The sequence below is a fragment of the Solanum dulcamara genome, chromosome 2 (genome assembly GCF_947179165.1).
Source record: "Solanum dulcamara chromosome 2, daSolDulc1.2, whole genome shotgun sequence".
Lineage (NCBI taxonomy): Eukaryota > Viridiplantae > Streptophyta > Magnoliopsida > Solanales > Solanaceae > Solanum > Solanum dulcamara.
The window spans coordinates 68,312,553-68,384,641 of record NC_077238.1 but is presented as its reverse complement, the minus strand read 5'-3'; the positions used below and the strand labels follow the sequence as shown (position 1 = coordinate 68,384,641).

General features: G+C 35.4%; 1 protein-coding gene and 1 pseudogene across 1 annotated transcript; one reads left to right on the top strand and one right to left on the bottom strand.

Moving 5' to 3' along the window:
• Positions 1 to 37,852: 37,852 nt before the first annotated feature.
• LOC129880645 (uncharacterized) lies at positions 37,853 to 56,898 on the bottom strand. The gene is made up of 10 exons (XM_055954771.1): positions 56,508 to 56,898; positions 54,346 to 54,499; positions 53,825 to 53,999; positions 53,008 to 53,123; positions 51,723 to 51,782; positions 48,046 to 48,178; positions 43,584 to 43,650; positions 42,684 to 42,755; positions 42,516 to 42,581; positions 37,853 to 38,146 (listed from the first exon to the last, which is right to left on the bottom strand). Exons 1-10 carry the CDS (start codon positions 56,727 to 56,729, stop codon positions 38,012 to 38,014), a joined length of 1,200 nt encoding a protein of 399 aa, XP_055810746.1. The 5' UTR covers positions 56,730 to 56,898; the 3' UTR covers positions 37,853 to 38,011.
• Positions 56,899 to 69,305: 12,407 nt separating this feature from the next.
• On the top strand, positions 69,306 to 69,845 carry LOC129872446 (plant UBX domain-containing protein 4-like; annotated as a pseudogene).
• The last annotated feature ends 2,244 nt before the right edge of the window (positions 69,846 to 72,089 follow it).

Sequence of the window (72,089 nt, the reverse complement as noted above, 5' to 3'; positions counted from 1 at the left end):
GCTGACCATCCGGTGTTTTATGTCTCCATGCTTGGAAAGTACATACCGGATGAATCCCATGTGATTTCATATGATACGGTAGAGTTGGGTCCGGATTTGACTTATGAAGAGGAGATGGTAGCTATTCTAGACAGACACATTCGTAGACTCAGGACCAAAGAAATCCCTTCGGTCAAGGTGCAGTGGAGGCATCGTCCTGTTAAGGAGGCGACGTGGAAGTTAGAGTCTGACATGCACGCCCGGTACCCTCAGTTTTTTGAGCTTCAGGTACCTTCCTTTATTTTTTATTCGAGAACGATCATCATTTTTAGTGGTGGATGTTGTAATGACCTTGAGGGTCATTTTAGAAATTTGCATAAAATTAACATTTTACCCCTATAATTAGTTCCCCCGAGTATTATTTATTCAGTTTATATGGTTGAATGTGTTAAAGTCTGATTAGTTAGTGAATTAGATAAATTTTTGAGTTTTATAGAGTTTTTTTTTATGGGAACAGACCCTACACGAGGCTCCCACCTCTCGTGCACAGTCAGGGGTTAAGCATCACCCCCAAGCCTTAACATAAAAAAAAAACAGAAAAATACAAGGAGGGGGACATAAACCTTACCTCCGATCCTATGTTGGTTCATAAGTCGGCTAACCTATTAAGGTCAGCTAACTCATCCCCGTAGCAAAATGAGCTATCTATAACTAGAAAGCAGTAAACCTATGAGAGGACTCCTCCTGATACAAGTCGACTAAGAAAGCATAAATGAGGGAGACTCTCCCCTTCCATGAGAAGACAAGAAAGTAACCTACACTAGTCCTATTCAACTATGCTACGTACCATACATAGCTAAATTGAGGAAGAACAAGTATATGAACCTTCTATCTCGCATGGGGTGAAGAAGCTCTTTTCATCTTTGCTTTTTTTCGTCTTGTCGTACCAAGTAAGTCCAAGGGAAGTATGCAACAGCATTGCAATCATAATTATCAGCTAAGGAGGATGAAACGAGAGGAAGTATATAGAGCTATAATAACCAGCAACGTTAGAGTTGTTGTTGAGAAAACTATTGACTAAAGAGTAGCAAATTGTAACTTGTAGGTGATGCAGCCATGGCATGAGCAGTTGCTTGGGTGTTTTTCCTTGCACTTTGCATGATTCCAGATCAATACCCATAAACAAACCAATAAGGAGCTCAAAGTAACTTGGAGCTGCTGCAAGAAGGCCCCTACATGAATGGTTGCTGTCTCCCTTTGTTTGATTCTTTGTGGACCTGCACAAGGAAGTAGCCAAGGAATCAAACCAGTGTGTGGGGGTTCTGTAGTGCCCATTGGAGGGCTCCTCAATTGCAAGTAGATGGAAGTTGAAGATTGTTGGTGTTGGATTGTTGTAGTTGTATGGTTGCTGCTGTAGCTTCTGAATTCCAAGGTGCTGTGGTTGGTTGCAACTCCTCTTGTTGATAGTTGCTGCACTGCACAGCTGTGAAGCTGTTGTTGCTAATTCAGCTTCAGCACTCTGCAGCATGGTATCTGCAACTGCAGCTTCATGGATTTTGCATCTTCTGATGTTCCAGCAGCCTGCATACACAGATAAACAAACACACAAACAAGAGCAATGGCCTCCCAGTTTAGACTCCCATAATGATTGATGGGTGCTGCTGCTGCCAGGAGGTTTAACAGATGGTGCCTTGGATATTTGAGGGTTCTTGTGTGCCTGCACAGAATCCAGGAGGGCTGTTGCAGGTGTTGTAGCATGGTAGCTGTTGGCTGCATCTACAAGTGCAACCATGCACTTTGTAATCCCTGCATCTGCAGTTTTATAGAGTTAAGTTGTGAAAAAGTGGTTTACGAGACCAAACGGAGCTATGGGTCTCAAAACGAAATTCTGTCAGTTCTATCAATTCCGAAATATGAAAATTGGTCTAGAAGAGTCGTTGGAAATAGATTTGGGATTGATATGTGAATTTGAGGTCTTAAGTTGAAAAACGAAGTTTTAATTGAATTAGTTTGACTTTGGTCAAAAAATCAAGTTCGAAGACTCAGATTGGATTTCAAATGATTATAATTGTTTCGGGGGTGATTCTAACGCTAGAAATGGATTCGTTGTAATTTTTAGAGGTCTTGGGGATATTTTGGGTATTTCAAGTGTCAAAACTAATTTAATTGTGACTTATCGGATTTTGGGTCAATGAGACCTCAAATTCGAAATCTGATAGTTCCATTGAGTCCAGAATATCGAATTTAGTGGGAGTGCATATAAGGATTGTGTTTACAGGATTCCAAATGATTTTCGAGGGTCCAACCGAGAGCGTTTTAGACTTGGAAAAAAATCGTATATTAAAATGCATTGCGATGCTCAAATCTCGCCTGAACAGTGTTCAACTTTGGGAGAAACCTTATTTTTACCTTTTTCGAGTTCTTGAGCTTCTTGGGGTGATATCTACAAGAGATGTTTGAGTAAATCATTGGGTAAGTGATTTTTAACCTAAAACCTTCCTTTTTCATTAATCATTTGATGATTTTAACCCCTAAATTTTACTTTCAAACTTCAAAACCTTTTGTTCTTTCCTAATCCGAAGTTATTGAAAATCAGTGATTTCTAACTCGTATTGAACTCCATTTCTATGGGTTTTTCACTGTGAACTCCAATTTACCTGTAGAAGCTAATTTTGAAATAAAATTTCAAATTTGACCCTTTTCAAAATTTATCAAATTTTGGACTATTTTACCCTCTATTCCAAAACCTATCAGTATGGGTGTCATTGGACTCCTTATGACACGTATGTTTCAATCTTGATAGTGAGCTATTATTTTGAGCATTGAATTCAAAGTTCGTTCGCCCGGTAGAGCGCTCGAGTGCAGTTTCAGTAATTGAAGTAGGTTTGTATATCCTTCTTGGGGCTGAGTTAGGGTAATTAACTAAATTCTATATTGTTGACTTTGGAATGGGGTCGTAGTGTAGTTTGGGACTGATAAGTGATATTTTTATGCCCGTGTGGGGGCTTATATGTGTTGTGTAGCCCGTGTGGGGGCCTTATGTGATATTTTACATGTGGTTACGATTGTGTAATGTATGACTTAGCTGAGTAGAACCGTGACTAGGTTATTTGACTTGTAATGCCTGTCTAAGGGTTGATTTAAGGGTTTTGGAGCATACGTGAGTATTGGGATACCGTTGAGAAAGGGGTGAACACTTAATTGATGTATTTCCTTCCCACTAATGTCTATTGAGGGTGAATATCATGATTAGGTTAAGTTTTGAAAAAACTTTGAACCTTGTAATATATGTTGAGTTGAATATTAGCTCCATGCCTTAAACATTTTGATTGCATTTATCCTCATTCATACTATTATTGATCATTGGGAAGTTGAGAACTGTGGAAACCCTTTTGAGAAAGAAAATATGACATCTTTTGTATCCTTGACCACGAGATAGGTGAAAAGTGAATGAGACATTAGTATCATGAGTCCTTGGCATGAGTTGGGTGGTGAGGTAGTTGATACATTGAGATTATGACAAGTTATATGGTCTGCGAGACCCTCATGGGTCCTGCTTGGTAGCACAACTCAGTTGGTATATACGACAGGTTGTGCGAAAGCTTTGATCCCACCGTATCATTACATCTTTGCATCATCATATTACATTGCATTGCATTGATACATGTGATACTTGATCTATCTATTGAACTGTGATATTGAACTGTATTTATGTGTTTAATTTAATCACATCGTTCTACATAAATTGGCGACAACGTAGCCGTAGTGGGACTTTTCTGCGTGCAGGTGGAAGCATTCCTTAGTTTATTACATAGCTTTTGATTAATTCCTTATACTCAGTCGGTTAAACCTACTGAGTACATGTGGATTGTACTCACCCCTACTTTTGTGTCCCTTTTTGATGCAGATCCTAGTAAAGGTATTTTACGTAGCAGCTGATCTTCTTCTTTCAGAGATATTTTATCATTCAAATTACTGGAGAGGTCTTGGGATTTGGGCCGCCATTAGTTTTAGCTTTTATTTGCAGTCTTTACTATTTTTTGATGACGTATGATGCATATGAGACTCGATCATTGTACTAGATGTTCTTTACACTTATGACACTAGGTTTTGGGGTATTTTCATTATTGTCCTTTATTTTGAATTTCTTTGTGGCTTGACTTTCCTTTGGGAGTCTCCTTTGGTTTTACTTTTCGGCTTATGCATTGGGATGGGATTTGAGATGCGTGTCATCATGACCTCAATTTTTGGATCATGATAATTGATAGCTATCTTAATGGATTATGTGAATTAGGGATGACAAAATGGTTAAAATTTTTGATTATTCATTCGATCCAATTCATTTTGAGTGGTTGTTATCCTATCATTTTAAACTAGATCAAATATTGTCATGACCCAATCCACCGGCCCGTATGGACAACTCATACTGAAACTTACAAAGTCATCTTTTTAAAGATCGAAGAAATTCCCCTACTCTAACACCTAAGTAGGAAAACTCTCAATCCCCTAATGAACAACATGTAGAAGTAAAAAAAATACCCAACAATATAACCAATAGGAATGAAAACATCAACTTCATTTAACTAAACTCCAAGGTCAATTACAAGAAATATTGTACACCTCCCCCAAGGATACTAGTCTAAACAGGTACAAGAGCTTCTAAGAGTATAATACATGAATACATTAATGACACAGCTCCCACTAAAAGAAACAAAGAGTAGAAGCTTTTGGAGGTTCATCTTCGTCTTCACCTATGAAACACCACTGACCCTGCAACCAAACTACGCCAAATAGGATAGAAAGAGTAATATCATTACAAACAACAGTTATTGATAGGCATCATTAGTCAATCTGATACCCACCACATAATATATAGAAATTTACAAGAGCACTTAAGGAGAATACACCACCCCACCTTTATATACTAAATTCTACCATCTCTCTTATACCTCATTAATGTCATTCAAGCCTAATACTCATCCCTTCTCCTTGGTCTACTGTTAACTCTAATACAGATCAGGGCCTAGCCCGTCTATCACACACAAAGGAGTTTCTGACTACTTTTCACCCCCAAATCCATCTAGCATGTTTACTATGCTTTACACATGTTTCCACTACCACAATCTGGATCTTAACTACATAGTACACCATGACAAGCTTATTAACCACCTCGTACCCAAAATCCTGTGCACATCTATTTACAACAATATGACAAAACAAGTATACGTAGGAACATACTACTATTACAAATTCATAAGGATTACCCAATTTTACAGTGTCAATCTCAATACAATGGTCACCAATGTCTTCTCACTTAATTATTACACATGATGGGTATAGGTCTAATCAACTATAGATGTGCCAATTTCAAATACCACAACTCTCACCCACGAAATTACTTTTAATCACATGGTTTCTGTCAAACAATAGTTCTCTTAGGGAATCCATACCCAAACCATTAGTTTGTATATATATGTGTGTGTGTGTCGGACCATGACACCTGATCCAATATGCATTTATATGTGTCAGAATATAACATACGATCCAATATGTATTTATATGTGGTGTTTATATGTGTCGAAACATGACACCTGATCTAATATGTATGTATATGTGTTGGAACATGACACACAATCCAATATGTATGTATGTATCTATATATATATATATATATATGTCTATATATATGTATGTATGTATATAATATATATATATATATATATATATATATATATATATATTTATATATATATATATTATATGTATATATATATGTGTGTGTGTCAAAATGAGATATCCGATCCAATATGTAAATCACAGTCACAAACACAATCACAGTTCACAACAAATAGTTTAGCTACTTGCACAACCAAGTAACATGTTCATTGCATGTAATTGATTACAATAGTAATTTTGCCAAGTTCATACATTTTTCCTAGTCTCTCATATGCAAACAATACAATCAATTGAGGTAACAAGCACATGTAACACAGACAAGAATATAACACCATCCCCTACCATCACCCATACAAATTAAACCCTTGATACACATCAATAAATAATACCGAGCCTTCCTCCTTTCATCACTCTTATGTTCTAGGACCTATATTCAACCCAACAAAGGCCTATCATTAATCTCAAAAGAGTCATTGTCCCTCTAAACTAACAAGGTTTACATTAAATTACTAGACCAGTATCATTAGTCACAAACCAATCAAGACCCATATATATTTCCGACCTACACAGTAATAATGACGTTTAGCTATTCAAACTCCGTGTCTGAAGGCCTAAGTATGAAATCTCCCATCATCTATGGTATAGAATGCGTGGAAATAGAATTACAACTACTTAAATTAGAGAAACTTAAACTACCTAGGCACTAAGAAGCTGTAGGAGGATTTATCGATCGATTCCTGACTTCCAGATGGACAAAAAGCAAAGATGGGCCTGGAATCCATGCTTTACAGTATTTATTACACTAGAAATCTCTTCCTTGCTTCTCCCTAGACCTAGAGCAGCTTTTCTGAGGGTTTTTGGGTGACCCTCGCCTATTTTCGCACTTAAGGGAAGGAGGAGGAAAATAAGAATTCACATTTTTTTAATTTTGCCCCAGCTGTCTCTCTATGGAAAGAATTATGCCTCCATGGTGACACCACTGTAGAAGGAATACTCCCACTGTAGAGAGATGGTACAAATTTGGACAACTTAGTTTCACAAAAAAATTTGTCCCCCCTAACTAATAAAGGTTCAGGTCAATCCAATAGATACTAATTTACCCCTCATTCTTCCCCAAACGATAATCGAGGAGTGGACACGAGTTGATTAGAGTTCTTCAAACTAACGAAACTACTTCCATAAAGAAAAATGAAGCACCTCATATCCCAAGACTTTATACACAAAATGAACCTAAATAAAGGACTAAATCAGGAAGAACAAGTCAGAAACACAAAAATCTACACCATCTACCACGTTTTACCCCGCCATGGCGAGAAGATTCTGCCCTTGCAGGTGGAATCCCTCTATGGTGTGAGCATCCCACTTTGGCGGAGGGTGCAATAGTGGAAAGCAACCCACTCTGGCTGGGCTGTTATGGCGGTAAGAATCCAGCGCTGGAGAGGCCACTATGGCGGGATCCCTACCACTATAGTAAGATGACAAGATCAGTTTAGAGGAAAAATTGATTGGTTTCTCCTCACTTTTCCCTCTGCTCACTCCTGAATCCCAAAACTTTCAATTACCTTGCTATGAATGTCAAATTTAAGATAAGTATCTTGCTCTCTACTCTAATTGCTTCATTATTTACTAAAAAATGATTGCATGATGGAAATCGATTGGGTAGAATGGGATTTGGGTAGCTTTGTTTAAACGTTAATGGGTTGCTTGATCTGATGCAATAATGTAGCATAGTTACTTTTCTTACATTCCCAACGTACCCATAATGTTCAGAGCGTAAGGATTACGGGAAAAAAGAGGCCAAAATGGTTCCATAAAGGGTGGGGAGGTTTGAAAGGCATCCTTGGTTGAAACTTAGATTTAAACATGATTTATGAGTTGAAACTTTAGAATCCTTGAATATTTAGGTACTAGGATATTCTAGGAACATTGATCTGACTAAAAGTTTGCAAAATGAAGTTTTTGCGGGAAGGGGGTGCCATAGATGTACCCAAGATTTCGAACAAGATTAAGGCCTCCATGGCGGCCTTGATCCCTCTATGGAGGCCTCTCCATGGCGGGATCATGTCTCCATGGAAGGATACCAAAAAATAGTGGCCTCCCAGGCCATTCCCAACCCTTTTTCCTTTGCTCACTTTTATTTTTCTATCCAGTTTCTAACCTATACTCTTATAACTTGCAGGTTTCTAAAAACATCAATGCCTGAACTTAATGAAGCTAACATTACCTTTATCGTATTTCCTGATAGTGTTAGTCGAGAGAGGTACCGAGACTAGCGATGCAACAAATTTCTTTCTAGAGGTACTTTCACATACTAGGCTTGAAGGAAAATGATTCAGCCTTTTGTGCATGATTGGTAGAGTTTGGCTAGGGTCCGCTAGTGGAGGATACACCTGCACCACTTACTAGATGGGTGAGGGAGTTTTATTCCCTCCTCTATACTGTGCTTTGAGATGATCCCAATCCTTCCATCTGCATTCGCAGGCTAGATATCTCAATGAGTTCCTAGTTTATTAACTGGATGCTCAAAGTTTCGGAGGTCTCAAACGCTTCTTATGAGGCCAAGCTAAGGGATATGGACTTAGTGTGGCTACGGGACACACTAGTAAAGGACAAGCACCAGGTCTGGATCTATTGGACCACTTTAGAGTTCATCACCAGCACCTACTGGTCAAGCGATGCTAAGAGGTGGCTGAACCTAGTGGCTAGGAGGATCCGCCTTTCGAGAAATTAGACTGATGTGACATATTCTTAGGCCCTATGGTGGCTTATATCATGACCGACATTGGACTGAACGCGGGGGCACAAATAGTGTCTAAATGGAAGATGTTCTACAAAGGCCACAAAAAGGCATTCTTCCTACTTGGGCTTATGACAGCGATATATAAGTAGGTCGGGGTACCACTCATAGATGCATGTGAGGTTCTACCTATAGATCCCCCATTCCACCCCCCTTTGATCAGACAAGGCTCTACCGCAAGCAGAAAGAAGCAGAGAATGGATGAGGCTGAGAGTAGTCGGGAATAAGAAGAGGTAGAGGATAATGAGAAGGAGGATGAGGGTGTCTACCCTTTCCAGTCATAGTACCCACTCTTTGATGACCATATGGAGGAGGACTTGTCTGCCATTCGGAGGGCCATGGGAGGTCCCATTGTTAGGGCCTCATCCTCAGTCCCACCTTCCACTTCTCTCAAAGTTGAGATGCTCTGTCGCCAGCTGAGGTGAGAGAGTAGAAAGGATCTAGAGAGGTATTGCTTGATGGTTAGGATATGGAATACTATCAAAGTAATCTTCTCTTGCATCGCCCCTAGAGAGAGCTCCCTATACTTGACCTGGAGGATTTCATAGAGTTCCCTCATTTGAGTAGGTACTAGACAGGGGAGCCAGCCTGGGAGGACCTAGAGTCTGATGACAAAACTCACCTTCCCTCTAGTTAGAGATTTTTATAGTTATTGATTTAGGTTGCCTTATTTGGGTAATGTAACAAACAATCTTCCTATTTCTTGTTGTTACTCAATTTTTGTAAGCACATGGATATTTGAATCTCTTATTTCTTTAGCCATAATTGAATGCTAGTCGCCTTTAATTCACTACTCTATTATTGCACATTGATCCAAAACTAGAACTAGCCATTATGCACTACAAAACTGCATTTGAAAAATAGTGGCAAAACAGGGGAGAACAAGCTGAGGTTCTACCTCGCCTTATCCCGCCATGGAGGGAGAATTCTTGGTATGGTAGGATCAACCCATCATATCGGCCTTGGTAGGGACCAGTACCGAGGGAAATTTCCTGGAAGTGTTTTCCCTTCCCTCCCTGCTCTTTAGGGTCACTCATTGGCTTTCGGGGTCAAAATTAAACTAACGGATTTCTTCTTTTAAAAGGAATCAATAGAGTTTACCCCAAGATCGAACCCAATAGGATACCCACACAATCTCTTATCATTATTAAGCATAAACAACATACACATCACCTAACTTGCTCATTAATCACTGTATAGATTAGGACTAGACCATTGTTTTCATGAGTTCAACTTTTTTCTATTCACAAGTTCATAGAAGCTTTATCAATTCTGCCTCCTTGCTAATTTTTGACATTTACGCAATTACTCTTTGCACTTAGACATTTACCTCAGGCAATATAAATTCCCAACACATCATATTATTCATGCATGTACAATTCACACATAAGATTATTTTTGTAAGCACAAATCACACATCGTTAATTAGGCAGGCATCACTATGCACAAAATCACAAAATTTTAGGTACACCACACAAGCAAGTCAAATAAGTAACTCAGTTCGCTTCATGGATAACCATTAGTTGATCACCCATACCCTTACACTGCCTCCAAGGACATATGCCAATTGGAACCTTCTTGGTTTAATTTTTCTTGCTTGTATTCCTTCAATCGCGATAATGGAATCTAGCTTACTTCATTGAGATAGCAATTCAAATTTGGAGATACGAATTAGACTCAACCCATACCACAAGTGACAAACCACATGACAAGAGATAAGAAATGGAATGACTTCCTAGAATGCTTCATAGATTCCAAAATATTAGATGTGAATGTCAACATACCAATCCGCAAAAGTTTATTCTACAATTGTTCTTGTACTGGGAGATCGATAACTTGGAATGTGATACAAACTTATCACGATCCAACCCAGTGAGCTATGTGGGAGCCTATTCTAATACCTAAGTAGGAGAACCCTCAATCCCCTAGCGAAATAACATACAAAAGTAAACAAAATACCCAACAATATAACCAATAGGAATGAAAATATCAACTTCATTTAACTAAACTCCAAGGTCGATTACAAGAAGTGTTCTACACCTCCCCCAAGCAAAATAGTCTAAACACATATAAGAGCTTCTAAGAGTACAGTACATGAATAAATTAATGATACAACTCCTACTAAAAGAAAGGAAGAGTAGAAATTATTGGAGATTAATCTTCGTCTTCACCTATGAAATATCATTGACCCTGCAACCAGACTATGCTAAGTGGCATAACAAGAGTAGTATCAATACAAACAACGGGTACTAGTTGGCATCATCAGTCAATCTGATACCCACCACATAATCTACAACAATTAAAAAGAGTAAGCATGCACTTAAGGAGAATACACCATCCAACCATTACATACGAAATTCTACTATCCCTACTTTACCTCATTAATGTCATTCAAGTCTAACACTCATACCTTCACTTTGGTCCGCTGCTAGCTCTAATAAAGATCAAGGCCTAGCCTGTCTATCACACACGAAAGGGTTTCTGACTATCCTTCACCCCAAATATGTCTATCCCACTTACTATGCTTTACACAAGTTTCTACTACCAAAATCTGGTCCTTAACTACATGGTATACCATAATAAGCTTATTAACCAACTCGTACTGGACTCTCTTCCCAAGGTTCGACCTAGTTACTTCGCTCCTATATCAACCCTTTTGATTCTTACTTGTACACTTCCCATACTCAGAATCATGTGTACATCTATTTACCACAATATGACTAAACAAGCATATGCAGGAACACACTACCATTACTTTTTCATAAGCATACCCAATTCATAGTGTAAATTTTAATAAAACGGTCAGCAAGAGCTTGTCACCTTAATTATTACATAGGATGAGTGTGGTTAACTACAGTTATGTCAATTTCAAATACCTCAACTCTCACCAATGAAATCACATTTAGTCATAAGTATTCTATCAAACAATGGTCCTCTCAGGGAAACCATAACTAAATCATTAGTTTATGCTGGAACGTGACACATGATCCAATATATATATATATATATATATATATATATATATGTTGGAATATACTATCGATCCAATATGTATAAATATGTCAGAATGTGACATTCGATCTAATATGTATTTATATTTATCAAAATGTGACACTCGATCCAATATGTATATATTTGTGTTGAAACATGACACCTAATCCAATATGTAAATCATGGTCACAATCATAGTCTATAATGAATAGTTTAGCTACTTGTACAACTAAGTAACAGGTTCATTGCCAGTAATTGATCATAATAGTCATTTTACCAAATTCAATACATCGTTTCTAGTCTCTCATATGCAAGCAATACTATCAATTAAGGTAATAAACACATGTAACATAGACAGTATTACAACACCATCCCCTACCATCACTCATACAAATTAAACCCTTGATATATATCAATAACAAATACTAAGCCTTCCTCTCTTTTTCACTCTCAAGCTCTAGGAACTCATATTCAACCCAACAAATGTCTACCATTAATCTCACAGGAGTCATTGACCCTCTAAACATTGTTAACAAGGTCTGCATTCAATTGCTATACCACTAGCATTAGTCAAAAACCAATCAAGATCCATATACATATATATTCCTGACCTACACAGTAATAACAAATTTTAGCCATCCAAACTTTGTGTTCGAAGGCTTAAGAATGACATCTTCCATCTACTACGGCATAGAATGTGTGGGAACGGACTTACAACTACTTAAATTAGAGAAACCTATTCTACCTGGGCACTAAGCTACTGTATGAGGGTTTATCAAATTATTCCTGACTTTTGAACGGAGAAACAACAGAGATAGGCCTAAAATTCATGCTTTGAAGCCTTTCTTATGCTAGAAATCTCCTCCTCCCTTCTCCCTAGGCCTAGAGCAACTTTTCTGAGGGTTTTTGGGTGACCCTCGCCTTTTTTGGCACATAAGGAAAGCAGGAAAATAAGAATTTATGTCCTTTTAATTCTATCCTGACGGTGCGGCCATGGCGGGAATACTCAGGAAGGTACATGTCCGTACAACTTAGTGTCACGAAATATTTAGTCCCACCTAACTAATGATGATTCAGATCATTACAAATATGGATCCACCCATATTATTTATCATAAATTATAAACAACATTTGTTTATCATGTTCCGAGTCTACATTAGTGAAATAGGCCTTCTGGCTATATTTTCTGTTACTCCACCCATTTCATAAACTGAAATGACAGAATTTTTTATCACAAATGAACTTCCCCTAGCCGACACTCAAAATTTTGAGTCTACATTCTAGGTGTGGTCGGCACTCAAAATTACTACTGATTTGACATGCTATAAGACTGAATACTGAATAATGTTGAAGCTGAGAAATATAAAATATGGGCTTCAAAGTTTGAAAAATGAAATATAATATTTCATTTTCAAAAGTGAGAACATTTGGAATAAATGTCAAAATCTTAACTGAAACTACTTAGGTCTAAATGAATCCTTTAGTTATTGAACTAAATGAGTCTACTCGGATAAGACTATAGCTGCTTGTAAGCAAAATAAGTAAGACTGAACTATAAACTGACAAATCTTAATTGAAGTCCTAAGTATACAAGGAGGACTCACTATAAGTTGTGTGTGAAGATCTAGTGGAACGTCTGAATGTGGGCGGCCTGAATATGAACGTCGAAATCTACATAATAAAATGTAGTGCAAAGTAGCGTCAATACATGAAATGTAAAGTAAAAACTGAGTATAATACATATATATGGTATAATATAAATACAATAATTAAAGGATTGAGAATCAAAACAGAGACATATGAGATAACCATTCCAAATATTTCCAATGAGCTAATAACATAAAAAAAGATATTTAACTGAAAAGTTATGGCATGCACTAAAATTGAAGTCTAAACTAAAAAATTGAGACATGCACTAAAACTGAATATCTGAACTAAAAGGCTGATACATGAACTGAAGATGAATATATAAATTGAGCAACTGATAACTGACTATAATATTGACTAACTAAATATATATATCAAAACTCTTTAAAACTGGTGGCCTTATGCCATAAATCATACTTTGATAAAAAAATTTATTTTTATGATTCGGAGAGTTTCTTATAATATGCATATACCAAGTGAACTCAAGATGTCCAGCCTCTGACCTGATTGGAAAATCTACGTTATACCTTATCGGAGTATAGAACCTAATAAATTGTGAATTTTAAATTGAGCATCTTAGGCTAACGAGTCATTTAACTAACGGTATAATCATAACCTATGGTGGAAATGTAGTTCTAGGACATGTGTAATCAATCCATAGTCGTCTCAGTACTAAATAATTCCTCCAAAATATACTATTTTCTCATACTAATATTTATAATTGATTGAGAAGCAACTTCATGCTGAGGATCCTTGTGCTCAAAATTATATTCTAAACTATTCATGCCGATGAGTTTGGTACTCTAAATCATAAAATAAATTAAATTGAATAAAGGTTTTAAATCAAAATATTCGCTTTTTTATAATTTCGTTCGAAATTCATGTAAGACTTGTGAAAAATCATGAAATAAGAACATTCTTTGAAAATTTATGTGAATAAGACTGTTTTAAAATGTGTAAAATTTTCATGTAAATATTTTATATGATGAAAGTATATGCAAGAATAAAAATACCTTCACGAAAGAATTCATAAAGGTTCATCAAGAATTAAGATAACAACAAGGATATCAAGAACTGAACATTTTAATAAGAACCCTTGATGAAACAAGGAAACACCAAGGATATTAAGAAATAATTTTCTAACAAGAACCTCAGTTATACTTCAAGTAACATAAGATTTCAAAGATCATGAATCTGGGGATGAATGGGTTTTCCACACTAAAATTCTACATACCTTAACTATGGAGAAAAGATTTAGAACTACGAGAAGATTCTAAAAGCCTGCTCCTCTGTGAGCCTTGAGAAGGGTTCTTTTTCATGATCTAGAAATCAAGGTCACAATGGTACACACCCCATCCCAAATCCTATGTGTAAATCAAAAAAAAAATTCAAAAAGTAACTATCATACGAGACTTCTAGAATAAAGTCAGGCCTTAAATCAATAAAAATAAATATACACAATAAATAATCCCAAATTCTGGTATCATAAGTAATAATGAGCATCTACTACATCACTGAAATCTGAAATACATCCTAAGTCTTTGAAGTAAGAATAAAGAATGAAATGATAGATAAAATGTAATGGCGATCCAAAAAGCAGGATCTCACCACAACTCAAAAAATGACTTAATCTGTTGGATCTGATCAGCCTCCATGAGAAACACTCGAAATATAATCTGCACCAAAAAAGGTAACAGAAGTAGGAGTAAGAACAATATATATGTACTTAGTAGGCTTGGCCCAGCAGAGTATAAAGTAGATAACCAATACATATAAAACAAACTATATATGAAATGCCTCCACTTGTATATAGAAAAGTCCCACATCAACAATGATCCGCAATTGCATACATAAAGGGCGTGAAAAATAAATAGGTAAAACTAAACAAAATTCCCAAATCGAGAAGTTAAGTAAAAAAACCTACAAGATAAGCCAATGCAGTGCTACTAGATGGAGTTTTTTTATACTCTCGGTAGACCCCCAGATGAAGTTCCTTTAAATTCTGTTGATTGATTTGTTAACCTTTGTAGGTATAAAAGAAGAGATGTTTCTAAGAGAGAAATTGGTTAAGATAGTGTATCTCATCATGTTGAGGAATTTGATTTTCAGTACTAAGCTTGGTTTGCATATTGTCAATGATGAATTAGTAATTACGACAGGTTTAGAGTGAAAAAAAATGGAGAATCCCAAGTGCTTGCCAAAGGTTGTACATGCATATATGTTGATCATGGTGGAGCACAAGTTGGAATTGTTAGTAGAGATGTTATTGGAGGATATGACTTTTGACTTCATCAAATTTAGTTTTTGGCATTGTGTCACGCCTAGGGAAGAAATAGTCACATCATAAAGAATCTCGAATACAGGATAATTCAAATATAAAATCCAACTGACTTAAACACACTTCTATAGTCTAGACATGCATCTACTAACTTTATACGAGCCATAGGACAAGCTCTAGCTCACCAAACATAAAACAAGAACTGAAGTCTTTGAACAATAAATAAATAACATGAAGAATTTTCCCTCAAAACAAGAGGACTCACCAAATATCTAAGTATGAGTAAATCTCTGAACTAGTCACGGGTGGGAGTATAAGACTCAGATCCTACATTATGAGACGATATGGAAAAAAGTATACATTAGCACATGGAATGCACTAAGAATGTGAGAAATATGCAAAATCATGAATAAACAGATATAATAAGGATGAACATGTGATCCATGACCAAATATATAGAAAAGTGCAAAGTAAACATGAAAACATATAATGAGGTCAATGCATCATAAAAACATTATTTAAGATCTTATAAGAGAAACATAGTCATTTTGTGGGATATTAACCTTAATCGACACTTAAGACCATGTGAACTATAACATAGAATCCGATGTAACTCATACATCGTGAAAAGAGAGGCTACTTGCAAGGTAGACTGATTATCATAATCATAATCATGTTCTGTATGTAGATCCACTAGTTAGGACAATTACGAAAAACCTATGGTGGCATGTCATTTGGGACTAAGGGTTGATACTAGAGACTCCCTTACCAAGTCTCCACCAAAAGGTTCTCTCGGTGTTAAGTTAATCCCAACGGAATAATTTATTTATTTTTCATTCATAATATTAGGAAAGGCAATGACCTATACCGATCTACATCATAAAATATAGCATAAGAATATCTCCTTGAAAACCAAGATTATAACATATTCATATAAACACTTACCTTTTTTAGCATCTAAATCATAATTCTTTCATATTATGAGAAAACTTTTCACAATTCATTCATTCATACTTGAAAACATACTTGAAATATAATTTATAGCTTTCTAAAATATTCGTAAATAGTCTATAAAGTTCAGGATCATAAATTCATGCTTCATAATTGAGAAGCATAGCATAAAGCATGGATACGTGTAAAATCAATTTAAAATCATATATCGTAGTAAATTCATGCATAATGTTGAAGTCAATTGAGAAAGACCCGTGAAGAATTGACATAAAACCCTCATAGAATTTGGGTAATTTGAATTTAGAGAATTGAGTTCTTTTAGCACCCAATAGATAAAAGAAATCCATTGGTGAATTTCCAAATACCTTAGCTATCAAAGCCCAATGAATAATGGATATTAGGAGACTTGGAACCTTGAATATCCTTGAAAACCCTAGCTTCTTCTTCCTTGAAATTAAGAGAGAATTTGAGAGGATGGGTTGAGGGATTTTGAGTATCGTGAGTAAATGAGAGGGATTAGGGTAGTCTTAAGAGTAAAATGGCTATGGGAATAGTTAAAGGTCTAAAATGACGTAGTTTAGGCATTAAATGAGTGAGAAAAATTCAAAATACCGTTAACTTAAAATCTATTGAAGGGACCCTATAGACTGGACCTACGGTTCATAGAAGTTATTATGGGAGGTGGTCCGTAGAAACCCATGCCCAAAAGTCAGGGCTACTGGAATTTTCCTCTTGTCCCTACAATATGTGTCATGTGGATCATAAAACATCTAACCAACCGTATAACCCATTAGTGGAATATGTTCAAAAGTTGACCCCCACTTCAATGACCATAACCCTACGAATCTTAGAAAATCTTATGAACCATAGAGTACCCTCGTAGAACTTAGGTACCCAAAATAATAGCTACTGGATTTTTACATTGATCCTACGAGTTGTCAAAAGTTTTATGGGTCGTAAATCCCTCTCATCCTGCATACCTTAAAATCATAGTCTCTGAACCTCCCTCTACGGGTACTCCTATGGATCGTAGAACTTTCTACGATGTGCAGGAACCTCTCGTAGAAGGTTCCCATACTTAGAAAAATTTCAAACCCCTAGTGCCCTTCCTATGACACCTTCCTATGGTCTGTACGACTTTCTATGATCCCTAGGTTGGCTCGTGAAAACTGACACCAGACCATTTTCTGTAATATTTTCCTTTCTTTTGACTTTCCAACTTTTGGATCATACACGTTATCGATAAATCCATGTTGAAATAAATTAGTTAAGAAAACATTTAGCGTAGTGACTTAAAAACTTTAGTCTAGGCCTGGTTGAGACAAAATCAAAGCAAGGTTAGGTCTAGGAAAATATGACAAAGGATTGGGATTAATGTCTAAGCTTAAGATGGATTTTCTAGTAGCTAATATGTTAGGAAAATTCATAGGGATTTTTGAAATTGAATTTGGGTTAGTACAACTCCCGATATAAAACTTGGCGTGAACGGATTAGTTTAGAATGTCAAGGTTAGAAGGTGTGTTGCAAAATGGGAATTTGGGAGGATTTATGAGTTTCTCTCTCGTGCAACCCACTATAGCGACTGGGATCCCTCTATGGTGAGGCCTCTATAGCCGATTGGGGCCGCTACAGCGGAGTTATTTTGCTAAAAAGTGGAGAAACTCCCAAAATCGGTCATTATTTGGTAAACTTGTTTTAGGGAAGTACAGAGGCATCCTAGGGTGTTTTACATCTATTTTTCATCATTTTCATCAGTAAAGGTAAGTTAATTACTTCCCTAACTTAGTAATTCAACTCTTAAGCCTTAGAATCTATGGTGGTAAGTTTAGAGAGGGTTTTGACTTGGGTTAACGGTGAAAAACCCCTAGTTTGGGTGGGTTAATCATGAAGCTAGCCTAGGGGTGGTATTAAGTTATTATTCGGGTATAGTTAGGACATTGTTCATTAATTATGTTATTGTATTATTATTTTAGATCAAAAAAAAGCAAAAACTTAATGGAGTCAAAAGTCTATGATTAGACTTATGCTGGGCACGGGGGTCCCAGTCCTGAACCCGTCGGCTGTCGGTGGACTTGGTGTCCAGGTAGGTTCGATTTAACTGAGTAATTTTTACATATTGAAGATTGACAGAAGGTTTCATACCTACACCTTCAGTATGGAGTCTGGATGCTAGCAGCATATTGGTTATTATTGTTTAAGGAATGAACATATTGTGTAGGTAATAATTATTCTTAGTTGAATCTTACGATCTTATACTTTTCTTTTGTTATTCTCTATATGGGTGTCACAGTCATAGTCATATGTTAGCTTTTGGATTTCATTCAATATCAGGGTAGTGATAGATTTAAATAATTTCTCTAAATAGATTTCAATGGTCATGTTAATGTACTGGGAGAGGATTTTTCAGATGTTGTTAATGGAGTAACACAAGCCCTCCTGCCAATAGACCAGAAAATAGCAGTGCATACAAGAAGTGAAAGTACATTAATGCGAAGTTGAAATTCATCCTAAAGAGGTAAATGTCCTCCATCTTAGTTAATCATATTATAAAGTGTAAATCAACTCATGAAATATGAAGGATCTTCGATCGGTTGTTTAACCAAAAAATGAAGCTTGGCTATAAATTACGGATAATGAATTGGCTAACACTACTCAAGGTAATCTTTCTATCTCCAAGTATTTTCTAAAAATTAAGAACTTACGTTCTGGGATATCTTTATTGAATTCAAAAGAGGCTATCTTTGAACACGAATAAAAAGAATTTTCATTCGTGGTTTGAAACTTGAATATATTCCACTTGTGACGTCAATTCAAGAATGATCTCAACAACCATCCTTAGAGGAATTTGAGAATTTATTTTCGTCATAGGAGTTACTAGACAAATATTTATCTGGTATATTTATAAAATAAGGGAAAGAAAATGCTCTTGTAGCCAACAAGAGGAACTTTCAAGGAAAAGCAAGAGATATGCCGCACTCTTGTAGTTCAAGCTCACCCGAAAAGAAGGAAGAGTCTTCTAACAATTTTAGTAAGAAGCCACTCAAATGCTACCATTGTGGTTAAGTAGTAAACATAAGAAGATTGAGCAATATAGTTCAAATTAAAAAAGCTACCGAAGAAGAAGAAGAAGAAGATTGGAGAAGGAGCCTCATAAATGAAACTCGAACAAAACTTTGAAAGAGACTGAATTGTGGATTTAGGATATAATACCGTCTATCACGTGGAAAAGGAAGAAAGTCATGTCATCAATAATAAACAAGAAAATTTAGAAGGTGTTCATACTGATGAAAGAATAGTTGCTATCGAGGAAATCAATAAAATAGATTCTGAAACTAGAAACAAAATTCTAGACGTAAAGGATACTGAAGTAGATCCTAAGCATGCAATGTCTGAAAATATATATGCTAGTGGTGACCTTTTCGGAGAATGCATTGCAGAAGATGTAGTAGAAGTTGAAGTCTCTGGTCAATCATCTATCATATCAAGGGCAATTACTAGCTCAGAGCAAATATTGAAAGACGATAGAGAAGCTAAAGACCAAATAGATGAAGAAGGTCAAATTGAACTTTCAATTTCATATGGAGAGAAAGATGGTATGATTTTTGGAAGCTCTGAAGCTAATAAACTGGCTATTGAAGAGCTAGAAATGAAATCTGGTGGTGGATCCTATTATGATGTTGAGGCTTCACAAGAAATTTATGATCATACTGTCAAAACCTTGATGAAAAGGTTGATATAGATGAAAGCTCCTTCTATTATGGAGTTGCGTCAGAAAGAGCATGTTCTAAATCTTGAATTTTGGAGTTTAAAACTTTTCCATCATAGATGATTATCCAGATAGTACAGATGTATGGAAGCTAACAGAAAGAGAGAGTTCGGAAACTCAACAAGGAGATAATTCACATGGTTTGAAAAGGCTACGTAGAAATATTATCAAGCCAGCACGCTATAGAAATGAAGATATTATCAATAGGTATTCATGTTTCTTTGCATGATCAATCAATATACAGAAAATCTTCATCATTTGAAAACAAGTAAGAGGAGTCACAAAAAACTGTTGATATCTTCACCAAGGAAAGTGCAAAAGCTTCGATTGCGTTCTTCTGCAACAAACTTGGGGTAGTTTTCAAAATATCACTTTAAGGAGGAGTGTGAAATAGTTAAAGTTGATTTTTTGGAGTATCATAGATTCTTTTAGTAAAATTTTCTAGAATAGTCTAGAGTAGTATCTAGAATAATCATCTAAAAAGTATCTAGATATTCTAGAGTAAAAGATAAAGTTACTAGATTTTTCTTGTTGATATATCTAGAATAATTTCTAGAAGCATCCCTACAAGAGAATAAATAGGGGTGGCCTTAGTCATTTGTAATCAACCCAAATTGAAAGCAATTCAAGATTCTTCTTCCGTGACAAAGTTCTCTACCGAAATTCTCATTCTCCTTTCTAGCTTGCTCTTCTTTTGTTGAATCTTACAATCTTAATTAACAATCTTGGGTTAACAGAAGGTCTTCTGTCACAATCCAAAAATCGAGGTCATGATGGCACACATCCCAAACCCCATCCCAATGTGTAAGCCTAAAATAAATAAATCATTCGAGACTTCCAAAGGGAAATCAGGTCACAGATAAATGCCATAAAAGGAAAACAACGAAATTATCTCAAAACCTAGTATCATACCTTTAAGATCATCTAAATACAAATATGAGTATGAATACACATTATAATTCTCGAATACAGAAAAGATTGTAAATGAAAGATGGACTAGCGGCGATCCGGATCCCAAGATCTCACCACTGATTCGATGATGATGTATCCACTAGAATATACTACTATGCTGGACACCCTGGCTAGTATCTAAATCAAAAGGGACACATAAGTAGAGGTGAGAACAATCCATATGTACTCACTAGGTTTAACAGAATGAGTATAAGAAATAAATAAAAAAACTAGGAAATAAAATAAGGAATGCTTCCACCTACACGCAGAAAAGTCCCACTTTGGCAACGCTGCCACCAATTTATATAGAACAATGTAATAAAAGTAAACACATAAATACAGTTCAATACCAAGTTAAACAGATAGATCAAATATCGCAAGTATCAATGCGACGCAATGCATTATGATGATGTAATGATATGATGGTAGAGTTGGATCAAGGCTGTCGCATGACCTATTGTATACACCTGTCGATCTGTACCACCAAGCAAGATCCATGGGGGTGTCGCAAATTATATACCTCATCACAATCTCAATGTATCAACTACCTCACCACCCAGCTCATGGCCAAGGACTTATGATACTTATGTCTCATTCGCTTGCCACCTTTCTTGTGGTCAAGGATACAAACGATGTCACATTTTATTTTTCAAAAAGAATTTTCACAGTTCTCAACTTTCCAATGATCAATAATAATATAAATGAGGATGAATACATTCACAATATATAATGCATGGAGGTAATATTCAACTCAACATGTAGTACAAGGTTCAAAGTTATCAAAACTTAACCTAAACTTAATATTCACCCTCAACAGACAGTAATGGGAAGGAAATACCTCAAATTAAATGTTCACCCTTTTCTCAACAATATTTCAGTACTCAAGAATGCTCAAAACCCCCAACTCAACCCCTCAGGTGGGCATTACATGTCAAATAACCTTTTCACATCTCTAACTCAGCTAAGTCATGGATTACACAGTCTCAATCACATATAAAATATCACATAAGGCCCTCACACGGACTACAAAGCACATATAATCCCCCACGCAGGCCTCACAATATAAATTATCAGTCTCAAACTACACTAAGATCCCATCCCAAAGTAAAAAACATGGAATTTTTACTAATCACCCCAACTTCTCCCCAAGAAGGATAGAGAAACCTACCTCAATTGCCGAAACCACACTCGAACGCTTTACTAAATGAACAACATTTGAATTCAACGCTCGAAATGACAACCCACTATTAATAATGAAACATACACATCATAAGGAATATAATGACACCCATATTGATAGGTTTCGAAACCGGAGGAAAAATAGTACAAATATTGATCATCTTCAAAAAGGGACAAATCTAAAATTTTATTGCAGAATCACGTTCACTAGTAATAAGGAACTCATGGTTAAAAAACCCATAAAAATAGAGTTCTAAACGAGTTAGAAATCAATAAAACTGAATTGGAATTTAAGAACTAAACACCCCCAACGATTCTCACTTAAAACTAGACTTTTTCAAGAATTTAAGAGAGGAAATTCATAGATAAATGATAGAGAATTGAAAAAGGAACTTCCCCACATGAAATCCTTCAAGAATTTGACCCAAAATCACCTACTCAAATTTCAAAATTGATAACAATGATGGTTTTTTGGAAAAGGACTATTTTCATGACTTAAAATTGTTCACGCACAAAATAATCATTGCGATAGCGAGCAACTTATTCTCAAGATTGTGAGGTACTGAAAAAGGACACATTGCGATCGTGTGGAAAGAGTCGTGATTGCGTTGAATGAAATCTAAGTAGGCCGTGATCGCGATTAACTCTTCGTGATCGCGGTGAATAAATTGACCTACACCAGAAACCAACAAAATCTCAAACACACATTCGTTCAAAATTCCGTAAACATAAACTTTATATGTACTCCCACAAAATTCGACATTCCGAACTCAATGGAAAAATCGGAATCCAAATTCGAGGTCTCCTTGACCCAAATTCTGATAAGTCGCAACTAAACTAATTTTGGCACTTGAAATAACCAAAATACCCTCGGAACTTCTAAAAATTACAACAAAGTCACTTCTAGCGTTAGAATCATCCCCCAAAACTATTGGAATAATTAGAAATCCAATACGAGTCTCTGAACTCAATTTATTGACCAAACTCAAACTTAATTTATTTAAAACAAAAATTTTCAACTCGAGACCTCAAATTCACAAATCAATCCCAAATCTAATTCCGACAACTCCCCTAGGGCAATTTCGACATTTCGAAGCTGATGGAACTGACAGAATCCCGTTGTGAGACCCGTATCTCTGATTGATACTGAAAACCACTTGTTAACACCTTAACTCTATAAAATTCAAGAATTTACCAAATTCACCAACTATTAAGACTAACACATTCAACCACACAAACTGAATAAATAACACTCTGTGGCACTAACGGTAGGGATAAATGGTAATTTCACATAAATTTTAGAAACTGAACCTTAAGATCATTACAACATCCACCACTAAAAATGATGTTTATCCTCGAACATAATATAAAGGAAAGTACCTGGAATCTCATAAAGTTGAGGGTATTGGGCCCGTATATCAGACTCTAACTCCCAAGTCGCCTCCTCTACAGGCCGATGCCACCACTACACCTTGATCGAAGCGATCTCATTGGTCCTGAGCCTACAAAGCAACCTATCTAGGATAGCTACCATTCCTCCTCATAAGTCAAATTCGGACCTAACTCCACCGCATCATGAGAAATCACATGGCAATCATCTGATATATACTTTTGAAGCACAAAGACATGAAACACCGGATGGACAGCTAATAGTCTAGGGGGTAAGGTCAACTCATAAGCCACCCCACCCACTCTTCTCAGAATCTCAAATGTGCCTACAAACCTCGGGCAAAGCTTTCCCTTCTTCCCAAACCTCATCACACCCTTCATGGGCGATATTTTAAGCCACACACAATCACCCACCAAGAACTCTAAGGGACGAACCCACCTGTCCGTATAACTCTTCTGACGACTCTGGGCTTTTAATAGTTGACCTTGAATCAAGCGCACCCGCTCTATAGCATCTCTGAGTAAGTCAGTATCTAATGCATCAACCGCAACTGAATCAAACCACCCACTAGGTGATCGACACCTACGACCATATAATGCCTCAAATGGTGCCATCTGAAAGGTGGAGTGATAATGTTATTATAAGAAAACTCTGCTAAGGCCAAGTGTTGGTCCTATCGGGCACCTAAATCAATCACATAGTCCCTAAGAATATCCTCCAACATCTGAATAGTTCACTCGAACTGGCCATTGGTCTGGGATGAAATATTGAACTCATGTCTAGTTGCGTACTCAAACTACACTACAATGCCTCCCAAAACTTAAAGGTAAACACTAAGCCCCGATCCAACACAATAGAGATAGGCACCCCATGCAACCTAACAATCTCACAAAGATAGATCCTAGCTAACTGCTCCACATTATAGCTAGTCTTCACCAAAAGGAAATGGGTTGATTTGGTCAATCGGTCCACAATCACCCAAACAGATTCATACTTACCCAATTCCATGGGTAATCTAGACACAAATTCCATAGTTATACGCTTTCACTTCCACTCAAGAATAGGCATTCTTTCCATAGGACCACCCGATTTCTGATGCTCATACTTCACCTATTGCAATTCAGACACTTAGCCACAAAATCAACAATGTCCCTGTTCTTGCTACACCGCTAATAGTGTTGTTTCAAGTCATGAAATATCTTGTCCTCTCTTGGGTGAATTGAATACTTGGAACAATGAGCCTCTTCCAATATCATATGTACCCAATCACTAAGCTTGGGCACACAAATGGGACCATTAATCCTCAAAACTCCCTCTGAATCAAGAGAGGATAATTTTGCTTCACCACTCAACACTTTGTCTCGAATGGACCTCAACTTCTTATCCTCAAACTAGTGTGTACGAATCTAGTCCATCAAAGTAGACCTAGCTTCCACAAAGGACAAAATGTTATAATGTGTAGAAATATCAATTCGGATCAACTGCCTAGCACATGACTAAACCTCCAAAGCCAATGACCTCTTATCCGCCTTAAGGAAGGACAAACTACCCATACTAGATGCTTTGCAACTCAAGGCATCTTCTACTATATCATCTTTGCTCGGATGATAAAGAATGGTGATGTCATAGTATTTCAATAACTCCAACTACCTACACTGCCTCATGTTCAAATTCAGTTGAGAAAAGGTATACTTAATGCTATAATGGTCAGTAAATACTTCATAATGCACACCATAGAGATAGTGCCTCCACAACTTCAGAACGAATACCACCCTGTCAACTCTAGGTCGTGGGTAGGATGGTTCTTCTCATGTACCTTCAACTATCGAGAAGCATAAGCTATAACTCTACCCGTTGGCATCAATATACTACCCAAGATGACTCCCAAGCATCACAAAATACAATAAAGACTATACCCTCCCCGTGTAAGGCTAAAATAGGTGTTGAAGACAATAACTCCTTGAGCTTTTGAAAGCTCACCTCACAATCATCAGTCTACTGAAATGCCACGGTATTTTGAGTTAGATTAGTCAATGCGGTTGCAATAGAAGAGAAGCCCTGCACAAACCGAAGATAATAGCCTTTCAACCCAATAAAGCTCTGAATCTTAGTAACTGAAGTAGGCCTAACCCAATCACAAACCACTGCAACCTTGTTCTAATCGACCATAATACCATCCTTAGTCACCACATGACCCAAGAATGCCACGCACTCGAGCCAAAACTCATATTTGGAAAATTTTACATATAACTTCTCCTCTCTAGATCTCTGAAGGACTGTCCTTAAGTTACTAACATGATCCGCCTCATTCTTGGAATAAACCAAGATGTCCGCAATAAACATAATCACAAATGAGTCCAAATAAGGTCGGAATACCTGGTTCATCAACTCCATAAAAGCAGTTGGGGCATTAGTCAACCCAAAGGACATAACAATAAACTCATAATGCCCATAACAAGTCCTGAATATAGTCTTCGAGATATCATATTCCCAAACTCTCAATTGATGATAACCCTAATTTAAATCAATTATAGAGAATATCAATGCACCCTGAAGCTGGTTAAATAAATTATCAATACGAGGAAGAGGATTCTTGCTCTTGATAGTGACTTTGTTCAACTATTGATAGTCAATACACATCCTCATAGTACCATCTTTCTTCTTCACGAATAAGACCGATGCACCCCATGGTGATACACTAGGTCGAATAAACCCCTTCTTCAATAGTTCTATTCCAACTATTCATTCAACTCCTTCATAGCCATCTAATAAGGAGAAATAGAGATGGACTTGGTGCCCGTCTCTAAATCAATCACAAAATTAATATCATGGTCAGGAGGAACACCCGGCAAGTCTGTATGAAACACATCTATAAACTCTCTCACCACCCTCGTAGTCTCTAAAGGAGGTGATTGCATAGTGAGATCATGTACATGAGACAAATAAGACAAACAACCCTTATCCATTAGACAACGAGCACGAATATAAGATATCACCCCCTTCTGATATGAACTCGGATTACCCTTCCACACCAAACTAGGCAAACAGGGATAAGCTAAGGTCACGGTCTTTGCTTAATAATCTAATATATCATGAAAGGAGATAGCCAGTCCATACCCAATATCACATCACAATCGAGCACGTCTAATAAAATTAAGTATGCACGGGTCTCTCTACTCGAAATTACCACCAAATAACCTCGATATACCCGATCCACCACTAAAGACTCACCTACTGTGGTAGAAACAGTGATAGGCACAATAATAGGCTCACACACATAATCACTACGCATATCAAAATAGGTCGACACATAAGAATAGGTAGACCCTGGATCAAAAAGTACTGAAGTAGGATGCTAGCAAAACGGAACAATATATGTAATAATTGCATCGAGGTCTCTACCTCAGATCTACCAGGTATGAAAAGCATAGCTCACGGTTACCTCTAGCCTGCAACCCACCATGAGCATCATCTCTATTTCCATCCTTTTCACCCTTGATGCCACCTCTAGTGCCCTATGAAGTACCTTCCATGGTTGGAGTAGGAGTAGAACAAATAGTCGATGTCCTGGGCCGCCCAGTAGAAGGAGTACATCTAGGGAAATCTTGGGCATTATGCCCAAACTCATCAGCCACAAAGTCCTGATCTCAATGAAGGATAACCAGAAGTGTCAATACATCCTCCAGATCCCGAAGAACCACTATAAACAGTCTGACCTGATCGAAATCCGCTTGTACTATCTGAGACCTGAATAGTTACCTGGATCAGTCTGCCCTAATAACCATGAGTACCTAAACCTGAGTAGTCCTGCCTCTAGAGGAATGATCACTAAATTGACCCTACCGATAGAACCTCTTGGCCATGCCCTGTCTAGCATGCCAAATGCTCTCTATCATTCTAGTGTGGTCAATAACACTCTGAAAGGTACCACCCGATAGCATAAAAGAGGTTGTGGCATCCTGAAGATAACTAGTGAACCCTTTCACCAGCTTGTAAATCTGCTCAAACTCAGTGAGGATACTAGACATAGCATAATGAGATAACTCATGAAAGCAATCCTCGTACTCAGATACAGATAGGGAGCCCTGCTCCAATCTGTCAAACTCATGTCTACGCTGATCACAGAGGCTATAAGGCACAAACCTATCAAGAAACACCTGTGAAAATTATTCCCAACTCATCATAGGGAAGCTAGTAGGCCTACGGGCAATAACTGATCTCCACCACTCCTTGGTCACCCTGTAAACTGATATGAAGTGTAAGTTACTTCATGTTCCTCAAGAATACCCAGGTTGAACAACCTATCCTATCACTCAGTCAGAAAATCATAGGCCTTCTCCCCAGTTGTACCATAAAATATGAGAGGTGCCAACCGAATAAATATCTCAAAGCTCTTCTGCTCAGCTACTAACATGGCAGCACTAGCAGAAACTGGCGGAGCTGCAAATCTCAGGGGTATGCTAGAAGGTACAAAAGAAGAACCTAGAGTCTGGAATCCAAAACTAGGCCTCTGAACTGGTGGAGTAGTACCAACTACGATAGAAGATCCTGAAGTACTTGGGAGGACACTAGGAGTCGTAGCACCATCCAATCTATCTAGTAGTCTAATTAATAACTCTTGAAGCATCGGAGCACTATCAAGGACCACATGAGGCTAAGCTGGCCTCTGTTGCTCAGTCTGTTGCTCATAATCATCCTTGTGCTCAGAAAATGGCTCTCTAGCTTGGCCCCGAGCAGGTGTCGCTTCCCTCGCATGGCCTCGTCCTCGTACTCTACTACGTTCTCTGCTTCGCCCATGAACTGGGGCTTGGGAAACAAGTTCAACCTCACTCTCGGAGACTCTGGCTCTAGTCCTCACCATATGTGCAGAAGGAATATATTAGAGGTATACAACATTTGATATGAAAAACTCGCATGAAAGAAATCAAAAGAAGGAATTTATCCGAACAAGTATCTTATAGCCTCTCGAAGATAAGTACAGACGTCTACGTACCGATCTACAAGACTCTACTAGACACTATACTCTTTAATTCTTGAGACTAGTAAACCTAGAGATCTGATACCAGATTTGTCACGACCCAAAAACCGAAGTTATGATGGCATACATCTCAAACTCTATCCTGATGTGTAAGCCTAAAAGAAATAAACCATATGAGACTTCCAAAGGAAAGTCAGGCCATAGATAAATGGAATAACATGACAACAACAAAATTATCTCAAAATCTAGTGTCATAAGTTTAAGAATATCTAAATACAAATCTGAGTCTGAATACATATTATAAGTCTCTGAATATAGAAAAGACGGTAAATGAAAGATGGACTAGCGGCGATCCGGATTCTAAGATCTCATTTCTGATCCGATGAAGATATATACTCTAGAATCAACTATCACGTTGGACACCCTGGCTAGTATCTGTATTAAAAGGGACACAGAAGTAGGGGTGAGTACAATTCATATGTACTCAGTAGGTTTAACTGACTGAGTATAAGAAATTAATCAAAAAGTCTCACTCTGGCTACGCTAGCGCTAATTTATATAGAACAGCGTGATTAAAGTAAACACATAAATATTGTTCAATATCACAGTTAAACAGATAGATCAAATATCACAGGTATCAATTCAATATAATGCATTATGATGATGCAATGATATAATGGTACGGTGGGATCAAGGCTGTCGCACAATCTATCGTATACACCTGTCGAGCTGTGCTACCAAGCAGGACCCATGGGGTCTCGCAGACCATATACCTCATCACAATCTCAATGTATCAACTACCTCACAACCCAGCTCATGGCCAAGGACTCATGATACTTATGTCTTATTCGCTTGCCACCTATTTCGTGGTCAAGGATACAATAGATGTCACATTTTCTTTCTCAAAAAGAATTTTCATAGTTCTCAACTTCCTAATGATCAATGATAATATGAATGATGATGAATACATTCACAACATATAAGGCATGGAGGTAATATTCAACTCAACACTCGGGGGCACTAACGGTAGGGGTAAAATGATAATTTCTCGCAAATTTTCGAAAATGACCCTCAAGGTCATTACACTCCCTGATTATTCTGTTCGTCTTCTATTCTCTACACAGGGGGCATACTCCTTTTCTCTTCTAGACTTTGTTGCATAGCTTGTAAATCTATTTCTGTAGTGATCTGTGGTATTCCTTCAATAACACAGTGTTTTAGTGACTCCTTGATAATTTTAGCATCTGCCGTTATGTTAGTCATCTCTTGTACTCCTCCGTTGTTCATACTAGGATTGTCCATCTGATCTGTGTTGCACTTTATTCTTCCAAGCTCTGAAAACGGCTATTGTGCCTTCTTGATATGTAATTTAGGCTTGAAATCCTCTAGGTAGATTAACATATCGGCCAGTTGGTTGGTATTTTTCTTAGACTTTAATGAATTGCCAGCAAGCAATATTGACCTGATATGTTATCCTAAGATCTATTAAGGGATCCCATGCTTAATCTTTTTCCTTTCTCTTCCATAATTTCCACAAAATAAATGTTGGTGCTGCTTTATATATTGGCTTCAATTTTGAAAAGCACCGAGTTGTCCATCAGGCCATTATAACTTGTGAAAGTTATAGGTCATTGATTTGAATTCCTGCAAAATGAGCGGAGGGGCATACTTTGCAGAACATGACAAAAAGATAATTTTCCCTTGCCATGCTTGTACCCTCTTATTGATCTTTCTGACGATAGATGATTCTATTCTTGTTATAGAAGATAGGACTAGTCAGATATGTGAATAAAAAACTTTCACGTCTCATTTTTGTGATCTTCTTTAGCCTATGAACATATCCCCTCCAAATCTTCTCATGTATATAGAATGCTCTTTTCACCGGATTTCCTAGATGTCCAGAAGCAGCCTCATCATTATCTTCAATGATTTCTTCTCTCCAGATACAAATAAAATTGTATCATCTGCGCATGATAAATGATTCACATCCATTTAGACATATCATAACCTTAGGGGTCGTTTGGTGTGATGGATAAGAGTAGTTAATCCTGAGATAATTTTTGAGTGTCCTTAAATTCCTTGTTTGGTTGCAAAGGCTGTAATAACTTATCCCAGAATTAATAATTAGTAATGGAATAAGTTATCCTTTCCTGGGTAGAATAGTAATCCCAGCATAACTTATCTTGGATAAAGTATGTGAAATGATAAAAATATCTTCCTTAAACTCTTTTTTATATACCACTTTTACATTCATGTATATTAATATAATTTTTAATAACATTTATAATAACATTCACAATTTTAATTAATTGTTATTTTTATGATAATATATTTTTCTATTAAAAATTACATTTTATAAGTACAATTTGTAATTATGAATATATTATAAGTTGAATTTATTTGTCTAATTCTTATGTTTATTTATATTTTGATTTCTCTTAAAATGTTCACTCCACTACTAAATTACATATTTTTAATTAAATAGTTTATTACTCACTTAAAAATTATATTTTATATATCAATTAAAATGTAGATAACTTTAAAATGCAAATAATTTTAATAACAAAATTTCTTTTATTTTAATAAACTTAAAATGGAAGTTTTATATTTAAACTGAATAAGATGGAAGTTTTACTTTTAGCTAAATAGGATGGAAGTTTTATTTTTAGCTAACCTGCTAAAGCCCCGAACCATAGAGTACTTAGTATTGGTGCCACAGAGAGAAAAAAAGATGAAAATTTTATTTTTAAGTTAAATAAATGAAAATTTTATTTAAAGCTAAATAAGATGAAAGTTTTATTTTTTAAATTAAATAAGATCAAAGTTTAATTTTTAAAATATGACACAATCATGAAAATGCATACACAAAAATATTTAAGTTAAATAAGATGAAAATTTTATTTTTAAGAATGAATAACTAAAGCTTGCACAGAAAATGTAAAAAAAAAACTAAAATAAGATGGACGGTATTTTTGTAAACAAACAACTTATTCTTAGAAATTATGCAATGAATATAATTTTGAATATGACAAACCAAACGAGCAATAAAAACTAATCCCAACATAACTAATCTCAATATTTAACCAAAAAATAATAGCTAATTCCAACATAACTTATTCCATCATAATTTATCCCAATATAATTAATTCTATCATATCCAAACCAAACTGACCCCTTAAAGTTAGGGTTGTCTTCTAGTGCATTCAAACCTCTGACAGAACTTCAACAGCCAAGATAAAAGTTATATGAAGACCTAATAATATTAAACAATTAGAACGTGCCAAAATAGAATCATGTGTTATAAATAAATTAACTTGGCAAAATAAAGAGAGAATAAGAAGGAAAAACGGAAGACGGAGAGAGAGTTGAGAGAATTGAGAAAGCCGTGTTTTATTTTTGTATCTGTGTATCTCATTCATTGCTAAAATGTGGCTATATTTATAGCCAAATGATGAGAATAAAAAATGGCCAAATTGTCCACTTTAATAATGGAACATCCATTAAACCAACTTTATAATACCCCCCCCCCCCTTGGATGTCCATGTAAAAAAAAATTCTAGTGCAAGTACAAATATATATATATATATATGTAGTTATTTTGAACACCCATAGATGTTGTGCCTCGTTAAAACCTTACTAGAAAAAATCCAATGGGAAAAAGCCTAGTAAAGGAAAAAGAGTACACACATCTGGTAATACGCCTTGAGTGTTGCCTCATTAAAACCCTTACCAGGAAAACTCAGTGTGTACAGCGCGTATTATACTCCCCTGATCAAAACAACACTTAATATGTCGAAGACTCCGCATTCCAATTTTGTATTTCATTTTCTCAAAAGTTGAAGTCGGCAATGCCTTGATAAACATATCTGTTAAATTGTCACTTGAGCAAACTTGTTGGACATCTATTTCACCCTTCTTTTGAAGATCATGAGTAAAAAAGAATTTTGGTGAAATATATTTTGTTCTGTCTCCTTTGATGTATCCTCCCTTCAGTTGAGCTATACATGCAGCACTGTCTTCATACAATATTGTTGGTACGTCTCTTTCCAAAGAAAGACCGCATATTTTTTGAATGTGTTGAGTTATTAATCTTAACCAAATGCATTCTCGACTTGCTTCATGGATGGTTATTATCTCTGCATGATTTGAGGAAGTGGCAACCATAGTTTTCTTTGTTGAACGCCATGATATAGTTGTACCACCACATGTAAATAAATATCCTGTCTCCGATAGACCTTTATGGGGATTAGAAAAATATCTCACATCTGCGTAACCAATCAATGGTGATGTGAATTCATTTGAGTAAAACAATCTCATATCTGTGGTCCCTCAGAGGTATCTGAATATATGCTTAATTCCATTTCAATGTCTGCACATTGAGGAAGAACTAAATCTTGCTAACAAGTTTACTAAGAAAGCTATATCTGATCTAGAATTGTTGGCAAGATACATTAATGCACCAATTGCACTAAGGTATGGTATTTCAGCACCAATAAGTTCTTCATCATTTTCATGAGGTCGAAATGGATCTTTATTAAAATCAAGAGATCTCACAACTTTTGGGGTACTCAATGGATGTGCTTTATCCATATAAAACCTCATTAAAATATTTTCAGTAAATGTTGACTGATGGACAAATATCTCATTTGTAAAATATTCAATTTGTAGACCAAGACAAAATTTTATCTTTCCAAGGTCTTTCATTTCAAACTCCTTTTTCAGACATTTTACTGTCTTTGAAAGTTCTTCCGGAGTTCCAATAATATTCAAATCATCAACATATACTTCTATTATAACAAATTCATATCTAGGCCTTTTCATAAAGACACAAGGGAAAATTGGATCATTTTTATATCCTTCTTTTAGCAAATATTCGCTAAGACGATTGTACCACATGCGCCCTAATTGTTTCAACTCGGATAAGGATTTCTAAAGTTTTATTGAGCAAGTTTCTCAAAAATCTTGTATGCTTTAGGCACTTTGAACCCTTTGGAAATTTTTATAAAAATGTTGTGGTCCAATGAGCCATATAAATAGGCGGTGACCATATCCATTAGGTGTATTTCAAGCTTTTCATGAACTGCCAAATTCATTAGATACCTGAAGGTAATTGCATCCATCACAGGGGAATATGTTTTCATATAGTCAATGTCAGGCCTTTGCAAAAAATCTTGGGCTACAAGTCGTGCTTTATATCTTACGACTTCACCTTTTACATTTTATTTACGCAAAAAAAATCATTTATACCCTACTGGCTTGACACCTTCAAGTGTTCGGATTATTGATCCAAAAACTTCACGTTTTCAAGTGAAATTAACTCTACTTGAATTGCATCCTTTCATTTTGGCCAATCATTTCTCTGTCTATATTTATCGATAGATTTTGGTTCAAGATCCTTATCTTGTTGCATTATTTCAAAGGCAACATTATAAGCAAAAATAATATCGACCACAATATCATTTCGATTTCACTATTTTCCTATCGAGACATAACTTATTGAGATTTCTTCATTCTCATTATTTTCAGGTACTTGGACCTCCTCGGTGGTATCACCATTTATTGTGTCTCTAGGATCTTCATGAGCACTTGCTTCCAAATTATGATCATCTTGATCATTTATTCCTTTTCTTTTTCGAGGATTTTTGTCTTTGGAACCACTTGGTCTTCCACGTTTTAAGTGTGGCCTAGACTCATTTGCCTGAACAAGTTGTCCTATCGGGACATCAACTCAAACTTGAGCATTAGCAATTGGGATGTGCGATTTAATAACCCGTGGAAGGTTAGTAAATGCATCCGGCAGTTGATTTGTAATATTCTGCAAATAAATTATCTTTTGAACTTTTTGCTCACATTGATTTGTTCGAGGATCTAAATGAGATAGTGATAATGAATTCTAATCTATCTTATTTTTCAATTGCTTATGTTCTCCCCCTAATGTTGGGTATATTGATTCATCAAAATGACAATCAGCAAATCTTGCAGTAAATAAATATCCAGTCATAGGTTTCAAATATTTTATAATAGAAGGAGATTCATATCTAATTTATATTCACAACCTTGTTTGGAGACCCATCTTTGTACGGTGCGGTGGAGCAATTGGGGCATATACCGCAGACCCAAATATTTTAAGATGGGATATATTTGGCTCCCTTCCAAAAGTCAACTGTAATGGAGAAAATTCATGAAAATATGTTGGCCTTATGCGCACAAGTGTTGCTGCATGCAAAACAACATGCTCCCATATTGAAATAGGCAGTTTTGTCATCATTAGCAATGGTCTAGCTATCAATTGAAGGTGTTTAATCAATGATTCTGCTAGACCATTTTGAGTATGAACATGAACGACCGGATGCTCAAATTTTATTTCAACCGACATACAATAATCATTAAAGGATTGAGATGTAAATTCACCAGCATTATCAAGATGAATTGTCTTTATTGCATAATTTAGAAATTGTGTTCTTAACCTTATAATTTGAGCTAACAATCTCGCAAAATCCATGTTGTGAGTTGATAATAAGCACACATGTGACCATCTTGTAGATGCATCTATCAAGACCATATAATATTTAAATGGTCCACATGAAGGGTGAATTGGCCCACATATATCACCCTGTATACGTTTCAGAAACGCAGGGGATTCAATCCCAACCTTAGTTGCTGATGGTTTAATAATCAGTTTTCCTTGGAACAATCAATACAAGATAATTCCTTAGATTGAAGAATTTTCTGATTTTTCAAAGTTTGTCCATGTGAATTCTCAATAATTCTGCGTATTATATTATAATCGGAATGGCCCAACCGGTCATGTCAAATGATAAAATCATTAGAATCAATAAACCTTTTGTTTACTATGGCATGTGATTCAACAGTACCAATATTTGTATGGTACAATCCAGAAGAAAGTGTAGGTAATTTTTCGTGCACAATTTTCTTCTCCATATTTGTTGTAGTAATATAAAGGTATTCAACCTTTCCTTCATTCAAAGTCTCAATATGATAGCCATTTTGGCGAATAACTTTGAAACTTAACAAGTTTCTTTGACACTTACTACAATACAATACATTATCAATTACCAATATCGTTCCTCCAGGTAGTAATAAGGTCGTTTTTCCAGAGCCTTCAATCAATTTTGTACTATCAGATATTATATTGACATAGGCTTTTTTCATAATTAAATGATATAACTATTTTATTTTTTTTAATATCGTATAAGTTGTGGAACATATCTCCATTATACACCTTGGATCCAATTGAAGACTAAGTAATCTATTTATCTTCATAAAATAAAAATACATTATAAGAGATAAAATAAGTAACAATATTTCTAGAAAACCATAAGTCCCTTTTTTTTATTCTTTTAAATAGATAAACGTACAAACATGATAATCAACAGTACATAAAAACGACAACATATTGTAAATCATATAATAAAATTTAACATCAATTATAACCCTTAAAGAAATCTTCAACCTCCAAATGAGTAATATCATTGAGGTCATTAAAATCGTCATCCTTCAAAGCCAGATTTGCTTTAATATTATTATTATACGAAGGTCCTACCTCAATATTATTTTCAAACACCAAGTGTGACTCTATCCGAGCATTATAAGAAGAGGAACCACCTCTATTTGTCTTTCTTTTGAAAGAATTTTGATAAAGTCTTACAAAATGCTCAGGCGTCCGACATTCATTTTTTTAGTGGTCTTTCATGCCACAACGATGACAGTTACTTCTTGAAGAGCCACTTTGAGAAATGATATTGTTCTCCCTTTTATGTTGACCACCACCACCACGATTATTATATCCTTCTGTCATTGTCATGTCCACGCACATTATTGTGTCCATGATTTTTATTTTGTTTTCTTTTAGATTGGCCATGTGCTTCTACCATATTTGCTTCCGGTAAGGGAGCAATTCCAGTGGGACGGGCTTTATGATTTTTCATTAAAAAGGCATTATGTTGCTCAGCCACCAGAAGGCATAAGATCAATTCAGAATATTTTTGAAAACCCTTTTCACAGTATTGTTGTTGTAAAATCACATTAGAGGCATGAAAAGTAGTTATTGTCTTTTCTAACATGTCCTCATCATTTATAATTTCCCCACATAATTTTAATTGAGAAGTTATTCTAAATACAGCAGAATTATATTCAATTACAGTTTTAAATCTTGAAACCGTAAGTGCATCCATTCATAACGAACCCTTGGCAATATCGTTGCCCTGAGGTGGTCATACCTTACTTTTAAGTCTTTCCACCATTCAAGTGGATCTTTCACTGTCAAGTATTCAACCTTTAGGCTTTCATTTAGATGATGAAGAAGAAAAAGCATAGCCTTTATTTTATCCTGACTTGATGCTGCATTTTCTTCGATTATAGCATCACCAAGACCCTTAGCGGTAAGGTGGATTTCAGCATCAAGTATCCATGACAAATAATTTTTGGCAGAAATATCAAGTGCCACAAATTCCAATTTTGACAAGTTTGACATGATAAAAATTAATTTTAAAAATAACAAAGACAACTAAAATTAAATTTATTCAGTAGGTATACCTGATATAGAAATTAATTTTCTGGAAAAATTAGAACTCCGTGTTGATAACGTGTTATAAATAAATTAACTTGGCAAAATAAGGAGAGAATAAGAGGAAAAAACAGAAGACGGAGAGAGAGTAGAGAGAATTGAGAAAGCCGTGTTTTTATTTCTGTATCAGTGTATCTCCTTCATTGCTCAAATGTGGCTATATTTATAGCCAAATGATAAGAATAAAAAATGACCAAATTGTCCACTTTACTAATGGAACATCCATTAAACCAACTTTATAATATGGAACATCCATTAAACCAACTTTATAATACCATGATATTAATTGGACCAAAAATATTAGTGCTGACTTTGGTGCCAAGGTGCAATTTAAAATATGAAACATGAACACCCCAAATGCCAAGGAAAAGCTACTTTACAGTAACCAAAGAATATTCGGAAAAGATTCTAAATAAGTTTGAAGTAGCTCCTCAATTCAGAGAGAACACAGTTTAAATGTGGAAATTGACACAAGGTATTCCCCGGATGAAAGCTAAAAAGTGTTTTTCAGAAGCCAAAGGTATTTAACAAAAAATAGGTACTTTGATAGTCCGCTTTTTTGATACATTCACATCAAGCTATTATAAGCACAAAAAGATGACCAAGCATTACACTTCCAAAATAGGAACTCAGGCACAAAAAGATGACCAAGTACTGGACTGATGGTCGTACAAGTTCATGATGGCACAAACTGGCATTCATTGCACTTATGCAGAAGGGAAGAACTCCTTGAAGCATTGGACACAAATGGTTGTTAGAGATTGGCAAAATAATATAAAAAATTCATGCAGTTACACCATGCGCTGTGCTCGCAAAAAAGAAAAAGGAATAGTCAACTTTGTCATTCAATCTGTTTCTCAGGTCCAATATACATGGTACAACATGCTGAAATTAAGATAATTATACATCCAACTAATCTGCCAAAAGATGGAATGATTCTTGATGAGCCCATTCCAAGAAATTGTGATAGTGCAACCTGAAATACAAAACAATATCATTCAGCACAACACAAAGAGGCTGCAACATGATACAGTAGGATAACAGAAAGCAAAACTCGACTTTGACACACCAATTCTAATGTATGGTATTAAATTAATTTTCCTACAGAAAGAACAAAAATAAATCACACTTGAACTTTCAACTTTATTGCATGTTCGGTCTCTGGGAGACTTTGCAATTTCAGTGAATCAAGTTCCAATCACATGTCTCCGGTGATGTCTCACTATGCATAGTTGAATTGCAAAGAATTCCACACACAATTCAAGAATAAACCATTCAAATATTTATAACTGCTAGTTAGAGTTCTTTGAGTTTGAATTAAGTGTTGCATTACATGACCACATCATCTAAAAGCTAAGGTTTTAGAGAAATGATAGTTTTATCAACTTAACTACTACATCTCTAACATTGCCTCAAGTGTGACTTGTGAACCAGACTTTTTTGAGTCAGTACATGGAAATTCTTTGATAATGGTGCAGTGAGATTCGAGCCTTTGGCTGCTTCCGCACTATATTGAATTATATGAAGACCTCATTTAAAATCTCAAACTTTTAGAGAGGAGATTTTAATTTACTTAAATTATTGTATGTTTTTAATAAATTGGTAATGTTGTATTCTTCAGTGATAAGGAGATGATGGGGACCTTCAAAAGAAAAAAGAAAAAAAAAGTAATATTACAAGTATCCTAAGAATTCTATAAACTGATCTGAACCCTCTATTCCTATCTCTTTACACCAAAAACAGAGAGACGCGGTACAATTCCACTTAACTTTAGGAATTACAACAACAACAACAACAACAACAAACCCAGTATAATCCCATAATGTGGGGTCTGCGGAGGGTAGAGTGTACGCAGACCTAACCCCCACCTTGAAAGGTAGGGCGGCTATTTCCGAAAGACCCTCGGCTTTAAGAGAGGACAAGATAAAAGGTCAGATAGGAGCAAACATATAGAAAACAAGATAAAAACAGGAATAGCAAAAGGGAAAGCCGTGGTAGAGTGGTACGGGAAGAAAGAGGCATAACTACAATAAATAAATAAATAAGATAAGATAAGATAGATAAGACAGTCAAAGTACAACGGCGCCACAACTATAAACAGCAATACAATGCAGAAATCAAAAGGCAATAAACAATGAGCAGAACTACAACTACTATGGTGCAAAAGATGAATCACTTAGCCTTTAATCCTAATCTGAGTCCTCCACAAAGGAAATTATAGTGCGCTAATGCGCCTACTAATAGGATAGGATAACGCGACTATGTACTAGCCTTCTACCCGAATGCAGGTCCTACACTCCTATCTAAGGTCATGTCCTCGGTAAGCTGTAACTGCGCCATGTCTTGTCTAATCACCTCTCCCCAATATTTCTTCGGCCTACCCCTACCTCTTCTGAAGCCATCCATGGACAACCTCTCACACCTCACTGGGGCATCTGTGTCTCTCCTCTTCACATGCCCAAACCACCTAAGTCGCATTTCCCGCATCTTGTCTTCCACTGAGGCCACTCCTACCTTATCCCGAATAGCCTCGTTTCTAATCCTGTCGCTCCTGGTATGCCCACACATCCATCTCAACATTCTCATCTCGGCTACTTTCATCTTTTGGACGTGAGAGACCTTAATTGGCCAAGACTCCGCCCCATATAACATAGTCGGTCTAACAACCACTTTGTAGAACTTGCCCTTAAGTTGTGGTGGCACCTTTTTGTCACAGAGCACCACGGAAGCGATCCTCCATTTCATCCACCCTGCCCCAATACGATGTGTGACATCGTCATCAATCTCCCCGCTGCCTTGCATGATAGACCCCAGGTACTTGAAACTAACTCTCTTTTGGATGGCCTGGTCACCAAGCATAACTTCCGCGCCAACCTCATGGGGTGTCTCACTGAACTTGCACTCTAAGTACTCTGTCTTAGTCCTACTCAGCTTAAACCCTTTAGACTCCAGGGTATGTCTCCAATTCTCCAGCTTAGCGTTAACTCCGCTATGAGTCTCATCGATCAGGACTATATCGTCCGCAAAAAGCATACACCATGGCACCTCACGTTGAATTTGTCGCGTCAATACATCCATCACCAAGGCAAATAAAAACGGACTAAGGGCTGATCCTTGATGTAACCCCATCACAACTGGGAAGTGCTCTGAGTCTCCTCCTACTGTCCTTACCCTGGTTTTGGCGCCCTCATACATATCCTTGATCACTCTAATGTACGCCGCCGGTACACCTTTAGGAATTGAATTGGATATATTTTCAAAATTTCTCCTATTCCTTTCCTTCCAAACCATCCACCATATGCAATGTGGGATTAAACTCCACCGTGTCTTCTGTCTTTTGTTGCCTCCTCTCCTAATCCAGCAGCTCAATAAATCTGCAGTGTTTTCAGGCATAGTCAACTTAGTTGCTGATATGTTAAGAAACATGGCCCAGATCTGTGTTGTGAAGCTACAGTGTTAGAACAGATGGTTGTTGGTTTCTCCTGTCTTCCCACGTGAACACCAAGAAACTATATGATCTTTCCTTTCTTTTTCAGGACTTCATGTGTCAAGCATGCCCTTCTAACAACCAACTATGTGAAACATTTGACTTTTGTTGGTGCTAAATTCCTCCAAACCTTCTTCCTCTGCAAACTTTCGTTACTGATGGTGTGCTGGTTGCTTTCCCACTTGTAGGCCCTGCCAACTGTGAAGATCCCATCCTCATTGTGTGACCATCTCACTGCATCAGAGTCACTGTTGGTGCCTGTAAAAAAAACCAACATCTTCTAGTAATTTGGCTATTCTCTCCACTTCCTAGTCATTCAGAAGTCTTCTAAAAGATAGATTCCATCCTTGTGTTGCCTAACCTTCATTGATCCTTGAACAGATCAGGAAAAGAGTCCTTCAGAGGAGTTTGTTTAATCCAGGTATACCTCCAGAACCTAGTTCTCCTTCCATCTCCCATCTTAATGTGCAGATTAGACTCTAGCTTAGACCACAGATTTCTAGTAGTTCTCCATACCCCCACTCCTCAAGTATCAGTGCTAGCATTGCTACACCAATTTTCATCCTCGCCATATTTGCATTTGATCATGTCCTTCCACAGTGTTTTCCCCTCCTCGTTGTATCCCAACAACCACTTCATCATCAATAAACAATTGTTTGGCTTCCTCAGATCTCTGATGCCCAGACCACCCCTATCTTTGCCTTAAATCTCTTTCCAACCATGCGATAAGAAATCTCTCCTGAGTCTGCCCAGTTTCTTTAACACCTTTGAAGGTAAAGGAAAGGGTGACATTACATAAGTTGGAAGAGAATCAAAGACTGAGTTGATTACGATGTGTCTGACCCCTAAGGATATATATTGTGCCTTCCATCTGGCCAATTACTTTTATGTCTTCTCCACAATGTTGTCCCATATCTCCACATTTTTATGTTTGCTGCCCAAAGGCATACCTAGATAAACTGTGGGCATATTATCCACTTTGCAACCCAAGATTTCTGCTAGCCTCTAAATGTTAGCCACTTCCTTGATAGGAAACAAGTTGCTCTTTCCCCAGTTAACTTTTACCCCTGCAGCAGCTTCGAAAAACAATAAAATTATCTTGAATCTTATCTGCTCCTCCTGAGGCTCGCAGAAGATGACTGTATCATCTGCATACAACAAGTGACATATCTCTTTTAACTTCTCCACTGTTTCCATTTATCTGGAAACCTTTATTCCACCGGTTCTGAATAGCTTATCCTCGTCGACTATCAAACCCCCTCCATTACCATGATGAATAAGAAGGGTGATAAAGGATCACCCTCTATAATTCCCCTTTCTGAAGAAAAGAAACCCACTGGTTCAGCATTCATAAGGATAGAAAATCACACAGTGCTGATACAGAATCTAATCCAGCCCAACCATCTGTCTCCAAAGCCCATTGAACATCCAATTTACATGGTCATATGCCTTTTCAATGTCCAACTTGCACATTACTCCAGGATCACTCCCTTTCAATCTTGAATCCACACATTCACTTGGAATAAAAGCATCATCCATTATCTGCCTCCTTTTTTATAAATGTCATCTGATGTTTGTTGACTAGATTATCAATCACCTTTTTTAGCCTTAGTTCTACCTCTAACCTAAAGAAAGCTTTCACTATTCTCCATAAGTGTCGTCATTTATCAATATTATTCTGACAAATTTGAGCAAACAGGGTAGCACAACAGCCTGATCTTCATCTATCAATTTGTGCAGATACAAAAACAACTACTACTACACTTGGTCCAAATTATTGTGCAGATTAGACAATCAGAGGTAAGAAAGCTTCACCATACAAGAGGAAACTCAACAAACAACATGATCAGATACATACCTCAATAAACTGGATATTGGCAACTCTACTAGTTTTCTCAAGCTGAAGTCCACGTGCTAAAGTTATCTGTAGAGAGTAAGGGGTTATTCGCGCAAATTGGAGTATGGGTCTAAGAAATCAGAATTTGGATATTGGATCACATGACCAGATTAGAGTTCAGAATAGTACCTCTGCAAAGAAAGCTAGTACACTAAGTACAACCATTAGAAGGAAAGAATAGAAACTAGGGAGTACAAAGTTCTGCATTCAACAAAATAAGACAATTAGGAAAAAGAATCAACCAAAAGTCGAGAAGGATACTTAACTACTATACCAATAGAAGGTTGACAAAATAAGAACACACAACTCCAATCAAACTTAACTCATGAGTACAGAGAGATACAGGTGCCTATTGAACCTGAACTTAGAATATAATCCTTTTATTTTCTTCTTGCAAGTCACTCTATGCATTTCTTTTAGTACAAGGAAAATTGAAAAATTACCCTCTTCAACATAAAGGCAGTGGCATGCCTTTGGGTGATCTAATTTGCAAATTATGTACACAATGTATAGGTTGTGTATACTTATTCTAAATATACATACTATGCATATAATATACATACCTAGACATATAACATACATACATATACATAACCAGTATATATGTTGCTCACACTTCGGCCAAATTTGTACATATTCTGTAAACTAGTTTGCCAAACTATATATATTGGTAAGTATCCCTTATACATAACCTTTTTAACCACCACCACCCCCAAAAAAAAACAAATGCTGGAAATTCAAACTATCGCTCTAGAACATTCAAGAAGACGGTCCATTTTCTGGACGAGGTAAAATGAAGAATCAATCACTCTATTCACCATGGAGAGGAGAGTTTCCAGTCTACAATTATATCCGAAATATTTTCTACAATAGCATCAATGTACACTTCACAGTAATCTTCTGTGAATGCTTAATGAATATTTATCTCAGTAAATACCATATGAAACCTGCAATAGTTTTAATCTGCCAAGATTATATGCATTTGCCTCTTTACTTAACAAAGAACTAATGACATGTAAAGTATCTTACTTCAAAGGAAAAAGTAGATATTGCAGCAGCAGGACTAGCAAGCAGAGCAAACGAAAGAACTGGAAGCCTGAAAGAAAAAAAATTGCTTAAGAAGCATTTAGGGGAGCAAAGAGCCATGTAAGAAGAGCAAAGGAGCTTGTACACTTTTGACATCTAAAGTGTTCTTTTGCATGCGATACATGATCACAATAGTTAAAAAACCTTCGAAAATCTTGCGAAACTACCTCCACACATGTGAGCTTTTGGCATCAAGTGTTCGGAATGAACAAAGCCAGAATGAAAAACTCTATTTTCTACAAGTTATTTCAGTTCTTTAGAACATTTCAAGAATCGTGACTTACTGTGAGTTTACATCAAAGGTCAGGTGTGATTAAAGTAGGGGTATGCATCGATCGGTTCGATTCGATTTAAAGTATTATTGGTTCGATTTATTGGTTTTCAGTTTTAAAATATGCTAAATTGATAACTAAATCAACTAGATATTTGTTATCGAATTTTGGTTTTATCCGTTTTTGGTCTTTAATGGTTCATTTTTTGGTTTAACCAATAAGAAAATGCTTCAAAACAAATATATGACTTCTCCAACAATTTGACGCGATACAGGCATACAGCGAAACAAGCAAATTAGGCGTTCTTGTTGTGAATACTCAGAATTCATAACCCTAGCCATCGCCTAACCCTTGTCGTCGCCGCCGCCAACCGTAGCCGCCGCCGTTCTTAGTTCTTTATATTTTGACGTTGTGAACCTAAAGTAATATTAATGTCTAAAGGATAAATACAGTGTGAACTGTGAATTGGGTAGGGTACTAATAGCCTGATATAGCGACTATATTAATATATTTTTTTGGATACTTTGATATTTATGTATGAGTAAAAATTAAAATAGTAAATTATTATAGTCTTAATGAGTTATCGGTTTACCCAATAACCTAATATTAAAAAAGCAACACCAAACCAATAATCCAGTAAAAAAAATTATAAAACCATTAAATAACCGTTAACCCAATAACTCAATAGCAATAAACCAATAACACTTTTTCGGTTTGGTTTCTTCTTTGTTGGCGATCCTTGGAAAAACCACAATGTCTTACATATTAACAACCCTTTATGTCATGTATGGAATTGAACAGTATTCATGTCCTCTACGTGGCTTAAATCTGTAAAGGAAACTATTCCCTAAACCGACTGACAACAAAATTTGAAGGTTATGTTCGTCCATACACTACAATCTAATTAATAATATACCTTTTCCTTCTAATTAGGGAATAGAAAGAACAAAATTATTCTACTCTATCTGTAAAACAAGTGTGAAGTCCCGTAAACTTTTAACACTAATTAAGGCAATGTACGACCCTGATGTCCTTTTAAAGTAATCCCGGGGTGTGTACAGACCTACACGAGGGTGATGAGATCATTGGGACATGGTCGCATATGTATAGTACAATTTGTGAAGTGTATTGAAGTGTCAACATGACTAAAAGTAACAAAATATAAAAGAAGATCAAATCCCAGGTCATGCCATGGGCATATGTGGCACGCCATCGCATGAGGGACTTGGAATTGCAGAAGAGGGGTTCAGGCCGGACAGAAAATTTAGCCCCATCGCATGCTCAACTCTAGGGCCAGATACTAGAGCATGTGCTGCATGCTCATCGCGAGGAAACTAGGACTGATCATCCAGCCTCAAAATTGCCTCACCTCGCGAGGAAAGGCAAATACAAAGGTGATGGAATATGATAGGCTCACACCGCATGCCCAGCACGAGACCGCCTGAGCTCTAAATATGAGTTAAAATTTGGGGGAGAGATAAATGAGTTTTGGAGAGGTAGTTGACAGCTTTTGAGGAGGAGACTATGCCAAGCTATTATCACTTCAAAGGTGAGCTATTTATGATGGTTTTGAGTATATTCCACTCATCTATTACAAGTAATAACACCCGAATCCCATGGAATCCACATAAATCTCAAGATTGACCAAGAAACCCAACATTCTTCCAGGTTAAGATTTTACTTCAAAGAGGTAATTTCATACTTTGAGCTTCCATTATGCACCTCAAATAAGTTTATTAAGAGAATTTGTGGGTAGAAAGTGTGATTTCAACATGATATTGAACCTTAAAGGTGAGGCTTGTGAGGAAGATGATGATAGTGACCAGGAGTTAATGAATGAAATGGATAATCACCCACCTCACCACCACCCAATGACTTGAATATGTGTATTGGAGTTGGTGGACATGAATTAGATTTATGAGGAGATGGTATTTGGATGGCATGTTGCCAATATATGAATCCTAGATAGGTTGTGTTGAGATAGTTTGGATGCAAATTGATAGAATTCAATTATGAATATATCGATTGATATCATTGAACACTTTTGACCCCACTTAGTGGGATTCCACTGCGTATGTTGTTGTTGTTGAACACTTTTGGACGTCGTTTGATTATTTGGGAAGCTGAGATGAGGCAACTTGAGATCTACCTACCTTTAAGGAAATTTTTGAAAAATGCATGTCTTCTTAAGTCGCAAAAAATGTTCAAAAAGTGAGTGAGTTCTTAGGGGAAAGCAAGCTATACTCACCATGTTTATGCGAGTTACCTTGTGCTATCTTTTTTATAACCGTGGTGTCCGAGCCAGCTTACACGTACCTCGACTAATTCCACAAGATATATGTTACCTCTCATCAGCACAGCTATCAGGTAACTCTGTCCACCAAGGTGAAATAGATGGAAAGAAATCACATATTACTTTGTTTCTGCTAGGATTTGAACCTAAGACCACATGGTATTCAACCCACTTCATTGACCACTAGGCAACACCCTTGGATGATCGTTGCATTGTGTTATCTTATGAACATGTATATGCATAAACTTACCTATTTTGGCTATTTATTGCTTTGTGATTTTAAGGATAGCACTTTATGCATGTTTTGACAATTAAGCTAAAGTTCATGATCGAATCATGTCTTCTTTGATTACTCCATTTCAAACTCATTGATCTGTTTTCAAGTACAAATGTTATGTTAATGCTTATTGTGCTACGTATTAATCCCAATTTACGTAGCCCAGTTCCTTTTTAGTTTATCCCTTAAAGAATGACACCTCTTTGTATTTAGAAACACTTCAACTTTAAACTTCCCATTTTATCCTTAATGAGATTATTTATAGTCAAATGTCTCTGACTTATTTTAGACCACAAGCTTGAAAAGTCTTTCTTTCTTAACTTTGTGCCCAATCAAATAATGGCACATATATTGGGATAGAGGGAGCATTCAAAAAGATCAACTAAGGGAGTCGATGCCATGTCTAAATGTAAAGGACCTAAATGTAGTCACATGTTACAAGTTATATGTTTTGGGAGAGCCTAAATGTAGTCACATGTTACAAGTTATATGTTTTGGGAGGACCTTAGAAACTGAGAGGATATTAGCTTCCTATAAAAGGTGTGTTTATATGTAGAAATGATACATTCACATGTAGGATCATAGTTTATACCTTTTGAATGGCGACTACTCTTACCATCCCTAAAGAAGGTACCATTAGTGTTAGCATACTCAAACCATATAGCATTATGGTGAAACTACCTTTGTCGACTAAATGATGGTCATTCGTCATGATGCACACAAGTACACGTGACACAATTATGACTGTGTCGCTGTCTATAGGGACACCCAAGTTGAAGTAAAGTAGTTAAGTTAAGTTAAATCCATGTTGGCACAGTTTTTGGTTATGCTTTGCTTTGAAATGTTTATTGTTTTTTACAAATGTATCTACAAAATGTTTATGATAGTTTGCTCATTGTGCATGCTCATGTTTTCTAAGGCTTCGCTCCAACCTTATTGGAAAGAGTCGATGACAGTCCTATGGGCAATTTTTTGGTTGTGTTCTGGCAAATTCAGGAGCTCCCAGAGTAGACAGCACGAGCTAAGTGCCTTTTCCATCCAGTCATTTTTTGTTAGCCCCACCTAAGTCATCAGTCGGTGTTGGTACATTATAATGTTCTTGTGTTGAATCGAAGAATGCCCCGTGCCTTTGCTCTCTCATTTACATCTTTAGAGGTTCCATGACACACACAATGAGAGGTCTAGTTATGTACATGGGATTTCATTTTTGTGTTTTCATGTTTGATTATGTTATGATTCCACATTTATGATTTTGCAGCTTATAGCCAAACTTATGCTTTTCAATTCATGACTTAGGCCACATGAACCATATGTTTAATTTTAAAGTTATAATGTTTTACGATATGATGTATGCATTGTTCATGATGATGGGCAGCTAAGTCTGGTTGTCGCTCAATGAAAGTTAAAGGCATTGGGTGCCGGTTATGCGCTTCACCAGAATTGTCTCTGTGTGTGTGTGTGTGTGTGTGTTTTTTTTTTTTTGGGGGGGGGGGGAGGTCAATGCATATTAATAATGATACAACAAGCATCCCTTACATGAGAGGAGCAAGTAAACAATCTTACACAGGTTGATCTGCTGCCTTGGCTCCTGCTCTCGTAAGGCAGTAGGTGACTCCACTGGCAACAGATGAAAGTAAGCCAACCAGAACAGCAAAGATGTGAGATTCACTCACTTCTATGGAACTTGGGAAAACTCCTGTAAAAAAGTTCCATGCTGATACTTAGAGAACTCAAATTACAAACCAAATGAGATTGTAAGTGTTTTCGTTATTGAGCAGATCAATCTTTCCAAACATAAGAAGGTGCAATTCATCCTGTCCTAGTGGGAGCAGTTCATTTCTCCTATAAACATGTAACAAATCCAGGCCCTAACCTCAATTTTGATAGAGGGCACTAGGTTAGTTGACAACTAGTTCCATCAAGCTAACTGGTTTAATTGTTTAAAATATAATTTAAATGTAAAAGATTATAAAATCAAGTGATTTTTCTCCAACAGAAATACATATAAAAAATGTGCAAATCATGTAAGAGTCTTTAAGATGAGCAAGTACAAGTAAATAAACTACGTCTTGGGTAGGAAGACACTTTCTGGTAGAGCTTAAAAAAGGGAAACCAATTTTTAAGATACCACTGAGAATGGAAGAATGAGCTGGAGATGAACCACTCCAAAACGAACAATTGTAAGCACGAAGGTGTTCACAAGGTCCAACCGTCCAAGTGTGAGTTGTCTTAACATAAGTTGGATTCTGATGATGAGAAGGGACAAGGATTTCTTTTGGGATACTCTTTCTGGAATGAGAAGAGAGCATAGAATAGATATCACATTGCACTGCACTACACATTCAACTTATAAGTAACAAGAGAGTGAGAAATTTGGGGGGCACTAGGGTTCTAGTCGTGTTTGCACATAAATGTGCATGGTGAAAAATGTATCTGCACTGTCACAATCAGAAGTAACACAATCAGCAAATATTTACAGCATAAGACTATAAAAGCTAATTAAATATGGTGTTAACTGATATTGAAAAAGCCTACGACAAAGTCCCGAAGGAGGTCCTCTGGAGATGGCCAGAGGATAGAGGTGAACCGGTGGCTTATATTAGGGCGATAAAGAACATGTACGACGGAGTCAAACACTTGGATAAGCATAGTGGGAGGAGACTTGGAGCACTTTCTAGTCGAGATGAGGTTGCACCAAGGATTAGAGCTTAGCCAGTTTCACGTTTCCTTGGTGATGGACAAATAGACGTGGTATATTCAAGGTAAGGTGTTATGGTGTATGTTACTTACTGATGACGTAGTACTGATTGATGAGACTTGCAGCGAAGTTACTGCTAGGTTGGAGGTGTGGAGACAAACTTTGGAGTCCAAAAGATAAGGGTTGAGCAAGACCAAAACAGGATATTTGAGTGGAAATTCAGTGATGCAATGCAGTAGGCAAGTGTGGAAGTAAGGATTGACACACAGCTTATCCCCAAGAGAAAGTTTTAAGTATTTTGGGTCTTTAATCTTAGTCAATGGGGAGATCAATGATGATATCACATATCGTATTGGTGTGGCGTGGATGAAATGGAGGTTTGCCTCCAGAGTCTTGTGTAATGAAAAGGTACCACCTAAACTTGAGAGTAAGTTCTACATCGTGGTGGTTAGACATGCTTTGTTGTATGGGCGAAGTGCTCGCCAATCCAAAACTCTTAGTGAACGTTTGGCCCCAAGTAGTTTTTGGGAAAAACTTAAAAAATATTTGGAAACTTGTGTTTGTTCATACAATTTGTCATTACTTGGCAAATATATTTGACAAAATCCCCAAGTTCCCAAGTTCTAAAAAAAACTAGGAAGTTGAAAACTTGGAAAGTTTTAAAAATTTAAAAATAACCCCAAACTTTTATATTTTATAAAAACACCAATCATTTATTAATTCCAACTAAATATTTATCTACCAACTTACTTCATTAATATGATCAACCAATACCATTAATCCCTCTTAAATAAAACTTATCTATAAAAATGTCCAGCGATCCTCTTTAATGAAACTTCTCTCAATGAGCCAACAACCATATTTCTATTAAAGAAATGCGATATCATTTGCAAGACTACAGGGGAAGTGAAAGAGAGTCTAAGAATGGCAAATAGCTATTTAACTATAGGCATTCCTCTTTGCATAATGTAATTGAAAGAACATTTGGTGCGTGGAAAAGTAGATTCAGAATACTACGACAAGGCATGAACAACTATGACTTAGACATGCATGTGAAAATAGTAGTTGCTTGTGTCGTATTACATAAAGTTTTGCATGAAAATCAAAGCTATGATGAAATATTCACTGAATATGAAAGTGATGATATGATCGTTGATAAAAATGATGAACAATTGACTCATAGTAACAATATTGTTTTGTCTTCTCGGCCATCTGATCTAGAAATGAAAGTTTGCTGGGAAGAGATTGTTCATAGAATGTGGAAGATTTTATAAAAGAATAGTTTGCTATTACCTCCTTCGGAAAAGAATAGTTTGAGTGACAAGATTGGGAAAAAGAATAATTTGTTTTTAATTCGATTAATGTATTGTTCTTGCCTATATTGTTATTTTGTTGTTGTTGATTGTTATCAATTATGTTATAAGATCTTTTTTAACGGAACATGTTTATTATAAAATGACAACACAAACTTATGGGTATTTTAAACAATTTTTAGAACTTACAGGTACAAAATAAAAAAATTTGAAATTTCACCAAAACTTGGAAAAATTTGTGGTCAAACGTATGATGAAACTTCGCCAAAATTTCTCCAAAAAATAACTTGCCAAGAATATTTGGGAACTTGGGGCCAAACGGCACCCTATGTTCAAAAGATGCAAATTGCGGAAATGAGAATGCTGATATGGATGTGTAGGCATACTAGGAGCGGTAAAATTTGGAATGGGGATATCTAAAACAAAGGTGGAAATGGGCTCCGTGGTGACAAGATGAGGAAAGCGAAGCTGAGATAGTTAGAGCACGTGAAAAAAAGATGTGTAGATGCCCAGTGAAGAAGTGTAGAGGTAGGATATAGTAGGTATGAAGGTAGAGGTAAGCCGAAAAGTATTGGGGAGAGGTAATTAGACAAGACATGGTGCAGCTTCAGCTTACCAAGGACATGACCATGATATGAGGGTGTAGAGGTCGTGAATCAGGGTAGAAGCTTAGTAGGAAGTGGAGCATTGTCTTGCTTTTCAACAGGTTTGGGCTTGGTGGTGTCTGTCGTATTATTAGTCTTATTCTTGTAGTTTCTTGCCTTTGATATCTGTTACCATTTGTTGTTTATTTTGTTTCGATTATCACATTATTTTGTTGTTGTTACTATTCCTTTCCTGAATATTCTGCATTGCTTTCCTTATTAGTTACCTTGTTTTCTTCACTATTGCTTTTCCTTTTTCATAACTACTTTTATTTGCTGCAATTAAGCCTAGGGTTCTTCGGAGACGGTCTCTCTGCCTCCACGAAGTAGGCGTAAGGTCTGCACACACTCTACTCTCCCCAAAGCCCACTTGTGGGGTTTTACTGGGTATGTTGAACATTTGACGCCAAAATTAAAATTTGATATGTATCAAAAGGTTGTCTTTTGGTTTAATCTACAGAAACAACCTTTTGACTTAATCTACAGAAAATCACTAAGTTCTAAACAGTTTGATAGTTGGTACCAACTCTCCACAAAAAAATTCTTAGTTCAAAAACAGTTACATTTATGTATTAGCTTCTGTACCTTGTATTCTGACCATTGGTTGAAAAATAAACAGCACACCGAAGAAACTGCTAGCTAAACCTGCAACAAGATAATAGTGATCAGAATACCAACAAAAGAATAAGAGATAGGAAATTAAGAAGCGTAACCTAAAAGCAACAACAATATGAATTTCTCATAGGAACAGCGGGTTTCTCAGTTCACTAAGGGTCCTCTAAAATCTCCACTAGATCTATGTTCCTTTTAAAGAAGAGCTCCTTGGCTTGTATAGTTTTGCCATTAACAGTGAAATAGCCACTAGTCAGTGTAGAGCAGCAATGGATTGGAGAAGTTGTCAAGATTGGAAAATTACAAGCATGGCTCAACTTAGGCAAACTGGAAGGGCTGAAGGAACTCTTAGATATCCTGATTCCTTAAACTGGGCAGCACATATGAAACGGAACCACTGAATGCAAGATCAACATAATCTGCCCCTATATCATTTAGTTTGTAGGGGCTAAAGAAACTACAGATTTTCAAGCATCTATGACCCCACCTTTGCACCATGTTGAAGTGTGTGACCATCTTATCTAAAAGCTTAAACTATTATAAAGAGAACTTTTAATTACTCAATTATGTCCTCAGCACGCCCCTCATGTGCGAACTTGATTCTTTTTGATGAGTAAAGCACGTGGCTTCGTTTTTAATAATGGGTGGGGTGAGATTTGAACTCAGGACATCTGCCTGTTGTAATATGAGATTGAAGTGTGCAACCATCTCATCTAAAAACTTGAGTTGTTAGAGAGATCACATTTTTAATTACTTAATTATGTCTTCAGCACACCCAAAAACAAAAAGGAGGCTGTCAAAGAGAAGGAACGTGAAAGGACCAGACATTGTAACGGATTTGCAATGTTGTCATGGTAAATGCAAGAATAATGTATTATCTCCTATTTATCTTTCAGTTTTAAAAGTTAATATAATTCAGATTTTCAAACACCTACACCGCGTCCGAGGGGCACTTCACAAGAAAATGGAAAAGAGAAGGACCAGAAGTTGCAACCAATTTACAATAATGTGTGGGTGCAAGAACAAGATGTACATTCACAATTCTCTCAGTTTCACAGAGGTTGAGAAAACATTCAGATTTTCAACTATCTGTGAGCCCCTAAAGCCCAGACATGAAAATATATATATGGTCTTATTATCTGCTTCAAACACCACAATCAAGTTGGAACAGTAAACTATGCACACACCATACAGGTTTAAATGATAAAGAAAAAAAAAGATCAACTAGGACTTCTATCAATTCTGCATATGACCATACCTCCAATTTCAGCAATTTTTAGTTTCTCATGCAACGTGACTCTAGCCACAGTTGAAGCCATAATTGGAGCAGTAAAGCTCAATATGATAGCCTGAGACACAGGTAGCCGCTGGATGCTGGAAAATAAAATTGACTGTTTCATGGTTACTAGTAAATCATATTTACGGGATCAATGAAGGAGCTGTAGCATGAATAGGAAAATGAAATAATCAAGGTAATGGATTGAATATGGCAGCAGCACCCGTCGTAATGTAAATGAAGGGAAATTTGAACAGTGGAGATCCATTTACGTGCGATATTGATATATCTGGCTTTTTCCCTTCCTTCCAACTTGTTAAGTCCCATTAAATTTTGTCCACGGTTATGTGCTACTTCTTATGTATACTATTAAATCAGATGTATAACAATTCACTCATCTTTATATGTTACTTGTTATTCTCAATTGATATAGATGCTCATTTCATATTCAACAATGTGATTAATTATTGAATTATTCAATTAAAACTTCCTAGGTAAGCTACTTTAGCAGTATAGGGATGGCAGATTAGATATGTATTGTGTCTGCTCTTACTATCTTCAATATTGTAAACAACTGTTTCAGGTCAGCAAGATAAAGCCATGTCATTCAAACCCTCAAATAGTGTGAACCCAGATGAGAATAAAGTAAAAGTGGAAGAATCAAGAAGATTTCATTTCATAAATCCTAAATGTTGAAAGATTGTCTTCTTGCAAACCGGAGTAAATATTCCTCTAAACTTAGTGATTAGACTGACATGGTCCATCTGGAGGGTGGATTGAGGGAATTGTGTTTTCTTACCTGTAGATGAAACTCAGCAATGAGATGCATCCACTGAGAGCTCTTAAGACCAAAAGTTTCCTGGCACTCGTTGGTCCAAATATTGGTTGACCACTTTTCCTTATCCACACAAAGGAAAGAATTAGGACTATTGTACATCTTGCAAAGGCTATTTCAAAAAGAGGTACTGATTGAGCTGCCATTTCGGAAAAAGACGAAAAAATTATTAGTATCACAGCTAAAAATCAATCATAAAACAATAGATGCATCTTGAAGTATGCATCTACATAACAATATATGGCATGTACAATAATAACATCAAAACCTTATTCAAGGAACTTCTATAAAAATCAAAAGTTGCATGGCAACTTCCTATTCAATGGCAGAACCAAAAGCATACAGCAATAGGTCAAAATCATGCACTGCTGTTGAACCTTATTACACTACTGGAAAGGAAATACAATGCCAAAGGACCCACAGGTCCGTGGAATAAGAAGGGATAACAACTAAAATTTATAAGGTTCTTTAAATAAGTTACTGACCAGTAAAAACATCTGAAACAACTTCCATCATGGAGTAGATTGTACATGACAAGACTATGCATAGCAGACCAGAGTATCTCGATCCACTCCAGAGCCAGAAAATAAACTGCAGAAAGGGTGATTTATCGGGTTCAACTACTCTTACAACTTCCTCCTGCAAGGTGGCAAAACCTAATTAAGCATGAAAAAGTAGTAGAAATTATTTTGATTTAGATCACAATAATACCATAAACAGTTAAAATAGATCATGAGAGCAGAGAATTTTTCCAAAATTAAGAACATCAAATAGAGCAGGGAAATATAATATGTGAATAGGCTCAGGCATTTTTGTGCTTACGTAAAGTATTGATTCTGTGAGAAAGAAAAAGATAACCTAACTAAGCGGGAAAACATACTGTGATCATTCCCTCCTTCAAGATGTCAGAATACGTAATACCATTAATGTCTATATACCAATACCATGACTACAAGTTGCCTAGAGAAAGGTCAACCCTAGAACCTAAAGTAGAACAAGTTCAGCATTCTGATAAAAGACGCATGTTCACTAAAACAACAACAACATATCCAGTGTATCCTAAAAGTGGGGTCTGGACTCTGGGGAAGGTGGTCTTTACGCAGTCATACCCCTGCCTTGTGAATGTAGAGAGGTTGTTTCCGATAGATCCACGGCTCAAGTAAAGTATATCAAAATCAAGTATAGAAAGGAAATACAATAGTTAAGCAAGCCATGCTGACAATAATGTAGACAAGAGCAGTAGCAACAATAAAATAATATGATAACCCAGGCAAAGGAAGTAAGTGGATACTATTAGAAAGAAAAACATGTCATAGTAGAAAAACACGTTTGTCGCTACATTTGGATATTGTTATGTTACATTCCCGGACTTAACTGTATCAAAACCTTTCTCATCATCTGATCACCAGAAATAGACGTATGTTCTAAATGTGCCTTAACTGTTCCAAAATTGGGGATGTTAAAGAAAGAACTTTTTTTTCCTCTCTATTCTCCTTGTTTTCCTTTGTGATGCAGAGGATCTAACTATAATTCTAGAATCTCATCCGTGTTTGGGAAACCAATGGAAAAAGAAATATCACATCAAGACCAAATGTCTGTTACTAAAGAACCAAAGTAAGGTTATAGCATGTGAGACTGCTTAATTGATGACTGAGAGTAAATCTATATATTCAGCATGTTAAGTATTTTAAATAAACAAATAATAGTTCTACTTTTTGCAGAAAAATTCAACATTTTATCGTTCTTTTTCTATTTTTCTTTCGGGATAATTAAAGCAAACTTCTGTACTCAAAAGGGAAATTAAGTATGCCATACTCCCTTTGAAACATTTGAGATGACACTGTCATTATTCCAAAGGCAAAACAATTTCTTTTACTACGATGATTTCAAATATTTCTTAACCACTTTTATTTATGAGAAATTGTGATTTATAGTTATGTAACTTAAGTTCAACTCCAGGGAGAAATAGAATGTTAGCCAACACTAAAATGGAAGCAGAAGAGAAAGAACCGGCAATACAGATAGACATAGTATAATATGTGCGTTTAAAAAAAAATTGAAAATTTCTTTCAATAAAACTAAAGGATTCATATATGAATATACATGAAAAATAGATGCTTTATCCTTGTACTCTGGCCAAATTATTCTTTTTAGCTATAGGAGTATTTACTAATCTTCATTTTTCTAAAGGGAAAACGGGTAAGGAGATTACAAGATTGGAATTGAACCGTCGCCAATAAAGTGAAAGTTTAGTTAGCCGATAAACTGAGCTACTATATAAAAAGATAGGGTAAAAAATAAAATAGAATTACTAAATAATAAGTAAAGATAAAATGAGAAAAAATATTAAGATAACGAGGCAATCATATCAAATCAGTGGTTACATAAAATGGAAATTTTTGTTATTACCTAAAGATAGATTTAAATAATACAATACAATAAAATTTAAGTAATGATTAAAACAAACATGGTATTTAAACTACCAGTACAATACAGAGAATAACAACCATCCAAACAAGGTGAGTTCATAAAGTGCATTTTGACTAGTCCTCTAACTAAGGAGCTGGATACTGAAAATTCAGTATAGAGTTTTATAATTTGTTATAACAAAAATGGAAATCGAAAACAAACTTAATGTGGAGTTCACCTTATTGAGCTTTTGCCTGGGATAAGAGATGGTGAAGATGTTGATCTTGGGCCTCTCTGATTGGATCAAAAGAGGAACAATTTGATCATCAGAAATGGAAATTGAAGATTCAGCAGTATCAACGGAAGACGGCCCCACCAATTCCACTATACCGGCGTCTTCAACGTCGTTGACTACGACTCTTGCGTTGCCGTCGCCGTTCATCGGCTCTATTACGGGCATTGTCCCCGCGATTTTCAATCGCAAGTGCGAAATTTGATTGTTTTCCGGCGAAAGAATGAATTTGGGGTCGGATACCGTAAAAGTGCTGACGCCGAAGTAGATCCTCGTTTCTTTTTTTGAAATATTTTGGACGGCTAAAATGCCGACTTCATTGGTTTTATTAAACTATATATCTATATATACTATGAATTATAACATTGATATTGTAATTAATTAGCTCGAAGAATTACTAGACTAATGTATTTCCTCTAATAACTATACTACACTTTTGTGTTTCTTTCATCACATATGAAAATAGGTGTTCAACAAATAGATAGGTGGCGTTTTAAATTGAAAAATATTTCGTTAGTTTTTTTTTTAACAATCAACAAACTTGTTATATTAATATTTAAAAAGGTTTGAAGAGTTAAATGACGTGCATCAGTTACAAATTACAATCAATCTAAAAAAAAGCATAAAATTAATCAACTTTGTGTACAAATGAAATAAAAAGCTTTGCTAAATTATGTGCTACTATATATCAAGATCTTAGAATATGTGTCACATTAACCTCTTCGAATAACCTCATAAATTTTCAAATGTCTTCACAAGTAGTCTCTATCTCCCATGAAACTATGTTTTTTTGTAATACCATATCCACTATATTTTTCGCATCTGATAAGACTTGCATTTTTTACGAGTCCTTTTATCTAGCATTTTTCAACGTTGTACGAATTGCAATAGCTTCAGCGGTGATAACTTTCCCAACATATTGAATCGGGGTGTCAAAGACTTGAAGCAGGTTATCCATAGACGCACCAATGCTTGCCATCTTTTTCTCCTTACATAAACTAACATCTGCAAATAAAACAATACCATCTTGTCCCATAATTATGTTTATGTGTCACGATCCAAATCAGGCCCTAGGCGTGACATGGCGATCAGAATTCTGAGGGAGTCCAATCAAGCCTCTTAGCATATGATACATAAGCATACATGATATATAAGCATACATAAGGTAATTAAAGTTATAAGGCTAAATCATGAAAACGGAAATAAAGTCTCAACACAAATAAAAAAAAACATACACTCCATGAACATCCAACATGCCTCTACTAGTCTAGATAGGGGCATAAGACAAGCTATTAGCTCACCCAAAAGATAAAGTCATGAAGAACATATGAAAAAGTAAATGTCTCGTCCTCGAATCATGAGGATTCACCAACAATGGGAGAATAGAGCTCAACTCTAGCCATAAGTACGATGTGCGTGATTGTCGAGCCCTACATTACGATACAATGTAGGCAAAAAGTTGGCATTAGTATATAGAATGCACTAAGTATATGAGAAGCATACATGAACAATAATAATAGGACATAAACAATATGAACATGGGATGCATGACCAATATCTAGAAAACATGGGTAAAACTTGAAAAGCATTTGGAAACCACATCATAACCATGTGGTCAATGCATCATAAACATCATGAGAATTTATACCATATCATATATCTGAGTATGGGATAGGATCTTTAACTGACATATAAGACTATGCAAGTTATAACATGGAATCCTATGTAACTCTCACATCAAGAAGAGAGAGAATACTTTGCCAAGGTAGACTCAGTGAGAACCGTCTTTAACATTGAGCTATTTGTGAATCCACTAGCTAGGCCATATTGGAAAAAAGAAACCTACACAGACAACATAGTTAGGGACTAAAGGTTGCTACTAGAATTCACTTGGGTCGCTACTGGAGCTTTCAGACCGAACCCTACCTTAAAGTCCTCTCGGTGCTTAATTATTATATCAACAGAATTCATAAATCATAGTCATTAACATCATTGAGAAAGGCTATAGTAAATACCAATTCAACATCATAAAATAATCATAAGAGTAGCTTACTAACAAGAGTGATTCATACAAAAAAACCTTTCGTCCTTACAAATCCATGATTAGGTGAGAAATCATTCCATCTATCTAACATGAGCGTGTTAGGAAAACTCATCACAACCTTTATACTTTGCTTGAAACAACATTGATATATCAATTCATCATCATTAATTATTTTTCATAAGAGTTGATAATTATTCATAAATCGTCAATAGAAATCCTTTAGCAATCATGATCATTACCTTTCAAAATTATACTTACAAACAACATAAAGCATGGGTCCATGAAAATCAACTTGAAATCATGCAATTTAACTTGATTCATGCATAATTAAACCATAATTATATTGACCTAATGCAATTTCATGAGAATTAGGGATTAGAGAGAGAAATTCATAAAGAGAATTGAAGAAAAACCTTAGGACTCCATGGACGGAAGGATCCATGGATGAATTCCCACATACCTTAGATTATAGAAGCCTTAAATTGCACTTGAATTGGAGACTTGAGTTTGAAACCCTTGAAATCTTTACTTGAGGAAGAAGAAGATCTTTGGGAGAACTTTTAGAGAGAAGATTTTGTGATTTGGGTGTTAGAGTGTGAATGAGGGAATTAGGAGGGTTTAGGATAATTAATAGAATAAGACTTAACCCCCAAAACCATCCAAATACATTAATGAACTAATAGAAAAAAGACCAAAACATCCTTAAAACTTTATTGAATGGACCTATGAACGGAAGGTCACCATGGCCCGTGAAAGTCATCACAGTCTGTGGTGATGGTCGTGGTCAGGAGGGTGATTGGGCTTGAAAGGAGTTGCTTCCACGGAGACCACCATGGACCGCGATGCTCTCTAAGGTTCATAAACCCAATCGTGGTCCTCACTCAATTTTAGGGGTCTTGGGGAGTCAAGTTCACGGATGGATGTACGGTCTGTAGAGTCTACCATGCCCCATAAACCTTGTCGTGGACCTTTACCATTTTTCTCAAATTTCCAAGGCTCTACCACGGTGCCTTTCACATCCCGTGGTGAGGTACACGTCCAGTGTACATCGCCCATGAAGCCCACCTGGTGCCAAAAGTTGCAATTTTCTAGGAAACTTCCTTTAAAATCAGTTTTTGACTATTCAACTTCTGGGTCTTACAATATCTGTAATGACCCTGAATGTCATTTTTGATATTTTTAACAAAATTATTATTTTAACCCTTCGTTCCAGTTACTTCGAGTCATTTTAGATTGGGTTTGAAAGTTGATTTTTGGAAATCTTGTGAAAAATTGAGGTTTTGTTAGATAAATGAGTTTTAAAGACTTAAGTTGTCAAATTTTGAGTGTAGGAGTCATTTGAAGTTTCGAGTCTCAAAATGGAATTCTATTGATTTCATCAGTTCCAAAATGTGGAAATTTATTTAGAAGTATTGTCGGAATCAGATTTGGAGTTGAAACGTGGAATTTAGGTCCAAAGTTGGAAATTGAGTTAAAGTTTGATCAAAGTTTGACTTTGGTCAACATCTAGGGTTCGGGTGCTCGGATTGGATTTTTGATGGTTCCAATGGTTTCGAAAGGTGTAACTAACGCTAGAAAGGGTTTCATTATAATTTTTGGAAGTCTCAAGCTCATTTTGGTATTTTGGAGGCCTAAGTTAGTTTAATTGCGACTTTTCCAGTTTCAGATCAAGGAGACCTCGAATTCAAATTCCGTCGGTCCATTGAGTCAAAAATATCATTTCCAAGCTAGTATCATATTTGGTATTTATTCAAAAAGTTTTGGATGAGTTTTGGGTGAGTTTTTAAGCTTCTTGAGTACTTTGGTGTAGTTTCAGCATATTGTGTCAACTAAAAGGTTTATTATTAATTTTAAAGGTTGAAAAATTATTCCAAAACTTCTGAAAGTTTGAGCATGAATTATAGGACTTATCTGCAAATTTTGGTGCATTTTTCCTAAGCCGAGATTGGGCTTTTATTGCAAAATAAGAAATAACTGTTTACCAAACAGAAATGATATTTTTCTGGGCAAACGAGTTCAAAATTGAGTTTCAATTGAAGCAGCGGGTCTTTATCATTATGTAAGACATTTTTTAAAAATTGGGTCATTTCGCTATCGTATGAGGGATTTACTGCTCTTTTAGTGAAAATATAAGTTGCAGATTTTCTAGTGCAAATAGAGTTATACAAGTATATAAATTTCAAATTTTGTTCATTTGATATTTTAAGCATATTGGGAGTTCTAGAGCTCGGAATGGAGTGATTCTTGCGGATTTCTTCTCGATATAATATGGGGGTTAGTATACAATCCTCAATTTGACATTTTCTCGTGATTTCTTCATCTGGTTTCTTTCCTTATCTATAAATTACTTGGGGAAAATTGGGTTTTATCGATTTGGACTCTGTTTTTGATGAAAAAGGTATATTTAGGATCCTCCTATTATGGGTAACCTGATTTTGGCATAAATTTGTTGATTCATTGATTATTTTCTTTATATTAACCGCGTATAATTTGGATTTTCTCGATAAAGTTAAAGTTTGCTAAATTGAAGATTTCAAGATTGATTTTAACTCTATTTTTTATGAAATTTCATATTTGAACTTTTCTAAACATGGGTAAGATATATTTTAAGAAATAGTTTAGATTTGAGTTGGGGTTTCGGTTCTGAATATTGGGTTTTTTTAAAGAACATGGATTTAAGTAAAATTGGTGTTTGAGGGCTGATTTCAACTCTAAATTCAAATTGATTTCAACATTAGTTTCTAAATACTTCAAGGATCATTTTCATGTAAAATTTTTGGATTTGCTTTTCGTTTTTGAAATCAGATTTTTTGGTATTTCGGGCCAATTTTGGCCCGATTTTCAAAAATATTGATTTGGATATCATTAGACTCGTATTCTTATTGAAATTGCATATTTAAATAGATTATCTTAATTCGAAGCGCCAACGTAAGGGCAAGGCTCATGTTTTAGAATAGTGGGATCGGATTCGAGGCAAGTGAATTTCTAAACCTATTCTAAAGACTATAGGATCATGTATTCGTGTCTTATGTGTTGAGGATTGATAGAAAGTGGTGTTAAGAACTATTGATATTCAAATGTACTTGATGATAAAAAGTGGGGTAATAAATGGAAAAATTGAGATGAGATGACATATGGTGTTCGATGTGATAGAACCTTGGTCTTGTTGTGAATATTTTAATATATTTATATGTTGTTGAAATGATATTGATTAATTGGGTGATTGATCTTGGGTACATTTATGTGCCCAATAGCAAGTAAAACCCATAAATTGTTAGTCAAAGTGAGAGCAAATGCCTAGAGTTTAGTTCATATTTTCCATATTTTGTATTGTTATAACCAACCAGCATGATTAGACACTTTCAGAATTAATTAAGTGAGGAATGGACATTCAAATCATGATTAGATTGAAAGTAGAGCTCAAAGGAGAGGTTAGGAGCAAAATATGAATAAAATACACTACAACAAAGCATGTTTGTATCGCACTTGGACCCTGAGCTTTAATTCCAAGTTTTGGAGTTGATTCGTCGAGATAGTATGGTCCGCACTGCGGACCTGGTTCTGTATAGAGCAGTTTTCAGCTGACACAAGAAATGAAAAATTACATTGAACTGAAGCAAGTCCGTGTCACGGACTTTAGTGCATCTACTTTAATTCTGTATTTTTGGTGCTATAAATAACACCTTTACATATTTTATTAAAGAGTAGATCAGATTATCGGGAGAAAAACTGAAGAAGACGAAGAAAGAGCTATTTTTGGTGATATTTTCTTCTTTCCTTTCATTTTGAATTCAATTTTGATGTTATTAATGATTTGTGTAAACATGTTATACACTATGAGTGGCTAAATCCTCTTGTTCTTGGGTTATAGCCATAAGATAAAGGTTTGAATCTTGTTTGCTTTGGTTGAAAATGGGTTTGTGCATGTGATTACTCTTATATTCTCATTTTAAATATTTTAATGCTTGATCACCATTAGAACAAAATTTGTTGTCCACTCGAAACTCGAAAGACGGAAAGGGGATAGAACACTAGAATATAAGAAGCATGTTTGTCCTAAAAGTGCCTAGAATAGTTCGTGTATAGAATGACCGTGACACATAGCTATACACCATGTTTGGCTACTAAATAAGATGATAAGATTAATTCATTTTTGTTGGTTCATGCTTAATCCCGCTCAACGATGTAGTTAAGCTATCAACATAGGCAATTAGAGATCGAAAGATCATAATTGTATAATCAACCTTGTAAATCAATAATCGAAAAAACCCATTGGATACCAAAGTAAAGAATTTTAGACTGGAAATCTATGAGTGCTACAACCCAGGGACTCTTCTTTAAAGTTATAAAATTTCTCTAATATTGTTAAATCCGATTTTTATATCATTTTTGCTATAATTATTTTGTAAAATTTAAATGAACTCAACTCTTTGAAAATACACATGAATAATTGAATTAATTGAAAATTTAAGTAACGCCTAATTGCATTTTTCCTATGGATTTGATATCAGGCTCTTAAAAAGGGTCACTATATTAATTTTGAGACCGCGTACACTTGCGTATGTGTTTGAACGCAACAGTGATTGTGGAATACATGGAATTATATGTGAATATCCATTATGTTTTTACTCATTACTTGTGCATACAATTATCTGTGATGGTTGAGAAAGTGATATAAGTAAGATACTGGATATTAGGACCGAGGTTTCTACCGATTGAGGTGATTTGCTAAGGTCTTTCCCTGCGGATGTTATCGACAAGGTATTTTCCGACAAATGTTATAGCCGAGGTCTCTTCTAGCAGATACATGGTCTATGTGAGGCCCCCATGGGTTACGATCTAAAGGGATCAACGCATGTGTATCATTAGGGCAGACATGTATCACGATATGTGACATTGCATTGCTTCATTGCATCATACATCTTTATCCATTGTGGATGGTTTTACCCCTGATATTCCCCTGATCTGTGTTACTGATTGTGCTGATTTTCTTGCAAATTGAATTGTACTGTTATTGAGGTATATGAATACTATACTGTTAGAACTATTAGACTGACTGATTTCTGTGCAGGTTGTATTGTGGGGGTTGGATGGTGTGTCAGGAGTACGCATGTTTTATTAGCTTTTCTTAGTCTTAGTTGTTTACTTATTGGGTACTGCGTTGTTGGTACTTACTCCTTGCTAACTACACTTGTGTAGGTTCTAAGTTCGGACAGTGACTCAGCTTTTCTTATTTTCATCCGAGGCTTCTGAGGTGATTCAAGAGGTAGTTGTTGATGCCGACCATCTTTTCTATTCCTCTTTACTTATTACTTTATTTTATTCGAGAGACAAAGATTAAGACTTGTATTTATTTCGTATCTTATAATTAGAAGGCTTGTATATGTGACAATCAGTCCATGGGAATTTTGTATTAGACTAAGTTACCGCTTTATCTATATTTATTTATCTAAACTGTCTTTCGCTTTTATCTTTCGCATTTATTGGGTTTAGGCTGATTTGTCCGATGGAAAAGGACAAGTGCCATCATACCTGTTTTTGGGTCATGACAATATCTCCCCCTTGGGAATCGAATGGGACTCAAACTAGCATGAATGGAACAGGAAAGAGACATAGCAGCCCAACGTGAATGCAAAACATATTGAAAATGCATAAAAACATTGAATATTCGATTCCAAGCAGAAACATGACTTTAAAACACATTTCATGAACATAAATGCATATGAAAACATGAGAATGACTGGAACAGATGAATTTGATGGATTAATCACGAAGGAACTCAATACCTCAACTAGAAATGGAAGGAAATAGATGGAGATATCATGACATCATATCGCTTTCCGCCTCCTATGTAGCACCTTCAACCTCTTTGCTCTTCCATAACACCTTAACGGAAGTTATTTCCTTGTTCCTTAACTTTCTAACTTGCCGGTCTAGAATTTCAACCAAAATCTCCTTATAGGATAAACTCTTTTTACACTATTGGTTTCCAATGGCACAATGGAGCTAGGATCACCAACAAACTTTCTCAACATGAAGCACAGATGCACCGATGCTATTTCCGATGGCAAATCCAACTTATATGCCACCTTGTCAATCTGCCTCAAAATCTGGTATAACCCTACATACCAGGGACTAAACTTTCCCTTCTTGCCAAAATGCATCACACCCTTCATGGGTGAGACTTTCAAGTAAACCCAATCATCAATCTCAAATTTAAGATCCCTTCTCCTCACATTTGAATAGGACTTTTGTCGACTCTAAGCGATCTTCAGTCTCTCTCTAATGAGTCTCACCTTATCCATGGCCTCATGAACCAACTCGGGTCTAGTCAAGGAAACTTTACCAACCAATATGAGACCTACATCTCCTACAATATAAGGCCTCAAATGTGGCTATCTGAATGCTAGAATGATAACTATTATTGCTTACTCGATCAATACCAAATGATCATCCCAATTACCCTTGAAGTCAACGACACAAGCTTTGAACATGTCCTTCAAGGTGTGAATAGTACGCTCGGCTTGATCATTGATAATGTCCAAATATACTTCTCAAAAAGAAATATAAACAGTTGTTTGTAATATATTTTCCCAACTATGAGTCAGTGTCGATCCCACAGAGAATATGAAAGAATATTGTCAATAACAAAATTTAACTTGTTAGTAGTTATTTAAAAAGAGGGATTTAAATTAAAATAAAAATAAAAAGAATAATAATAGCTTGGACAAAATATTTATTTGTATTTAGATTATTAGAAGTAACTAGGAATGTGTTTCCCATGATTTCATAACTCAGCAAGAATATTGTATTAGGGATTGATTTTAGTTCTTAGCATTCAAGATCATTAAGTTAATTTCACCTAAGTCCTTAATCCGGCAAATAAGTGAATATCACTACGCAACTTGATCCATCTACGGGTATATGTTTTACTAACCCTTTCTAGTGATCCCAGATTTAGTTATCCCTTGATCTGTTCAGACTAATTAGATGAGGATTATTAGCCTCAAATCTCGTTGTTTAATCCATTTTTTCATTTGTTACCTCCTTGATCCTGCAAGTAATAATAAGGTGAGTTCTAACGTTTACAACCGTTAAAAAGCAATCAAAGCGAAAGGAAAAATAATACATGCATAAAAACCATTCAAGAATCACTTTTTACATTTAACTTACTTTGATAATTCATCATGGTTCCCACAAAATAAATAAAAACAGAAAGGAAAATTTAATCTAAAAAAAAATTAAAGATACTCAGTTCAAAGGAACTCTCCTCGGAAAAGAACCGAAAAGAAAAATCAAGGGGTGGACGAAGTATGCTCTAAAAAAATCTAAGAACCATAAAAAGAATATTTTAATCTAAAAAATAAAAGAACTTTTTTTTGTATTTTTGGTCATTTCTTAAAAAAAAATCAACTAAAAAGAAATAAATAAATAAAATAATATAGCATACTTCACTCTTAAAATATTGGAAGATATTCCACCACACTTAAAATCATGCTTTGTCCCCAAAGCAATTTATAGAAAAGAGATAAAGCATAAGGGTAAGGAATACTCCTTGAGACCCTTTAGGGCCTAGCTAACAACATGTTTCTTCAAATTTAATCAAGGGTCGAGCGTACCCCACACTTAAGCTCAATACGTGTTCTTTAGCTCCAAATTTGGGTACTCAGACTTCCCCTAAATCTGCAAAAATAAAACAACACAAAAAAGTGACACTATAAAAATAAAAATAAGAAGCTACACTACAAATTGGGTTGCCTCCCAGTAAGCATTTGATTTAACATCGCGGCACGACGTTGGTCACTTGACTACTCAAACTTCATCAAGTTTTCAGCATGGGTTACCTCCCATGAAGCGCCTGATTTAACGTCGCGGCATGACACCATCAATGTTACTATTTTTCCTTCCACTTTGAGGATATGAATTGCACCCCATATTTTGCATCAATTTTTCTATTTCGTTCAAGAGGCGGTGGTACAAAAATAAAGGAACCAAGAAATATAAATTGCATGTTGCAATTCTTGGCCCTTGAACGAGGAATATAAATTTTTGATTTTGAAATAATAAATTCAAGAATATAGATACATTGTTCCTCTTCCATATACTCTTCCACATGCTCAGATGGATCGGTTAATATCTCATCATCTAAAAATAATGTGGAAAAATGATTAGAACGAGATTCAATGCGCCCTCACTCATGAATTTTATTGCTATTGACATCTTTGTATTTACACATATTAGAGTTTTTAAAAATAATATTATCTACTTCATTACATAACTCTAGTGTACCATTCTCAACAGTGACAACATCAATAAAAGTATGATCAAGTAATTGGCCCTTCAATTTTAGCTCCTCAAGTTCGCCTATAAGCATCTTTTCTTCCTTGCTAATTTGTTGGGTGTCAAACATGTCAATCTTTGCATTCAACTCAACATTTAATTTATAAATATCCCCGGCAAACATATTAATCTCATACACGAGCTTAGTTATTATTTTATAGAGGAGTATCAACAAATCTTTCATGTCCCCATATAGCTTATCTTGTTGAAAAAAAATTAATCTGTAAGAATCCATAATATCAAAAGTATAAGAATTACAAGAACACTTATCATTGCATACTTTTTCAGATGACATATCAAGAAGAGTAAAAATTATTATTATTATTATTATTATTATTATTATTATTATTATTATTATTAATAATAATAATAATAATAATAAAGAAAAATAAATGCAAAAATAATACTTAACAAGACAATAAACTAAAAAATAAGGACTACAAATTAAAATAAATAGTAAAGACAATTTCTAAGCTATATTCCCGGCAATGGTGCCATTTTTGATAACATCCAAATATACTTCTCAAAAAGAAATATAAACGGTCGTTTGCAATATATTTACCCAACTATGAGTCTGTGTCGATCCCATAGAGAATATGGAAGAATATTATTAATAACAAAATTTAACTTGATAGTCGTTATTTAAAAATGGGGGATTTAAATTAAAACAAAAATTAAAAAAACAATAATAACTTGGACTAAATATTTATTTGTATTTAGATTATTAAAAATAACTAGGAATGTGTTCCCCATGATTTGATAACTCAGCAAGAATATTGTATTAGTGATTGATTTTAGTTCTTAGCATGCAATATCGGTAATGTGACTAATTTCACATAAGTCCTTGATCTAAGTGAATATCACTACGCAACTTGATCTGTCTACGGGTGTATGTTTTACTAACACTTACCAGTGATCCCAGATTTAGCTATCCCTTGATCCATTCAAGCTAATTAGATGAGTATTATTAGCCTCAAATCTCGTTGCTTAATCCATTTTCCCATCCGTTACCTTCTTGATCCGGCAAGTTAGAATAAGGCGAGTTCTAACGTTTGCAACCGTTAAAAAACAATCAAGGCTAGAGGAAAAACAATGCATGCATAGAAACCATTCAAGAATCACTTTTTATATTTAACTTACTTAGATAATTTATCGTGATAAACCTAATTATGTAATTTAGCTACTCATAATTTAAAAAATCATAATTTAGAAATTATAGATAAAATCTTGATTATGAACTTACAAATTAAATAGAATAAATTTAAAATCCTAAATTCTTGAAGAAAATTTAACAACGATAGAGAAGAAAAGAATAAACCAATTTGTCGGTCTTCACGACGGCTCTTTCAAAATTCTCAAGTTATAAAAATCTAAGTTCTAGGTTAAAAGTTATGTATGAGTTGTGTGTTAGTTCTGAAAGAATTAGTTTTATAGACTATTTATAGATGTAGAAAATCCAAAACAAAATAACTGAGTCCAAACTAATTGGGAAACACAAAATCAATTGAAAATTTGATTCCCACGTTAACTATGTATGCTGCTGCAATTCTTGTTGCAAAACTGGCATGTGGCAGATTTTTTTCTTCAATCTCAATTGAAATTTCACACAACAACATATATAGAAATATTAATATTATATTCAAATCCTTCCATTAGGCTGTTTGCTTGATTTCTTTCTTTAATTTTTTATTTTGAATTCGTTTTGTCTCCAAACCTCTTCATCTTCACGTCAATATAATCCCACAAGTAAAATAGACTATTTAGCACAATTCGTAAAATTTATGCTCAAAAAGGAAAAATAAAAATACTAAATGTGAGACAATTAATGATTAAAAATATGTATTTTAGCCTCACATAAACTATCTGTCTTAGGGTGAAAAGTTGTGCTAAGCTTAACTTGAGTACCAAGACCCTTTTGAAAATACCTCTAAAATTGAGATGTAAGGCGATAGGATGGGAAATAGAGGAAATAGGTTTGGGGAGAGGAATGATCCAGATATGCTCATGTCTATGATGATCTGACTTATCACTTCAACCTCTCCCCCAATGATGCTGGTCTTACTGTCATCAATGAAGGTCCATTTTGGACGTCCACCCCCCTGTCTATTAGTTGAGTGGAATCGAAGTGTATCAAGGTGTCACACTAACGATAGCTCGAGACTACTATTCTGATACGCGTATCAACTCAGAGCACCAGTGAAGTGCTCACCTCTGCCGCCTTCGTTTTGTTATTATTTTAGGCTACTAGAGTATGTTGTTGCTTTATAACTTTGCTTGTTCTTTTGTTTCGTCTTTTGCTTTGATTTTTCTTTATTAACAAGCAATGAAAAAAAACTACTCAAGACTTATGAGGTTCATGAATGCAGAGTATTCGAAAGCCTAAATGTCCAGAAGACCTTAAGCCAGCAGATAGAAAGGCATATGTTCATTTTAATCTCACCAGAAGTGAGGAGGACTGCCCAATTTGTCTTCTTTCAAGTATAGCAAAGGGTCTTAGTTTTACTCTTGAAATATCTGCCCTTATCAAAATTTCTTTCCTTTTTTCTATGGGGTTGTATATGCAGGTACCAGAGAAGCACCATGCTGCGACAGTAGAGTCAACTGTTGCTGTCTCATCATTCACTGCAATCGTAGCCCCACTAGTAGGCCTAGTTGTTGATCAGACACAACCTTCAACTTTAATTGAAGTCAGATTGGCAGATGGCACATGGATGGTTTCACGATTCAACTTTCAACACAGTATTAGAGATATCTGAGGGTTTATTGATGCATTAAGGCCTGCTGGACCAAGGAGCTATCAACTACAGACAGTGGGTTTTCCTCCCAAGGAACTTGCTGATCTCGACCAGACAATAGAACAAGCTCACCTAGCCAATTCAGTTGTGATCCAGAAACTTTAGTTACATCTCTAAACTTTTGAGTGTTAGGTTAATACCCTCTAGAGATCGTTGAGATGCATCTAGAAATTCCTCCTTGTTTTCTTTTTGCTGCAACAAAAAATGGACATTGGCTTAAACTGACTATATAAGCTAGCTCATCATATAAGGAAACAATAGCTTATCCTAAAACTAATATGGTACACTTTTTAACTCCTCCTTTTTTTAAAAGACTGGATAATTGGAGCATGAATAAATATAACATGGATCCTAAAGTCAACTAAAAACTCTAGCTTATAATGTCCAAAACCGTAATTCATTTCCTTGACTAGTATTGCACACTTAACATTTCTCTAACATTACCTTCCACTACGAAGGAGAATTGCTCGACTAGTTTCATAGTTGCGCGTGCAAGCAGGGATAACAAATGTGTTTTTTGGCTGAAATTGGACGAATCAAAATAGGAAAAATCAACAGATGGAATAAGGTCCATTTACTTAAATAATATAGTATATAACATTAATTACGAATTTTAGTACATGTTTCACCTTTATAAAAAATGGCAGTATTTTTCTTATTCGAAATAGTAAAAAAAATAAAAGTACTAAAAATGTTTTTTCTTTCTTCCTCTTTCTCTTTTCTCTCTCTTTATTTTTTTCCTTTATTTTTTCTGTTTCTCTTTTTTCTTTCTCTCCTTCTTCTCTTCTTTTTTTTTGACCATTTTCCCTCCTTTTTTTCTATCCATTTTTCTCTTTTTCTTTCTCCCTCTTTTAAAAAATAATAATCAATTATTCTAATTTAAAACTTAATTTTGAATTAGATATTATAAAAATAATGTTTTTACTATCTTTTAAATTAAATATTTTTTATATAAATACATATATATTGCATTTCTAACACAATTAAAGAAATAAATATAAACGCTAAGTGTAACACATTTTGAATTCAATATATAACTAAAATATTTTTAATACACATGTATTATAAGTATTGTGTGTGAATTTCAAATATTCTAGTATTATTCAAATTAATTTGCGCTGTTAAAAATGTATTATATTTGTTGAAATAACAACAACTGAATTCATAACAATGTATAATATTAAATTCTAATTGTAATACATTTTGAATTCAATATAGTATATATATTATAGAGATGTTTCAATGCACGTGGTGAATATATAACTAAAATATTTTTAACACAATAATATATTCTGTTAATAAGAGAAAAAAATAAAAAATAAAAAATATATATTTTGAATACAATATATTATATGCATATTTCAATGCATTTGGTGAATATATAACTAAAAGTATTTTTAATACAATAATATATTTCGTTAATAAGAGAAATATTTTTATTATAATAGATTTTGAATTAATATATTATAGGCATGTTTCAATGCACGTGATGAATATATAACTAAAATATTTATAATACAATAATATATTTTAGCATTATTAATAAGAAAAAAAATAAATAATAATTATAATACATTTTAAAATCAATCTATGATATATATATATATATAATATGCATCTTTTAATAAATGTGGTGAATATATAATTAAAATATTTTTAATACAATTATATTAGAAATATTATATGTGAATTTCAAATATTTTGGTACTATTTCAATTAGTTTTAAATTAGAATAATTACTTATTATTTTAAAATAAAGGGAGAAAGAGAGAGAAAAAGAAAGAGAGAAAAAATAAGAAGAAGCACACAGGAAGGGGGGAAGAGAGAGAGAGAGAGAGAGAGAGATAGAGAGAGTACTTGAGTGATTTTAGTTATTAATTAAGATAAATATGCTATAGTTTGTAATTAAAAAGTACCCTAAAAAAGGGTAATTATTAATCTAAAAGAGTTTATTTATATAAAAATTTAATGGAATAATGCTCAATTTTTCTTAAAACTTAGCTGAGATAAGATGGACCAAGTTAAAATGGGCTAAATTATGGATTGTAACTCAGTCCACCCAATTTGACAACTTTTATGGGATCATTCGTACACATACTCCTATTTTGAGATTGTCTTTAATTTTTGCCCCTCAAAATCTTTGGTCTTTAATTTCATAATGAATAATAATATTGCATTAAATAGAACTTATAATTCTTACAAATTGTGCCATTAATATCTATTGAAATTAATTGATAAATATGTCTAGGACAAATAAAAAATCTCTTTAATTTATATTTTCAATATTTCAAGAGTTCACACGATTTTATAACCTTCTATATTTTGACATGCATTTTTTCTACTCATATT

Bases quoted from the DNA above. Each gene is read 5' to 3' on its own strand.
- LOC129880645 (XM_055954771.1), bottom strand. From the start codon at position 56,729: ATGCCCGTAATAGAGCCGATGAACGGCGACGGCAACGCAAGAGTCGTA. The intron at 53,124-53,824 runs GTAAGAAAACAC...TTTATTTTCCAG, and splicing joins TTGCTGAGTTTCATCTACAG to CATCCAGCGGCTACCTGTGT. The intron at 43,651-48,045 runs GTAAGATTGTTT...TTTTTCTTTCAG, and splicing joins AAGGCAGCAGATCAACCTGT to GCTTCCAGTTCTTTCGTTTG.